This window comes from Triticum urartu, chromosome 7A, assembly GCF_056163025.1.
Source record: "Triticum urartu cultivar PI428250 chromosome 7A, HENAU_Tu73, whole genome shotgun sequence".
Classification (NCBI taxonomy): domain Eukaryota; kingdom Viridiplantae; phylum Streptophyta; class Magnoliopsida; order Poales; family Poaceae; genus Triticum; species Triticum urartu.
Window position 1 is genome coordinate 995,222 of NC_141879.1, and position 72,089 is coordinate 1,067,310.

The following is a 72,089-nucleotide window of genomic DNA, read 5'->3' on the forward strand; positions in this document are numbered from 1 at the left end:
CCTTGCCGGGGCCTGGCAAGGGCCTTGACGAGGCGCCTGCTGTCATCCCCGGCAAGGTGCTTGTCGGGGGCCTTGTGGTCTTCCTCGGCTGGGATCCTGCCAAGGGTTGTCGTCTCCTTAGTGCGTATCTGATCTTGAATGTCTTCACAAAGATCTGCATGCCGCCACGAGGATGTCTCCCAAAACCTTGCCCTTTGGGGGCAGTGGACTCAAGGGTGATTTGCTCTGTAGGCGCGGGGGAGTCCTCTTCGTCCCCTTTGCTCTTCGTGGTCTTGGCCTTGGCGTTGTTCTAGTTCTCTTGAGCTTCGGTCTTACCCTGGATCACCTCCCTTGCCTTGCTTGGTGTGGTGGTATCCGCGGCTCAGACTGCCTGTGCACAGTTATAGGGGTAGAAAAAGTGTACTCCTCTTTTTGTACACTGACAGGAGCCCCCGGTCCTGGGCCACACATAAGCGCAATGTGTTGTTGAGCTAGGCCCAAAAACGGTGCACGGGCAGGCGGGGCGGTTTTTATCACGGTACGATTCTTCGCGCGCTGCGCTTCCCACGATTCCCACGCGTGGCGTGGCATGGGGAGGCGTGCGTGACATCGGCGGCATGCGTGGGGTTGGTTCCCGCGGGCATGCATCACATCACAATTAATGTGAAAGGAGGCGGCCCGTGTTTTCCCGAATAAGAAGGAATAACCGTGGGTGCGCTGCTCACTTTCTCCTCTTTCCTCGTGCCTTCTCCAATCTCAGAGCCGTCGTTTCCTCTCTTCCTTCCCTCCTAAGCTTCCGCCGTCGCCCGCCATCATTGCTTCACCACCCACCTCCCTCAGTCCTCTAACTTTCTTAGCCGCCATGGCGCCCAAATCCACCAAGGGCAAGGGGGTGGCTAAGGGCGCTGGGACTGTGGAGCCACCGGAGAGTGCGCTATTGGGGGACCGGACGAAATCCGCCTTCTTCTTCCTCTCGACGGTTGATGTTCGTGAGCTCCGGGCCTCCTTCAGGCGTCTATGGGGAGTGAAGACGGGGGGGGAGAGAATTCGGGACATCCGGCGACGCGCGTCATTCTTGCCGCTTGCGCCGATCCTGCCCCAAATCGGTATCCCTTTTTCATCGATTATCTTTCTTGCGGGTTATCTCCCCCTTTTTCTGATTTTTTCTGCGACATCATGCACACCTTCGGCTTTCGCCTCTTGGATTTTACTCCGAACGCGGTGGCATGCATTGCTTTCTTCGCGCATCTTTGCGAAGGCTTTGCCGGGGTGCAGCCCAACACGGCACTCTTCCGCCATTATTTCTCCCCTCGGATCCAACCGGGAGGTGCCGTCTCTGGTTACGTCACCTGGATCCCAAGATCCAAGGGGGCGTACATGGACGGTTCCGTGAAGGAGAGGTGGGAGGAATGACGTGGCCGGTGGTGCTGGATTAAAGATGAAGACCCGCCGGAATTCTGCAAGGTCCGCCGAGTGCAGCGGGTCCGCGGCAGCGATTGGAGTGATGTCGACGTCGCTGACGGGAGTCTCACTGTCGCCACCACCAAGATTCTCCGGCTCACCCGGGCTGGACTCACCCTTGAGATGATCGGGGCGGACTTCATTCGTCGCCGGATCGCCCCGTTGCACAACAAGGGGAGGCCAGCCTGGCATTTTACGAATTCGGCTGACATTATGCGACTCCGCCCCAGCCTCAACCACAATTTCACGGTGATGGCGCATGCCCACTTCTGCCAGCGGCTTTTTCAGCTTGATGTGGGTCGCGACGGCGAGGTCGAATGGACCGGCAAGGCTGCGAGGGCTGCCGCAAAGGTCAGCAAGGCCATCAAGGGGCCGTTTTTCAAGTTGCCAGCGGGGGTGGTCCCGTTGTGCAATAATTCACGTCGGTCCGAGATCATCGCTATGATGCCGGACTGTAACACGCACGGCCCTGTCCCGAGCTGGAAGGACCCGAAGGATGCTGATGTGCAGCAATTCTTTGACACCCTGATCGAGGTGTATGTCAATGGTGACGCCGAGCGGTGGCTTGTCATGGACACCACCCAGGCAGAGCTGGACTACATCGCCACTAGGGCGAGGGAGGCACAGCTTGCCATGGAGGCCGGTAGTGCCAGGGGTGTGGAGGACAAGGCCGCAATGGCTGCGGACGAAGAGGAGCTCACCCGATGGTCGGCAGCCTCCGGGGAGGTTAGCAATGCCGACACGGGAGCTCCGCTTGTCGAAGATGCGGCCGACGAGTCGTCGGGGGAGGAGGATGTGGCGGCGGGCTCGACGCCAGCCAGGGGAAGAGGGCGAGTCCTGCGGCGGGCTGGCTCTGGCGAGCCGGTCCGGCCCGGCAGGGCTGCGCGGCCTCAATTGACCCTGGAGGGGGTCCGGGCGTCATACGACGGCCACGGCAGCGAAGAGGCTGACGAAGGCCGCTGAGAAGAAGAAGACAACTGCCCCTTCCCCATCTGGGCGCGCACAAACCCCGCCTTCTTCGCCTCCTCCGGCAGATGTCGACTCGGATGCTGACGCGGAGCTCCCTTTTGATCTTGGGTCTCTCAGCCCGAAGAGGAAAAGGGAACTGGCGGAAGAGGAGAAGATGGATGACGAGTAAGTACTCCGTTCCTTACTGCCATTTCCATTCCTCTGAATTAATTCACTCATCTTGATCCGTTTTTTCTTTTGCAGGGATGCAGAGACGTTGGCCCAGAGGGTGAAGAGGGCGAAGGCCTCGGTGAGCAGTCAGCCCCTGGCTGGGGCTTCAAAGACGCCACTGGTGGTGTTGAGCAGCCCGGACAGCAGCCCCCGACACAGCCCCCAGCATAAGTTCGTCACCCTCCTCTTATTCGACACAAGGTAGGCATTCGATGCTATGGTGTTGACCTTGTCGGGTTTGCAGTAGGGGAGCGGCAGCAGGAGGAGCCGCAGAGGGCTACCCCCAACACACCACCCCCATCGACTACGCCGCCGCGAGGGGCGTCCCCGGCAAGGGCATCAAGCACGGAGCCCACACCCATGGAGGAAGAGGGGAACTTGGGCGTCGGTGACTCTACCACGATGCCAAATGCTAGCGGGGAGGGGACTTCTGCTTCACAGCCTGGCACTAGTGAGTCGCCTGTCCTCCGTCTCGGTTTTTTTCCTTATTCTTTTTCTTGGCTTCAATGCTCCCATTACTACCCAGGCGCTCCTTCAATAGGTATGGAGGACGTGGATACTGTTGTTGGGAAAATTGTTGAGGAGGCCGCGGCGGCGGCAGACAGGATTGCCGCCGAGGAGGCCGCCAGAGATGCTGACGAGGCCGTCGCTAATGAGGCCGCCAAGGATGCTGCCGAGGACACCGCTGCAGGGGCCGCCAAGGCGACCGGCGAGGCTTCTGCTGAGAGCGCAAGCGGTGGGCCCGGCAGGGAAGCCGGCAAGGCCACCGCCGAGGAAGAAGTGGTTGATGATCAGCCTCCTTCCTCCTCAACCTCGGGCCCCGGCAGATACCTGAAGGTGGGTGAGGGAGTCCTGGATTAGAGGGTGTTCGGATAGCCGGACTATACCTTCAGCCGGACCCCTGGACTATGAAGATACAAGATTGAAGACTTTGTCCCGTGTCCGGAGGGGACTTTCCTTGGCGTGGAAGGCAAGCTTGGCGATACGGATATTCAAGATCTCCTACCATTGTAACCGACTCTATGTAACCCTAACCCTATCCGGTGTCTATATAAACCGGAGAGTTGTAGTCCGTAGGACAGAATCAACTCCATACACAACAATCATACCATAGGCTAGCTTCTAGGGTTTAGCCTCCTTGATCTCGTGGTAGATCTACTCTTGTACTACCCATATCATCAATATTAATCAAGAAGGAGTAGGGTTTTACCTCCATCGAGAGGGCCCGAACCTGGGTAAAACAAAGTGTCCCCTGTCTCCTGTTGCCATCCGGCCTAGACGCACTGTTCGGGACCCCCTACCCGAGATCCGCCGGTTTTGACACCGCCATTGGTGCTTTCATTGAGAGTTCCTATGTGTCGTCGCCTTAAGGCCCGATGGCTCCTTCGATCGTTAACAACGATACGGTCCAGGGTGAGACTTTTCTCCCCGGACAGATCTTCGTCTTCGGCGGCTTCGCACTGCAGCCCAATTCGCTTGGCCACCTTGAGCAGATCGAAAGCTATGCCCCTGGCCATCAGGTCAGGTTTGGAAGCCTAAACTACACTGCTGACATCCGCGGGGACTTGATCTTCGACGGATTCGAGCCACAGCCAAGCGTGCCGCACTGTCTCGATGGGCATGATATAGCTCTGCCGCCGAACAGCGCCTTGGAGGCCGCACACGCATCGGTTACGACCACTGATTCGGAACCTACTGCGCCGATTGAGGATCAGTGGTTGGACGCTGCCTCAGGGGCTGCTATCTCAGGGGCGATCGAGCCGAACTCCAGCCCCGCACTCTGCGTGGCCCGAGACTCCGAGGAGCCAGATTCCTCTCCGAACTCCGAGCCCCTCGCACCCCTGCCAATCGAATCCGATTGGGCGCCGGTAATGGAGTTCACCGCCACAGACATCTTTCAGCATTCGCCTTTTGGCGACATCTGGAATTTCCTTAAGACTCTCTCTTTATTAGGAGAGCCCTGGCCGAACTACGGTCAGCAAGGGTGGGATACGGACGGTGAGGAAATTCAAAACCCACCCACCACCCACTTTGTAGCCACTGTCGACATTTTAACCGACATACTTGACTTCGGCTCTGAAGACATCGACGGCATGGACGATGATATACTAGACGAACAGGAACCAGCACCTGTAGGGCGCTGGAACGCCACCTCGTCATATGACTTATACATGGTGGATACTCCAAAAGACGGAGATGGCGATGGAGCAATGGAGGATGACACCCCCAAGAAACAGCCAAAGCGCCGGCGTCAGCGGCGCCACTCTAAATCCCGCCAAAGCAAAAACGGTGATTCCGGCACGGGAGATAATACTACCCCGGATAGCGCCGAAGAACACCCACCCCAGCAAGATTCGGCACAGGAAGATGGAGAAGCCAGCCCTCATGAGAAAGCGGCAGACCGAGAGGTCGAGGATGATAACTATACGCCTCCCTCCGAAGACGAGGCAAGCCTCGATGACGACGAATTCGTCATACCATCAGACCCCGCCGAACAAGAGCGTTTTAGACGCAGGCTTTTAGCCACGGCAAGCAGCCTCAAGAAAAAGCAGCAACAGCTTAAAGCTGCCCAAGATTTGCTAGCTGACAGATGGACTGAAGTCCTTGCGGCCGAAGAGTACGAACTCGAACGCCCCTCCAAGAGTTACCCGAAACGAAGGTCACTACCCCGATCAGAGGAGGAAGCACCTGGATCACCAGCGCATGACATGAAAGACCGGCCACCTCGGGGCCGCGACAGAGAGGCCTATCAGCCCTCCACCCAAGCCATGCCCCGACGCCGCGCAACTAAGGCACGGGAAAATGCGCCCGACCTACGGGACATACTGGAGGACAAGGCAAGACAGACAAGATCGATCTACGGAACGCGCAGGCGCCCTACGGCATGTGACAATGATCTTCACGCCGGATAAAACAAATCCGGCCGGGCCGAACACAACAGACATAGCTCTTCCGAGCTGCGTCGTGATATAGCCCAGTACAGAGGCGCCGCACACCCCCTATGCTTCACGAATGAAGTAATGGATCATAAAATCCCAGAGGGCTTTAAACCCATAAACATTAAATCATACGATGGCACCACAGACCCGGCGGTATGGATTGAGGATTATCTCCTTCACATCCACATGGCACGCGGCAATGATCTACATGCCATCAAGTACCTCCCGCTCAAACTTAAAGGACCGGCCCGGCATTGGCTTAACAGCTTGCCAGCAGACTCAATCAGTTATTGGGAGGACCTGGAAGCCACATTCCTCGACAACTTCCAGGGCACTTACGTGCGACCGCCGGATGCCGACGACTTAAGCCACATAATTCAGCAGCCAGAAGAATCAGCCAGACAATTCTGGACACGGTTCCTAACAAAGAAAAACCAGATAGTCGACTGTCCGGACGCAGAGGCCCTAGCAGCCTTCAAGCATAACATCCGCGACGAGTGGCTTGCCCGGCACCTAGGACAGGAAAAGCCGAAATCCATGGCAGCCCTCACGACACTCATGACCCGCTTCTGCGCGGGTGAAGACAGCTGGCTAGCTCGCAGTAACAACTTATCAAAGAACCCTAGTAATTCGGATACCAAGGACAAAAGTGGCAGGACACGTTAGAACAACCAAAAACGCCGCGTTAACAGCGACAGCAATGAAGACACGACAGTCAATGCCGGATTCAGAGGCTATAAATCCGGTCAGCGGAAAAAGCCATTCAAAAAGAATACTCAGGGCCCGTCCAGTTTGGACCGAATACTCGATCACTTGTGCCAGATACATGGCACCCCCGAAAAGCCAGCCAATCACACCAACAGGGATTGTTGGGTGTTCAAGCAAGCAGGCAAGTTAAGAGCCGAAAACAGAGACAAGGGGCTGCACAGCGACGACGAGGAGCCCAAGCCACCAAACAACAATGGACAGAAGGGCTTTCCCCCACAACTGCGAATGGTGAACATGATATACACAACCCACATTCCCAAGCGGGAGCGGAAGCGTGCGCTACGGGACGTATACGCGACGGAGCCAGTCGCCCCAAAGTTCAACCCATGGTCCTCCTGCCCGATCACTTTTGATCGGAGGGACCATCCCACTAGCATCTGTCATGGCAGCTTCGCCACATTGATTCTCGACCCAATAATTGACGGATTTCACCTCACAAGAGTCCTCATGGACGGCGGCAGTAGCCTGAACCTGCTTTATCAGGACACAGTGCGGAAAATGGGCATAGATCCTTCAAGGATCAAACCCACAAGAACGACCTTTAAAGGCGTCATACCAGGTGTAGAAGCCAGCTGTACAGGCTCAGTAACACTTGACGTGGTCTTCGGATCCCCGGATAATTTCCGAAGCGAAGAATTAATCTTTGATATAGTGCCGTTTCGCAGTGGCTATCACGCCCTGCTCGGACGAACCGCATTCGCAAAATTCAATGCGGTGCCGCACTACGCATATCTCAAACTCAAGATGCCAGTCCCTCGAGGAGTGATCACGGTCAACGGAAACACCGAACGCTCCCTCCGTACGGAGGAGCATACGGCGGCTCTCGCAGCGGAGGTACAAAGTAGCCTTCTTAGGCAATTCTCCAGTCCGGCCATTAAAAAGCCAGACACTGCCAAGCGCGCCCGGAGTAACCTACAGCAGGACCGCCTGGCACACTCTGAGTAAGCGTAGCAATGCGGCCCCAACCCCAGCTTTCATGACCTAGCAAAACCAGTACCTCGCGTACATAACTACGCCCTCGAAATACCATGGGCACAGGGGAAGGGGCACAATAACGGCACGCCCAAAATACGGCTTAAAACGTACCAGGGGCTGCTGGATTCTTTTTCTTAATTTTTTCTTACTTTCAGGACTCCATACTTCGGACGACCTGTTTGGCAATTCGATTGCCGCACAAACGATGCAAGATCCAGGGAGGCAGATAAGCAATGCCGCATTATGGAACTCCCAGGTGGTCTCTGTTACGAGCGGTATACCTACTTTATATATAATTCCTCGGCCCGCCCCTGGTCAGGACATACTGAATAGTCCAATATCTTTTGCTTACCGCACCATTTGTATCGTTCGGCTTTGATAAATAGCCTCTCCATAAATAATGCTTATCTTTTTGTCTATCTTTTGCATTACTCTTTTCATATATATGTTCATTAATGACATGTCGCATCCGTACATGGTGGTACGGCAAAGTACACGAGGGGCTTCAGTACCCTTTAATATGGTGTGAGAAGTCCGTACACTTTCACAAGTGCGGCACCCCAAACTTATAGCACTATATGCATCGGCTCTGAATCATGATTTGGGTCAATAGTTGGGTTTGCCCGGCTCCTATGTTTTGGTGCCTTACGTTCCGCTATATCGGCTAAGGTAGCACTAGGAGAACCACTGCGATTGTGCCCCGGTTGAGCTAGGTTAAGCACCTCAGTGGAGAAAGCTAAAACTAACTGTCATGATGAGGCGAGAGACCGGTCGCTGTTCGAGAGGTTTTTCGAGTCCCTAAAGGCTTATGCCGCTTCGAGCGAGGAGCTGGATAACCCTAGCCAAGGCGTGGATAGCGCCCCGAACTCGGGCTTCCGAACTAGGGGCTTCGCCGAAATTTAAAATTATAAAGTTCTATGGCTAAGTGAGAGTGTTCAAGCATTATAGTCCGATTGCCTGGTTCATCGTGCTGAGCGCCTCCCTCGAAGGACCCAAGCATGGGAACAAGAGCGCCCAGGTTTATCACCGAACACCCCAGCACTAGTGGCATGGGGGCAGAAGCCGACGACTGGCCAGCTCTCAATTTTCGATAAACGGCCGCACAGAAAATAATATTTTAAATTCAATAAGAATTGCTTACCGCATATGAACAGGTTTTCAGCGCACAGGATAAACACGAGCGAATTCATTCAAAAATTACATCCTTGGTGCACTCATCCGCCACAAGGCGGGCACCCGCAAGAACATCCTTATAGTAGTTCTCCGGCTTGCGATGCTCCTTCCCCGGCGGCGGCTCGTCCGTCACAAGCTTCTCACCGTCCAGCTTACCCCAGTGCACCCTTACACGGGCAAGGGCCCTACGGGCACCTTCGATGTAGACAGAGCGCTTGATGACCTCGAGCCTTGTACAGGCCTCCACCAACCACCGCACCAGCCCGAAGTAGCTCCCGGGCAGGGCCTCTCCGGGCCACAGCCGAACTATGAAGCCCTTCATGGCCTGTTCGGCCGGCTTGTGGAGTTCGACCAGCTATTTCAGTTGATCGCTCAAGGGCATAGGGTGTCCGGCCTCAGCATACTGAGACCAGAACACCTTCTCCGTCGAGCTGCCCTCTTCAGCTCGGTAGAATGCGGCGGCATCGGATACGCTGCGGGGAAGATCTGCGAAGGCCCCTGGAGAACTCCGGATTCGGGTAAGTAACAAGTAGTTTACTTTTATATTTCTGCTTTGCATAAAGAATGCCTTACCAGCTGCTATCTTTTTCACATCCTCCAACTCTCCGAGGGCCTTTTGGGCTTCGGCCTTGGCAGACTTGGTAGCCTCAAGGGCCGTCGCGAGCTCGGACGCTTGGGTCTTCGACTCAAGCTACGAACTCTCATGTTTTTTCATGAGAGCCTGAAGCTCTTGTTGCATCTCGCCGACCTGAGACCCAAGTTTCTCTCGCTCGGTGCGCTCCGCGGCCGTTTTCTTTTCGGCCTCGGACAGCGCCTGCTTGAGGGTCGCCACCTCAGTCGTGGCCCCTACAATAAGCTGTTCAATCCTGTTATTTTTTTTGCAATCACGCCTCTCTATAGGCACTTTTTTATAAGGTATTTCTTACCTTCTTTCTCCTCGAGCAGCTGCTTGGCCAGGCCGAGCTCTTGCTGGGACTGCTCGAGTCCCTGTTTCAGGGCATCCACCTCCGCAGTCAGTGCGGCGGTGTCTAGCAGCGAAGCCTGCATACGCATATTGACTCTTCATTATTAGACTCCTGCGAAATTTAATAGATCCTCTATTCGACTTTTCTTTCCGAACGCCAAACAGAGCATCAGGGGCTACTGTCTATGTGGTAATATTTTTACATATTCTTACTTACCTCGAAGCCTGTTAGGAGGCTAGCGCAAGCTTCACTCAGCTCGCTCTTGGCGGACTGAACCTTCTGGATCACCGTACTCATAATAGTACGGTGCTCCTCGTCGATGGAGGCGCCTTCAAGCACCTCCAGCAGATTGTCCGGCGCCTCCGGTTGGACGGAGGCTGCCGGCTCAGAAGGCTTGCTCCTCTTGGAAGGAGTTCGCCTGCCGCGGTCCAGAACTGTTGAAGATTCCGGCACGGTGTCCGGCATAAAGCCGGACTTGGAGCCCTGAGGGGTCTTGTCCCCTTCACTCCTGGGGTCCGGGAGGTCGCCTTGCGGCTCCTCTAGGACCACTTCCTCCTGCCCCGGAGCTCGTTGCGACGCCACTTCGGCGTCATCCGCAGTGTGGGGGGAGACAGCGGGCGGAACAGAGTTCACGTCCGATGAATCCAGGGAGCCGCTCGACGACTCGTTGAGTGCGGCCCGGGGCGGGTTGCATGATTACATTCGACATTAGGGAAAGCTGCGCAATAAAGGAACATCATGAGTTACTCTGATACCCGAACTTACGATTTCGCCGGACGCTTGGCCCTGTCCGGCCACTCCTCTTCGCCCTCTTCGGCGTCAGGGGCGTAGTCCGGCGGAGGGGTCTTCCTTTTCCTAGACCCCTCGGCCTCCCCCGTTGGGGCGGCCTTCCTCTTCTCTCCTCCCTCCACTGGAGAGGGAGAGTCTTCTTCTTCCTCCTCCTAGTTCTCGCGGGAGGAGGGCGCCTCGGACTCGTCAGACGACGAGTCCGACACCACCACGTTGCGGGCACTCTTTCGAGTCCCCGTGGTCTTCTTCTTCTTGGCCTTCTTCTCCGGCACCACATAAGGCACCGGGGCCAGCAGCTTCACCAGTAAAGCTGGGGCTGGATCTTCGGGCAGCGGAGCCAGACATTTTATCGGCTCGGCTATCGCCCGCCAAGCCTGTCAATGGAAAGGGAGTTTAGATCCCGCATAGTGTCAAACTATGAAAAAAGGCTTAACATCCTGTGAAGGGTGTAGATGGCATACCTTGCTAGCGTGACGCTGCGAGCTGTATCCGCGGTCCTCGGAAGCGGATGCGGGAGCCTCGGCGCCCTTGAATAGCACCTTCCAGACGTCTGTTCTGGTCTCAGTATGTTGAGGCCGGACAACCTGTGCCCTTGAGCGATCAGGTGAAACAGCTGGTCGAACTCCACAAGGCGGCCGAACAGGCCATGAAGGGCTTTATAGTTCGGCTGTGGCTGGGAGAGGCCCTGCCCGGGAGCTACTTCGGGCTGGTGCGGTTGCTGGTGGAGGCATGTCCAAGGCTCGAGGTCATCAAGCGCTCTGTCTGCATCGAAGGTGCCCGTAGGGCCCTTGCCCGTGTAAGGGTGCACTGGGGTAAGCTGGACGGTGAGAAGCTTGTGACGGACGGGCCGCCGCCGGGGAAGGAGCATCGCAAGCCGGAGAACTACTATAATGATGTTCTTGCGGGTGCCCGCCTTGTGGCGGATGAGTGCACCAAGGATGTAATTTTTGAATGAATTCGCTCGTGTTTATCCTGTGCGCTGAAAACCTGTTCATATGCGCTAAGCAATGCTTATTGAATTTAAAATATTATTTTCTGTGCGGCCGTTTATCGAAAATTGAGAGCTGGCCAGTCGTCGGCTTCTGCCCCCATGCCACTAGTGCTGGGGTGTTCGGTGATAAACCTGGGCGCTCTTGTTCCCATGCTTGGGTCCTTCGAGGGAGGCGCTCAGCATGAGGAACCAGGCAATCGGACTATAATGCTTGAACACTCTCACTTAGCCATAGAACTTTATAATTTTAAATTTCGGCGAAGCCCCTAGTTCGGAAGACCGAGTTCGGGGCGCTATCCACGCCTTGGCTGGGGTTATCCAGCTCCTCGCTCGAAGCGGCATAAGCCTTTAGGGACTCAAAAAACCTCTCGAACAGCGACCGGTCTCTCGCCTCATCATGATAGTTAGTTTTAGCTTTCTCCACTGAGGTGCTTAACCCAGCTCAACCGGGGCACAATCGCAGTGGTTCTCCTAGTGCTACCTTAGCCGATATAGCGGAACGTAAGGCACCAAAACATAGGAGCCGGGCAAACCCAACTATTGACCCAAATCATGATTCGGAGCCGATGCATATAGTGCTATAAGTTCGGGGTGACGCACTTGTGAAAGTGTACGGACTTCTCACACCATATTAAAGGGTACTCAAGCCCCTGACGTACTTTGCCGTACCACCATGTACGGGTACGACATGTCATTAATGAACATATATATGAAAAGAGTAATGCAAAAGATAGACAAAAAGCTAAGGATTCTTTATGGAGAGGCTATTTATCAAAGCCGAACGATACAAATGGTGCGGTAAGCAAAAGATATTGGACTATTCAGTATGTCCTGACCAGGGGCGGGCCGCGGAATTATATATAAAGTAGGTATACCGCTCGTAACAGAGACCACCTGGGAGTTCCATAATGCGGCATTGCTTATCTGCCTCCCTGGATCTTGCATCGTTTGTGCGGCAATCGAATTGCCGAACAGGTCGTCCGAAGCATGGAGTCCTGAAAGTAAGAAAAAATTAAAAAAAAAGAATCCAGCAGCCCCTAGTACGTTTTAAGCCGTATTTTGGGCGTGCCGTTATTGTGCCCCTTCCACTGTGCCCATGGTATTTCGAGGGTGTAGTTATGTACGCTTGCTCAGAGTGTGCCAGGCGGTCCTGCTGTAGGTTACTCCGGGCGCGCTTGGCAGTGTCTAGCTTTTTAATGGCCGGACAGGAGAATTGCCTAAGAAGGCTACTTTGTACCTCCGCTGCGAGAGCCGCCGTTTGCTCCTCCGTACGGAGGGAGCGTTCGGTGTTTCGGTTGACCGTGATCACTCCTAGAGGGCCTGGCATCTTGAGTTTGAGATATGCGTAGTGCAGCACCGCATTGAATTTTGCGAATGCGGTTCGTCCGAGCAAGGCGTGATAGCCACTGCGAAACGGCACTGTATCAAAGATTAATTCTTCGCTTCGGAAATTATGCGGGGATCTGAAGACCATATCAAGTGCTACTGAGCCAGTACAGTTGGCTTCTACACCTGGTATGACGCCTTTAAAGGTCGTTCTTGTGGGTTTGATCCTTGAAGGATCTATGCCCATTTTCCGCACTGTGTCCTGATAAAGCAGGTTCAGGCTACTGCCGCCGTCCATGAGGACTCTTGTGAGGTGAAATCTGTCGATGATTGGGTCAAGAACCAATGCGGCGAAGCCGCTATGACGGATGCTAGTGGGATGGTCCCTCCGATCAAAAGTGATCGGGCAGGAGGACCATGGGTTGAACTTTGGGGCGACTGGCTCCATCGCATATACGTCCTGTAGCGCATGCTTCCGCTCCCGCTTGGGAATGTGGATTGCGTATATCATGTTCACCGTCCGCGCTTGTGGGGGAAAGCCCTTCTGTCCATTGTTGTTCGGCGGCTTGGGCTCCTCGTCGTCGCTGTGCAGCCCCTTGTCTCTGTTTTCGGCTCTTAACTTGCCTGCCTGCTTGAACACCCAACAATCCCTGTTGGTGTGATTGGCTGGCTTTTCGGGGGTGCCATGTATCTGGCACAAGCGATCGAGTATTCGGTCCAAACTGGACGGGCCCTGAGTATTCTTTTTGAATGGCTTTTTCCGCTGACCGGATTTATAGCCTCTGAATCCGGCATTGACTGCCGTGTCTTCATTGTTGTCGCTGTTAACGCGGCGTTTTTGGTTGTTCCGACGTGTCGTGCCACTTTTGTCCTTGGTATCCGAATTACCAGGGTTCTTTGATAAGTTGTTACTGCGAGCTAGCCAGCTGTCTTCACCCACACAGAAGCGGGTCATGAGTGTCGTGAGGGCTTCCATGGATTTCGGCTTTTCCTGTCCCAGGTGCCGGGCAAGCCACTCGTCGCGGATGTTATGCTTGAAGGCTACTAGGGCCTCTGCGTCCGGACAGTCGACTATCTGGTTTTTCTTTGTTAGGAACCGTGTCCAGAATTGTCTGGCTGATTCTTCTGGCTGCTGAATTATGTGGCTTAAGTCGTCGGCATCCAGCGGTCGCACGTAAGTGCCCTGGAAGTTGTCGAGTAATGCGGCTTCCAGGTCCTCCCAAGAAATGATTGAGTCTGCTGGCAAGCTGTTAAGCCAATGCCGGGCCGGTCCTTTAAGTTTGAGCGGGAGGTACTTGATGGCGTGTAGATCATCGCCGCGTGCCATGTGGATGTGAAGGAGATAATCCTCAATCCATACCGCCGGGTCTGTGGTGCCATCGTATGATTCGATGTTTACGGGTTTAAAGCCCTTTGGGATTTTATGATCCATTACTTCATTCATGAAGCATAGGGGGTGTGCGGCGCCTCTGTACTGGGCTATATAACGACGTAGCTCGGAAGAGCTATGTCTGTTGTGTTCGGCCCGGCCGGATTTGTTTTATCCGGCGTGAAGATCATTGTCACATGCCGTAGGGCGCCTGCGCGTTCCGTAGATCGATCTTGTCTGTCTTGCCTTGTCCTCCAGTATGTCCCGTAGGTCGGGCGCATTTTCCCGTGCCTTAGTTGCGCGGCGTCGGGGCATGGCTTGGGTGGAGGGCTGATAGGCCTCTCTGTCGCGGCCCCGAGGTGGCCGGTCTTTCATGTCATGCGCTGGTGATCCAGGTGCTTCCTCCTCTGATCGGGGTAGTGACCTTCGTTTCGGGTAACACTTGGAGGGGCGTTCGAGTTCGTACTCTTCGGCCGCAAGGACTTCAGTCCATCTGTCAGCTAGCAAATCTTGGGCAGCTTTAAGCTGTTGCTGCTTTTTCTTGAGGCTGCTTGCCGTGGCTAAAAGCCTGCGTCTAAAACGCTCTTGTTCGGCGGGGTCTGATGGTATGACGAATTCGTCGTCATCGAGGCTTGCCTCGTCTTCGGAGGGAGGCGTATAGTTATCATCCTCGACCTCTCGGTCTGCTGCTTTCTCATGAGGGCTGGCTTCTCCATCTTCCTGTGCCGAATCTTGCTGGGGTGTGTGTTCTTTGGCGCTATCCGGGGTAGTATTATCTCCCGTGCCGGAATCACCGTTTTTGCTTTGGCGGGATTTAGAGTGGCGCCGCTGACGCCGGCGCTTTGGCTGTTTCTTGGGGGTGTCATCCTCCATTGCTCCATCGCCATCTCCGTCTTTTGGAGTATCCACCATGTATAAGTCATATGACGAGGTGGCGTTCCAGCGCCCTACAGGTGCTGGTTCCTGTTCGTCTAGTATATCGTCGTCCATGCCGTCGATGTCTTTGTTAGGAACCGTGTCCAGAATTGTCTGGCTGATTCTTCTGGCTGCTGAATTATGTGGCTTAAGTCGTCGGCATCCAGCGGTCGCACGTAAGTGCCCTGGAAGTTGTCGAGTAATGCGGCTTCCAGGTCCTCCCAAGAAATGATTGAGTCTGCTGGCAAGCTGTTAAGCCAATGCCGGGCCGGTCCTTTAAGTTTGAGCGGGAGGTACTTGATGGCGTGTAGATCATCGCCGCGTGCCATGTGGATGTGATGGAGATAATCCTCAATCCATACCGCCGGGTCTGTAGTGCCATCGTATGATTCGATGTTTACGGGTTTAAAGCCCTCTGGGATTTTATGATCCATTACTTCATTCGTGAAGCATAGGGGGTGTGCGGCGCCTCTGTACTGGGCTATATCACGACGCAGCTCAGAAGAGCTATGTCTGTTGTGTTCGGCCCAGCCGGATTTGTTGTATCCGGTATGAAGATCATTGTCACATGCCGTAGGGCGCCTGCGCGATCCGTAGATCGATCTTGTCTGTCTCCCCTTGTCCTCCAGTATGTCCCATAGGTCGGGCGCATTTTCCCGTGCCTTAGTTGCGGCGTCGGGGCATGGCTTGGGTGGAGGGCTGATAGGCCTCTCTGTCGCGGCCACGAGGTGGCCGGTCTGCCATGTCATGCGCTGGTGATGCAGGTGCTTCCTCCTCTGATCGGGATACTGACCTTCGTTTTGGGTAACTCTTGGAGGGGCGTTCGAGTTCGTACTCTTCGGACGCAAGGACTTCAGTCCATCTGTCAGCTAGCAAATCTTGGGCAGCTTTAAGCTGTTGCTGCTTTTTCTTGAGGCTGCTTGCCCTGGCTAAAAGCCTGCGTCTAAAACGCTCTTGTTCGGCGGGGTCTGATAGTATGACGAATTCGTCGTCATCGAGGCTTGCCTCGTCTTCGGAGGGAGGCCTATAGTTATCATCCTCGACCTCTCGGTCTGCCGCTTTCTCATGCGGGCCGGCTTCTCCATCTTCCTGTGCCGAATCTTGCTAGGGTGGGTGTTCTTCGGCGCTATCCGGGGTAGTATTATCTCCCGTGCCGGAATCACCGTTTTTGCTTTGGCGGGATTTAGAGCAGGGCCGCTGACGCCGGCGCTTTGGCTGTTTCTTGGGGGCGTCATCCTCCATTGCTCCATCGCCATCTCCGTCTTTTGGAGTATCCACCATGTATATGTCATATGACGAGGTGGCGTTCCAGCACCCTACAGGTGTTGGTTCCTGTTCGTCTCTTATATCGTCGTCCATGCCGTCGATGTCTTCGGAGCCGAAGTCATGTATGTCGGTTAAATCGTCGACAGTGGCTACAAAGTGGGTGGTGGGTGGGTTTTGAATTTCCTCACCGTCCGTATTCCACCCTTGCTGACCGTAGTTCGGCCAGGGCTCTCCTGATAAAGAGAGAGACTTAAGGGAATTCAGGATGTCGCCAAAAGGCGAATGCTGAAAGATGTCCGTGGCGGTGAACTCCATTACCGGCGCCCAATCGGATTCGATTGGCAGGGGTGCGAGGGGCTCGGAGTTCGGAGAGGAATCCGGCTCCTCGGAGTCTCGGGCCACGCGGAGTGCGGGGCTGGAGTTTGGCTCGATCGCCTCTGAGATAGCAGCCCCTGAGGCAGCGTCCAACCGCTGATCCTCAATCGGCGCAGTAGGCTCCGAATCAATGGTCGAAACCGATGCGTGTGCGGCCTCCAAGGCGCTGTTCGGCGGCAGAGCTATATCATGCCCATCGAGACAGTGCGGCACGCTTGGCTGTGGCTCGAATCCGTCGAAGATCAAGTCCCCGCGGATGTCAGCAGTGTAGTTTAGGCTTCCAAACCTGACCTGATGGCCAGGGGCATAGCTTTCGATCTGCTCAAGGTGGCCAAGCGAATTGGGCTGCAGTGCGAAGCCGCCGAAGACGAAGATCTGTCCGGGGAGAAAAGTCTCACCCTGGACCGTATCGTTGTTAACGATCGAAGGAGCCATCGGGCCTAAAGGCGACGACACAGAGGAACTCTCAATGAAAGCACCAATGTCAGTGTCAAAACCGGCGAATCTCGGGTAGGGGGTCCCGAACTGTGCGTCTAGGCCGGATGGTAACAGGAGACAGGTGGCACTTTGTTTTACCCAGGTTCGGGCCCTCTCGATGGAGGTAAAACCCTACTCCTGCTTGATTAATATTGATGATATGGGTAGTACAAGAGTAGATCTACCACGAGATCAAGGAGGCTAAACCCTAGAAGCTAGCCTATGGTATGATTGTTGTGTATGGAGTTGATTCTGTCCTACGAACTACAACTCTCCGGTTTATATAGACACCGGATAGGGTTAGGGTTACATATAGTCGGTTACAATGGTAGGAGATCTTGAATATCCGCATCACCAAGCTTGCCTTCCACGCCAAGGAAAGTCCCCTCCGGACACGGGACGAAGTCTTCAATCTTGTATCTTCATAGTCCAGGAGTCCGGCTGAAGGTATAGTCCGGCTATCCGAACACCCCCTAATCCAGGACTCCCTCACTCCTCCCAGATGCCCACTGATTTCAAGTCTGCCCTTGCTTTTGTCCCATCTTTAGTCCTCTCTGGCATGTTGAGCAGGGTACCATGCAAACTCTCGCACACGTTCTTCGTGATATGCATGACATCAAGGCTGTGAGACACACGGTGGATCTTCCAGTACGGCAAGTCCCAGAAAACAGACCTCGTTTTCCATACCTTCAGTAGCGGCTCTTGCGTTTTCTCCACGGGTCATCGTCGCGAAGCCACCTTCGATGTCCCATGAACACGGTTTTTGAAGACCCGGAATCTCTATCTAGCTGGCGATACGTTGTGTCATCCATGCACCTGACGCATCCAGAAAATCCGTGGACCACCTGCCCCGCGAGATATCTGTAACCAAGATAGTCGTGCACTGTCGTGAGCATTGCGGCTCTCATAGGGAAATATTCTTTCTCTGCAGCGTCCCACGTATTGGCTGGCGTTTTCCACAGCGTGTCTAGCTCCTCTTTCAGCAGCCCCAGATACAGATTGATGTCATTCCCTGGTTGTTTCGGCCCTTCAATTAGCATACTCATGTGAATGTACTTCCTCTTCATGCACAACCAGGGGGGAAGGTTGTACATCCACACAAACACAGGCCAGGTGCTATGTGTGCTTCTCTGGCTGCCAAACGGATTGACTCCATCGGTGCTCACACCCAGCACGATGTTCCTTGGATCGTTCCCAAATTCTGGGTCTTCGAAGTTCAACGCTTGCCACTGGCTCGCATCCTTAGGGTGACTCAGCATCTTGTCTTTTTTTATTTATCTCCGGATCATTTCCGTGATCTTCTCACTTCTCCTACCTATCTGCGTGCCAATGCAAGAGCATTGCTACCTTAGGGTCCGCGAAATACCGCTGCAGACGAGGAGTGATCGGAAAGTACCACACCACTTTTCGAGGAGCTTTCTTCCTCTTCTTGTATCGAGTGACGCCGCACACCGGACATATGGTAGACTCCGCGTGCTCGTCCCGATAATTGATGCAATTATTCATGCACACATGGTATTTCACGTGTGGTAAATCCAGAGGACACACGATTTTCTTTGCCTCTTCGAAACTGGTCGGGCACTTGTTCCCCTTGGGAAGACGTTCATGCCAGAATGACATGTTCTCGTCTAAGCATGCGTCGGTCATTTTTTGTATTACCTTCATCTCCAGAGCCATGAGTGTTACTTTCAGGAGGGTATCCTCGGGCCTGCATCCTTCATACAATGGAGTAACCGCGTCTATCTCCAGTTGATCCAGCTTGGCTTTCTCTCGAGAGGCAGCTCTTGCGTTATCCGTCTTCTTGAGAAGCAGCTCTTGAATATGAGGGTCCTGCACCCAGCCTCCATCGTCATCGGCTCCGGCATCTTCATCTTCATGATCTTGCCCTTCGTCTTGATCTTCCTCATCATCATGTCCAGCATCTTCTACATGATGACTGTGTACAACATCACCGTCGTAATCATATCCTGGAGATTCTTCGTCTTCTCGTCCGCCCTCGCCGCGGTGGTGGTTGTCTTGCTGCCCTTCCTCATTTCTTGCCCGCCCCCCATGGACGACTTCATAGTCATCTTGATCACCTTGCCACCGATAGCCATCCATGAAACCGCACAAGAGCAGGTGGTCCCGCACCTGCCCGGAATCCGGGTCCGCAATAAGGCTCTTCAGCTTGCATCTTCGACACGGACATCTTATCCCCGTCTCATTCTTTTGAAGCATCTCGGCCTTCGCGGAGCTCAAAAACCTATTCATGATGCCTTCGGTCATCGTGCGGACCATGGTCGCCTGCGGGGTAGAGCAAAACGATATTTTAGAACCAAGAAAAAATTTGGCATGACTTTTCCTAAAAATAGGACCAAAAAGAATGCATAGTGCCAAAATTCTTGCCGAAACGGAAATGAATCAACATTACGGCAAAATATTGGCAACTATCGCATTTCAAATACCGGTACCTGCAAACACAAACATATATGCAACACCACAAACATATGCAACACCACAAACATACATAGATCTAGCAAGGCCATAAAAAGTGCATGTGCGCATTTTTGGAGCGAGGGAGCAAAAAAAGTAGATCTACAACATAAAGATAGCTTTGCCCTTACTTACCTATCAAAAAAGGTAATTTAACCACTTAATTTTGATGAATCTATGGTGCAAATGAGGTGAGGAGGAGGAGGCAGCCGACACAAGCTTGGAGGAGGAGGTGGAGAGAATGAAGTGGGGAAAGTGAGTGTGTAGGTGTGGCTGTCCAAAATATCTAGCTGGTCCCAGGTTACTAATGGCGCGCCACCCACAAATGCGCCATTACTAACCCTGGTTACTGGTGCCCACCAACTTGAGGTGCGCCATTAGTAGTTTTGGAAAAATAAAAAAAATTGTTACTAATGGCGCACCCTGGGTCTGGTGCGCCATTAGTGTCTACCACACTAATGGCACACCAACTCATGGTGTGCCATTACTATATAGTAGTGGCGCACCACATGTCTGGTGCGCCATTAGTGGCCATATCATCTATAGCCCTTTTCCTGGTAGTGTATAATTGATAAAGAAAATCTAGTATCGTGCTTCAAATGTTCTTATTGGAGATCGGATTACCACAGACATGCTTCGAGATAGCATTGACATGGTTTCAAGTAAAGTTCGGACTTTGGATACACCAAGGATCCATCGGAAACAACTTAGAAAATAAGTCATACAATTTTAGTAGGGAAAAGATGAGGGTGTGGCCGACGGGCTCAGTAGCAATCCATCGACATGTCAACAAGGATGTATTCCCAAAATTAATATGATCAAGTTTGTGTTGGGGGAAGACAAGAATATTGTTGATGCTGACACAATTCATCGAGAGGCAAAGATGGTATTTCTAGCCATGAATTCAATTGACATCTCTGAATAAGCCAAAGTGTGACGGTGATCAAGACAAGGTTTGTCAAGAGAATCTATGAAGATGCCCTCGAGCAGAAAAGGGAGGATGAAGTGAAAGGCTATGAGAACCATGGATGCGACACAAGCTCAAAGTCAAGCTTGTTGTTCGAGGTGAAATGATAAGATGAGGAAGATCTACGTAAGCTTAGCTCATCATCAGAAGTTCCTCCGGGCATAAGGACCAGGTAGCACAGTTAAAAATTTATCATTATAAAATATAGCCGATCAGGCTAGGAATGATGTGATGGGGTATAAAGCTTCCTAGTATCAAGTACTAGGTGTAATGCCAGAAGGTAAATCGGAGTAGAGGTTGGACTGGGAAATGATTTGCAGAGAATAAGTAATTTTAACTTACCCAGTAAATGAGATCAAGGAAGAAATATGGTCGAGACCATAACTGCAAGGGATCCAATTTACGATACCGGAAGAATTATCCAAATGATTAGATATCCTTGCAAGAAGCTTTCATGATAAGTTCCACACCGTGTCCGTGGGCACGAACACAAAGGTTCAGGGTCGACTCCAACTTCTATAATGCATAACCTTTCATTTTACTTCTCGCTCTTGATGAAGTTGTAGTATTGAAATTTTATCGGACAAAAAGCCAGTAGAGTATAACCCGCATAACTTTCGAGTTCACACAGATTAGGGAAGGCATAGGTTCAACCCATCGGGGAATCTTAGGAACATATATCATAAATTCCAAGAATAAATAACACAAGCTCGGTAGTAGAGCATGCTTGAGAAAGCGGAGGATACAATTTACCAAAGGCATTATGTATCCAATGAAAGGCTCACAAGCTTATTGAATATGAAGGACGTTGTTGGATAAAATCCGAAAAAGAGGGTCTGGTGGTCCACAAGGGATCTGGTGTGAGCATCAATATTCAACCAGAGGAAGAAAGAATGCAAGGAGATCATATTATAGAAACAACTGACTAACTCAAAGCTCAATTGCAAAGGAATTATGAATTCCAAGACAAGGGATCAGAAGCAATGCTCGGATTAGGGATGGATAGGTAGAATAGCCATAGGGGTACAATCGATGGCGATTTGATTGGTCGAGATCCAGCACATGTTAAAATGATGTCTGTGCCGGAAGGATGAATTCTAGGATCTGATTGAGGATTGCGAGCATTCGCAACATATTGTATCAACGGACTCAAAATGATAATGACAAAGGATCACAATAAGATTACTAGACTTATGGTATTAACCATAATGCAAGCAAGCAAGAAATTCAAGAACAATAGGATGTTGAGGATTTTCACAAGAACGAATGGTATTGCGTAGACCTTTGTGAAGTACATGAATCAACTGAGAATGAGCGGATACTCGGTAGGTGCACAAAGTTATCCATAGGGGTACTCAGGTGACAAGGAACTGCAAGGCAGTAAGCTGAAAGGATTCTCAGAACAAAGGAGAGCACTTCAGGGCATCTTGTAATAACAAGAGCAACAAGGAATGATTGTATGGATGACAAGTGTAAGAAGGTATCCATAAGGATATGTCGGTGGTAGGGAATTTGCAAAGGCGGTGGGTACGAGTGTCTCGGGAGAACATCGTAGAGTAACCTCAGAATCTTCTGGTGTAGTAGACGATCATCGGTAATAAGGTGCTCTCCGGGCGGATGTGATCACGAGATCCTAATGTTTGAATTAGTAAAACCATTTAACCCGAATAGAAGAGAGATCAGAGTCCCAGAGTATAGACGAGGAATAAAAGATCCTAATACCACTCAATTGGCGATGTGGGCCCGTAAGACACACAGACAAGTTAGTAAAATGGTTTTCAGTTTCTAGACTCATCTTCGGCCAAGGAGTTGGAAAGGGGGATTCTACAGGCAGTCGGCTCTGATACCAACTTGTGATGCCCTCGATTTAACCGTACACTAATCATATACGCATGTGTGTACGATCAAGATCAAGGACTCACGGGAAGATATCACAACACAACTCTAGACACAAATTGAAATAATACAAACTTTATATTACAAGCTAGGGGCCTCGAGGGCTCGAATACATAAGCTCAAATACACGAGTCAGCGGAAGCAACAATATCTGAGTACAGAGATAAGTTAAACAAGTCTGCCTTAAGAAGGCTAGCACAAAAGCAACATCGATTGAAAAGGCGAGGCCTCGTACCTGGGACCTCCTAACTACTCCAAGTCGTCAGCGGCCGTCATGTAGTAGTAGGCACCCTCGGGGTAGCAGTAGTCTTCAGTGGTGTCGTCTGGCTCCTAGGATCCGTCATCTGGTCGCAACAATCGGGTATGGGGAAAAAGAGGTAACAAAGCAGCTGTGAGTACTCATCCAAAGTACTCGCAAGACTTCATCAGATCTAAACTAAGTATGCATTGGTATCAAATGAAAGGGTTGTATCTGTGGAATGAACTGCAGAATGCCAGAAGAGAAGGGGAAAGCCTACCCTATCGAAGACTAGCATCTTCTGGAACCCACCATCTTGCAGCAACAGGAGGGAGTAGAGTAGCATAAAGTAAAGTAGTAGAAGTGTTATCAACCTCGGCCAGAGATCCTTTCTCGACTCCCTGCGAGAAGGCAATCCTAGAGCCATACTATCCAGTTATCATCACAATCCAATTCTCATCACCATTCAGTTCTCATCACAAGTATCCAGTTCTAGTTGTATCGATCGCGATACAACTCCAAGTGCCCGTTACCGTAGGACAGGCTATCGATAGATGTTTTCTTCCCTGCAGGGGTGCACCAACTTACCCACCACACTCGATTAACTCCGGCCGGACACACTTTCCTGGGTCATGCCCGGCCTCGGCCAAACAATATGCTGCAAACCATCCTAGGCTTAATAGAGCGGTCAGCACGCCGGACTAAACCTATGCCCCAGGGGTCATGGGCCATCTCCCCGGGAACTCCTGCACGTTGCGTATGTGGCCGGTGAGCAGACCTAGCTACCTCCTTCAACAAGGCAGGAGCTTACGCAGTCCAACCCGGCGCGCGCCGCTCAGTCGCTGATATCTATTAAGCTTTGGCTGATGCATACGACGCAGAACGCCCATACTATGGCCACGTGATGGTTAGTGCTATCAGGCCAGAGGCCCCTCGGATCAAATATCCAAATCGTAGTGGATTGGGAGTACACGGTAACAAGCAGAGACTCACGAAAGATGTGACCCCGTTGCCCCGTCTCGAGTACTTGCGGCAAGGGCTAAGAATGCCCAGGCACGCCTCGTAGTTATCTCGCGGGCACCTTCCAGGTCAACCCGACTCCACAACACTTGCTATTAAGCTCGTGCGGGTACCCCTCAGGGCCGACCCGTCTTTAGTAATATGGTTCAGTGTAAAGTCATAGTAACCATAGTAATTGTGTGTCTAACACCAAGGGGAAAAACCGAGGAATCACCCGCGGTGAATTCCACTCAATGTAACCATCAAGGTGAACGTAAGAGGATCCACCGTCGAAGTTCACGCTTGAGGGGTTGCACGACAGAGCCGTATCAGAACTGGTTAAGGAGGAAAGCACCATCGATGACCACGACTGGATAGCTACACTATAGAGGTCTCATCAGGAGTGATGTAAGAGGTTCCACCCTCGGCACTCGATGGTAACTCTACAGAGTCGTACAACTAGGGGGTGATGTGCAGTGTCGGGGCCTGGACGTCGATCATGTTTATCGAGTCATCGAACATAAGCGAGGCAACTGGGACAAGGTGGGGTCACTGATTGATCTCTAACCAACCTATACTAAGCAGTTTAGGATAAGCATGTAAGGTATAAAAGTAGGTAACAACAACAGGCTATGCATCAGAGTAGGATCATACAGAAAGCAGTAGCAGTTTTAATGCAAGCATGAGAGGGAAAGAAATAGGCGATATCGGAATGCTCAAGGGGGGTTTGCTTGCCTGGTCGCTCAGAGCAGAAGGAGGGGTCGTCGGTCCCAGGGGCATCAGCATCGTCACGGGGTCTACCGGAGAGAAGAGGGGGAAGAAAATGTAAATATAAAGCAACATAGCACCATAAAGCATAACATGGCAATAAGATGTGCCGGGTGTGACCTAAAGTATGGCTACGCGGTAAAGGTGAAGGGGGAAAACAACCGGGAATGTTTTCCCGGTTCCGGACCTGTGTCAGATAGATGACCCGAGGGGGAAAATTCCATGTTCACATAGTTAGGGGCATCTGACAGGTATGTGGGTAGTGTATTCGGGTTCGTCTGTCGTTCTGAGCAACTTTCATATATAAAGTTTTTCGATCCGAGCTACAGTTTATTTTATATTAATTTTCAAACTTTTAACAATATTATGAAATTATTGGATTTAATATTAATTCAAAAAAGACTAAATTGCTACGTGCACACACAAAGTGTACACAGCATAGCAGTACAGAGGCTGGCAGTGGGCCCTGTTGACCACTGACCGGTCAAAAAGTTTGATTGGGGTCCACCTGTCATTGACCCAACTTAATTAATCAGACCTAATTAGTTAACCTAGTTAAATAGGGTAGTTAAACAGGGTTAATTAAGTTAAGTAATTAATTACTAACTAATTAATTAGTTAATTATTTTTTAATTAATTTGTTTAAAACCTCTCTTTTTAAAAAAAGGGCTTGTGGGGCCCCTTTAGTAGTGGTCCAGCCATGCCTTAGTGGGCACTGGGCGAAGTGGGGCGGCCGGCTGCTGGCGCCCGCAACCGAGGGGCAAGAGGGTGCCGGCAGAGCACCTGCCCGGCTCGGGCAACGGCCGGTGGCGGCAGCAGGGGCGAGCCTGTGCGGCGTGGCGCTTGCCGCGGGGCAGGGCGCGCCAGCAGGAGCGGCGGGGCTTGCCGCTATCCGGGGTGAGGCACGGGCGCGACGGCCGGCGTGCAGGGAGGCAGCGGGCTGCGAGGGGAGCACACGGGCACGCTCGCCGTGAGCGGCCGAAGCAGGTGGACGGAGAGGCGCGGGCAGCGGGGACGCGGTCCGACGCGGATGTGGTGGGACAGGGGCAGAGCGGCGCGGCTGAGCGCAGCGGCGGCGGCAGGCGGGCGGCGCCTGCAGCGTGCTGGGGCGGCGCGCACGGAGGTGGGGCCGGGCACTGGGCAACACGCACGGCCGGGCACTGGGCAACACGCGCGGTCGGGCGTGGCCATTGTGGCCAATGGCGCGCGCGGCCACCTTCGACGACGAAGATGAGGGGGAAAGGGGAACGTGGCGGGGCTCACAGTGTTGCGTAGGGGGCGGCAGTGGGCTCGGGGAGTGCGGGGGCGGTCCGGCGATGGCGAGGGCGTCGGCGTCGGGGACGTTGGGGGCGGCGAGGGAGAGACGATGGAGCGGCGTCGACGAGGTGGCGGAGCACGGCGACCACGAGGCGGTGTCGGGGATGGGCGCCGTCAGGGCCACGAGGCGGCGCGGGATCGGGCTCCTTCCTGACCCGGATCCAGGCGATTGGGGGAGAGACGATGGAGGGAGTGGGGTTCGTGGGGGGCGTCGTGGGAGAGATGGGGATAGGGTTTGAGCGTCGGCAGGCCATATAGGGCAGGGGCGCAATTGGGCCGACGGGCCGGCCGACTGGGTTGTGGCCCAGCAAGGAGGGGGGACTTTTCCTTTTGTTTTTGTTTTCCCTTTCTTTTTCTCTTTTTTAGCTACTGCTTTCTATTAATTCGTAAAACTAAAAGAGTTTTGTTAGAAAGGAGACTTGCCACATAAATCAAGCACATTATTTCTAGGAGACACAAAAAGTTCGAGGCCAAAGGAGTTGTCTAACCATTTTTAGAAATAGAAAAGGCCAGATTTAAAAGTTGTTGGACCATTAAATAAAATTTCAGGGGCACTTTGGGAATCCAAAAGAGGTTGGTTCCAACATGACAATTACTCAGTGATTATTTTCCACAATTTGAACATTTTAGTTTTCATGTTTGGCAAATTTGAATTTTTGACTTTGAATTTGAGTTTGAACATGAACAGTGATTTGGATCAAGTGAGGATTAGCAACAGTAGTGTGATGACATGGCACCATCAATAGGGGATTACCGTAGCATGATACTGTTGGTGTTACAGGCCACCTCGACACGAAGAAGATTTTTCGGCCACAGGATCGGCCAATATTTGCATTACCCAAGCTGCGTGGGGGTCTCATCATCCTCTCCATCGGTTTGTATCGGACGAGGGAGACCCTCATAGCCCGCTTTCACACTCGCCACAGAGACCATTAAGGCATTATCAGGAATCTGCCGGCGGTGAAACAGTCGATCCTTAGGCTTCACTATAGTACCCTTCCCCACATCCACCAACCCGCCCTTCATGTTGTAAAGGAGGGTGCACGGAGTGGAGTCGTCCTACAAAGACATATACGTGCGGCATCAGAGATCCAAAAAGAGCGGCAACTGAAGATTAATTAATTAGTTGAGTTGATGAAGGTACGACGACGCGTATTTACCGTGAGGGCGTCGAGCTCAGCCAATGTCAACGGCCCGACATTCAAGCCAGAGACGGAGCTAGGGCTGCTGTGAGAGCTGCGCGGAGGAGCAGGTGCTGGAGGAGGTGCGGGTGTGGTTGCCATACTAGGTATGGGTATGGGTGCGGTGTTCATTGAGTTGCTCCCGGTGAATACTTGGTGGCGCGTTTGGATTTTGTTGCACCCATGTGACCACTGCTGGAATCAAGCTTGTAAAGGCAGCCACCATATCAGATCTACAGGCAGCGATTATCTCAGCTTTGGTATCAGCTTTTGCTTTCTCCATCGCCCGCGCCACCTTCTCGTCGATAGTCACTTGACTGAACTTATTTCTCTATCTTTTGGCCTCGGGGTCCTCGTTATAATAGTACTTCCACGTGGCCCCATCCCCGGCGCCGTGCACACGTCCATATTGCAGCCGCTGGCCGGGCAGGTGTCCCATCATTATGTTCATGGCCCGGTTGAAAGGAGTGTCCCACTTGTACTTCGTCGACGACTGAGTCGACTGAGTCGACGAGTCGCTCTCGGCCGCAAGCTTGTGTTGCTCTCTCTGCAAAATGGACCGTGAATGATTTACGAATGCGACTAGAATGTAGTAGACTTCGTTGACCAGAACATAATATGTAAGGTGGTAAAAGGATAATTACCAGTATTCTCATGAATTTACTAGTCAGCATGTCGGTGAAAAAAATCTTTTTCTTGGGGTCCCATGAGAATCGGGCCCTGATGAAGTCGTGCTCCTGCTGGTCGGTGAACTCAGCCAATGGGTCTGGGATCCCCTGACGTTCACGTTCTGCGTCCTCCTTAGCCCACACGGGCCTGTTTCCCGTGTAACCATGACTTCCAAGGCGGTGGTTCCCCATGTTCTTTGCCTGTAGCTGCTTGCCTCTCTCCGACCTGGCCTTGGCAGCTTCTTCATTGCAAGTCTCCTTGAACTTTTCAAAGTCCTCTATCGTAATTTTCGAATTGTCTGCAACAATCTCGGCATAGGTTTCATGGTCTACTTGAATCGCCTTTTTCACCCTAGTTGTCCAAGCGCTCAATGCGTTGCTGAACTTCCCTAGGGATTTGTTGTCGATTTTTTTTCATGGCATCATCATCCCATGGGTCAACTTCGTCATTCCGACCGGGGAACATGAATCTTGCGTGCAACCTAGTTAGAAGTAGCTTCTTCAAATGTTCATTTTTCCGTATTTTTATGGTGTTGATGTTAGCGGTATCCCGTAGGATGCATGCTAGTTTGTTGTCGTAACACGCTGCCACTTCTTGCGGCTCTATTGGCTCGAACTTGCCAGGGTGCACCGCCGTGACCACCAGTTTCCCGGTGCCGAGCTCATTTGGGCGACGTGTTCTCTTTTCCTTCTTTCCCTCACTAGCTTGGGAGGTCCCACCTTCTGTGCTATAGTTAGGAACATCATCAGCGCCAGTCTCAGTGCCGGTGTCGTTGGTGGCGTCAGTGTCGGCGCCGGCGCCACCACCGTCGTCATCCGTCATGACAAGGCGGTCCGGACACCCAGCTTCCTGCCTCTCCTGATCCGCCAGAAAGTCGAGGTAGGCGTGTGCTCGACCTAATTGGGACTGAGAACCTCCGGCCTCATCGGTGTCATTCATGTTTCCTAGGGTTCAATGTCATAGTCATTTAATTATCAAGCTTTATATAATAAAGTGAATAAACAAAAAGTGACCTTTGTTTTGCCAGAAATGTCGTTTCACTCCCGTCGCGACAAATCTCAAGCACTCGATATGTCCAACTTTCTAGCACAAGTCATGCTGAAATTCACGGAAAATTTCGGCATGACCTTTGCTAGAAAGTGCGCATATAGGGCGCCTGAAATTTGCCAGAATGGAAATGAATCAACATTTCCGGCAAAACATAGGTCACTCGCAACCGGCAAAACATAGGTCACATATTGAGCATCTCGCAAGCAATGGAGCAACTCCAAATGGACTCCAATGGACATCATTTCATTTCATAAACTTGCTGATGTGTCCATCAACATTACATTCAAATAAAATTGCAGACTACTGTAATGGACTAGTTATAGAAATGCAAAATTGATCACCGCAAATTTTCACTAACAATACTTTATGCCAAGTACTTGCTACAAAAAACAATCTTCAGTGGCAGAAAAATGCTCAATGATGCTAACATGACACTTTCCAAGATATTTTTCGAGCATTGTTTTTTGCAATGATGCTAGCTACTCCATTTTCAGTGGCATCTACTACTCCATTTTCTGAATTTCTAAAAATCCTCAATTTCATTTCTGAAGTTGGTAGAATGTGATGGCTTGTTCTTTGTATCAAACTTGCCTTTGTCCTGAGTTTTGTTCTTGTTGTTTTTGAACTTGTTGGACTGGAAGTTCTTCTCTGTACCATGTGGGTACTAGAAGCTCCCTCAGCAACTCAAGCACGTGTGTCCTTTGCTCTCGCCTTCTCTTCAACATCAAGAGTACCAATGAGATCCGCAACGAAAAACTTCTGTCTCTTGTGTTTTAGGGAAGTAGCAAAATTGTTCCACGATGGTGAAAGTTGGCAATGATGCCTCCGGCAACAAATTTGTCCGGCAACACACACTTGAAGTACTCAAGTTCTTTTGCGAGCGACTGTATCTCATGAGCCTGCTGTACAACAGAGCGCTCATCAGTCACCTTATAGTCATAGAATTGCTCCATGACGTACAACTCGCTGCCAGCGTCCGAGGCACCAAACTTGGCCTCGAGCGCAGCCCACATGTCCTTGCCGTTTTCAAATGACATATATGAATCCACAATGGAATCATCCAGAACACTCAGAAGAGCCCCTTTAAAGAGAGTATCGATCTTCTCAAAAGCTTCCAGTTGTGCTGGATTAAGATCGCCCTCAGGCTTGCCCTTGGTGGCGTCATAGCAGCCCATGGTCTGAAACCAGTAGAGTGCTCTCGTGCGCCACCTCTTATATTGCACCCCCTTAAAGGCAGGCGGCTTCAGATGTGTAGCAAAACCACTCAGAGTAAATTGCCTATAATCAGGTTTTTGGAATGTTGGAAATATGAGCAAATTACTACGAGATTTAATCCGAATAAATGGGAAATAGATCATGACAGCATTGGCAGAGATTAAACTAATCGTGTGAACTAGCATAGTAGATGAACAGATCACATTTAGGACACATACTAGAAACATGAATTCTACCACGATCTCGAACAAGAAGGATAGAATCACATACGGTGCAGCGGGCGCAGCACCGCCGGTGTTGACGTTCTCGCCCATGTCATCGAGGCTGAGGTTGAAGAGGTCGGGGAAGAAGTCATCGTTCGCGAAGTCGTCGCTGCTAGCAGTCGCGCGAGTGCGCTCCCCAAAAACCTGATTGCCCCTCTCCCGTACAGGATCACGAGAGGCGGGGTTCCGGAGGCCTGTTGTCCCTTCTCCCGATGCAAGCCGAAAGGAGGGATGGAGAAGACTTGTGTCTGTGTCAAAACCGGCGGATCTCGGGTAGGGGATCCTGAACTGTGCGTCTAGGCCGGATGGTAACAGGAGGCAAGGGACATGAAGTTTTACCCAGGTTCGGGCCCTCTCGGTGGAGGTAAAACCCTACGTCCTGATTGATTAATATTGATGATATGGATAGTACAAGAGTAGATCTACCACGAGATCAGAGAGGCTAAACGCTAGCAGCTAGCATATGGTATGATTGTTGATGTGTATGTTGTCCTACGGACTAAAACCCTCCGGTTTATATAGACACCGGATAGGGTTAGGGTTACATAGAGTCGGTTACAATGGTAGGAGATCTTCATATCCGCATCGCCACGCTTGCCTTCCACACCAATCAAAGTCCCTCCCAGACACGGGACGAAGTCTTCAATCTTCTATCTTCATAGTCCAGGAGTCCGGCTGAAGGTATAGTTCGGCTATCCGAACACCCCCTAATCCAGGACTCCCTCAGTAGCCCCTGAACCAGGCTTTAATGACGTCGAGTCCGGCGCGCAGATTGTCTTCGGCATTGCAAGGCGGGTTCCTCCTCCAAGTACTTCGTAGAAGATTTTGAACACAAAGATAGTGTCCGGCTCTCCAAAATTAGTTTCCACATATTGCCATAGAGAGAATAATATTTACACCAATCTAATCTGCTGACGTATTCCGTAGCATGACACACCACGGCCAAGCCTTTATCTGAGTCGTTTCATTATCCCACCTTAGCACGTTATGCGAGGCGGTTTCCTTGGCACGTCTTGTTAAAGCAGAGATCGTGTCCCCTTATCTCATGATTCTCATCAATACGGGCGTGGGTAACCCAACCGCGCCATCGATTACGGCGCTTGGAGATAAGCGAGTTTTACCAGGCTGGTGGGGACATGTAGTTGCGTCCACCCATATAAGGGGATAAGGATCCACCCTTTCACCTACGCCTTCTTCCTCCTTCGCCTATCCATTCTTGCGCACTCGAGCTCCAGCACCCAAGTCAGCACTCCCCACCTCAACCTTCTCCAGCCATGTCCGGAGCGGGAGGCAAGTAGATGGTCTCCTCCGTCACGGAGGGACACATCAAAAAGCTGAGGAAGGCCGGATACCTGTCTAACGACATCGCGTACCAGCTTCCCGAAAAGGGGCAGCTCATCCCCACCCCTAGGCCCCATGAGAGGGTGGTGTTCCTCCCTCATTTCCTCCGTGGACTGGGCTTCCCTCTCCACCCATTTGTCCGGGGGCTCACGTTCTACTACGGCCTGGATTGCCACGATCTGGCCCCGAACTTCGTCCTCAACATCTTGGCGTTTATCATCGTGTGCGAGGCCTTCCTCTGCATTCGCCCCCATTTCGGCCTATGGTTCAAGACTTTCAACGTCAAGCCGAAGGTGGTGCGCGGCAACCAAGCAGAGTGCGGAGGCACCATGGTGGGCAAGATGGCCAACGTCCTATGGCTCGAGGGCTCCTTTGTGGAGACCCTGAAGGGGTGGCAATCGGGGTGGTTTTACATCACCGAGCCGCGCGACGCCGAATGGGTCGCACCCCCTGAGTTTTGATCCGGACCCCCTACGCGGCTCACCTCCTGGAAGGAGACGGGCCTATCTTGGGGTAAAAAAGGAGAGCTGACCAGACTCCAAACATGCATCCAAACCCTGGCGAACAAGAAGCTCAAGCTTGTCAACGTAGTCCAGGTTATGCTCATCCGCCTGATCCTCCCGTGTCAACAACGGGCTTTCAACCCTTGGGAGTTCGACCCGACACGGCACCAAACTCTGAGCAGGCTCTTCAACACGACATACGAACATGCCTGGAAGGTGCTTTTCAAAGGCTCCCGCATCCGCTACCGAGGATTGCGGATTCAGTGTGCAGCGTCACGCTCTCGCGGTAAGCTGTTTTTTTCTTTTACAGGGTATTAGTTTTTCATAGTTTGACTCCAGGCGGGATCTAAGCTCCCTTACCTTTGACAGGATTGGCAGGTGACGTCCGGACAGATCAACTGTCCGGCTCCTTTGCCCGAAGGCCCAGCGGACGCTCGCTTGGCGAAGCTGCTGGTTCCGGCACCCTATGTGGTGCCGGAGAAGAAGGCCGCAAAAAAGGCCACGGGGACTCGAAAGAGTGCCCGGTGCCAGGAGGTGTTGGATCCATCATCCGGCGGTTCCGAGGCGCATTCCTCTCATGAAGACGAGGAGGAAGAAGAAGAGACCTCTCCCCTTCCAGCGGGAGGAGAGAAGAAAAGGAAGGACGCCCTCTCTGAGGAGGCCGGAGGGTCCAAGAAGGGGAAAACCCTTCCTCCGGACTACTCCACCGACGCCGACGACGGCGGAGAGGAGTGGCAGCCCAGGGCCAAGCCCCTAGCAAAATTGTAAGTATCCGTTTATTGCACAGCTTTTCCTTACGTCGAATATATTTATGCAGCCCACCCAAAGAACGGCTCGACGCATCGTCGAGCGGCTCACTGGACTCGTCGGATGTGAACTCGCTTCCGACGGCTTCCTCCCCCCGCCCTACGGATGACACCGAAGTGTTGTCCCAACAGGTTCCAAGCCGGGAGGAGGTGGTCCTGGAGGCGCCGCAAGGCGACCTCCCGGACTCCAGGAGTAAAGGGGATGAAACCCCCCAGGGCTCCAAGTCGGGCTCTAGGCCGGACACCGCTCCGGAACCTTCAAAGGTTCCAGAGTCCGGCGGGGGACCTCCTTCCAAGAAGAGCAAGTCCACCGTGCCGGCGGCCCCCGTCCAACTGGGGGCGCCGGACAATATGTTGGAGGCGCTTCAAGGCGCCTCCATCGACGAGGAGCACCGCACTATTATGAGTGTGGTGGTCCAGAAGGTTCAGTCCGCCAAGAGTGGACTGACTGAAGCTTGTACTAGCCTTTTGACAGGCTTTGAGGTAAGTAAAGAATGTGTAAATAATATTACCGCATAGATAGTAGCCCCTGATGCTCTGTTTGGCATTCGGGAAGAAAAGACGAATAGAGGATCAAATAGAATTCGTAGGAGTCTAACAAAAATGAGTTAAAATGCGTATGCAGGCTTCCCTGCTTGCGTCCGCTGCACTGACTGCGGAAGTGGACACGCTAAATCAGAACCTCGAGCGGTCCGAGCAAGAGCTCGGGCGTGCCAAGAAGCAGCTCGAGGACAATGAAGGTAAGAAATACCTTGTTTTAAATATATATAAAAAGGTGCAATTGCAAAGAATGACAGGATTATCGTGGCTATTGTAGGGGCCACGTCTGAAGTGGCGACCCTTAAGCAAGCGCTGGTCGAGGCCGAGAAGAGGGCGGCCTCGGAGCGCACCGAGCGGGAGAAGTATGAGGCCGAGGTTGGCAAGGTGCGGCAAGAGCTCCAGGCTCTCATGGAAAGACATGAGAGTTTGGAGCTTGACTGAGAGACGCGAGCCTCCGAGTTCGCGGTGGCTATTGAGAATGCCAAGTCTGCCAAGGCCGAATCCCAGAGGACCCTCCAGGAGTTGGATGAGGTGAAGAAGATAGCGGCGGGTAAGGCATTCTCTATGCAAAGTAAACACATAAACGTGAGTTACTTGATACTTACCCGAATCCGGAGCTCTCCAGGAGCGTTTGCAGGTCTTCCCCGGAGTGTATCCGATGCCGCCGCATTCTATCGAGCCACGGAGGGTAGCTCGACAGAGAAGGTGTTCTGGTCTCAGTATGCTAAGGCCGGACACCCCGTGCCCCTGAGCGACCAGTTGAAGCAACTGGTCGAGCTCCACAAGGCAGCCGAACGGGCCATGAAGGGCCTCGTAGTTTGGCTGTGGCCTGGAGAGGCTCTGCCTCGGAGCTATTTCGGGCTGGTCCGATGGCTGGTGGAGGCCTGTCCGAGGCTTGAAGACATCAGGTGCTCCGTCTGCATTGAAGGTGCCCGTAGGGCCCTTGCCCATGCTAAGGTGCACTGGGGCAAGCTGGATGCTGAGAAGCTTGTGAAGGAAGGCCACCGCCGGGGAAAGAGCATCGCAAGCCCGAGAATTATTATAAGGATGTTCTGAAGGGTGCCTGCCTTGTGGCGGATGAATGTACCAAGGATGTATTTTTTGAGTAAAACTCGCTCGTGTTATCCTGTGCGCTGAAAACTTGTTCATATGCGCTAAGCAATGTTGTTGGAATTTAAAATATTACCTTCTGTGCGGCTGTTTATCAATACTGAGAGATGGCGAGTCGTCGGCTTCTGCCCCCGTGCCGATAGTGCTGGGGTGTTCGGGGATAAACCTGGGCGCTCTTTTTCCCATATTTGAGTCCTTCGAGGGAGGCGCTCAGCCCAACGAACAAGGCAATCGGACTATAATGCGTGAACACTCTCACTTAGCCATAGAATTCTATAATTTTAAATTTCGGCAAAGCCCCTAGTATTTGGAAGACCGAGTTCGGGGCGCTATTCACGCCTTGGCCGGACAGAGCCGACTCCTCGCTCTAAGCGGCATAAGTCTTTAGGGACTCAAAAAACCTCTCGAACAGCGACCAACTCTCGCTTCATCATGACGGTCAGTTTTAGCTTTCTCCACTGAGGTGCTCGACCCAGCTCAACTGGGGCACAATCGCAGTGGTTCTCCTAGTGCTACCTTAGCCGATATAGCGGAACGTAAGGCACCAAAACATAGGAGCCGGGCAAACCCAACTATTGACCCAAGACATGATTCGGAGCCGATGCATATAGTGCTATAAGTTCGGGGTGCCGCACTTGTTAAAGTGTTCGGGCTTCTCACACCATATTGAGGGGTACTAAAGCCCCTGGCGTATCTTGGCCGTACCAAAGTGTACGGGTGCCACATGTCGTTAAGGAACATATATTTATAGAAAAAGAGTAATGCAGAAATAGACAAAAGCTATGCATTGTTCATTAAAAAGGGCTGCGATCAAAGCAGAACGATGCAAATAATGTGATAAGCAAAAGGTTGGACTATTTTAACATGTCCGTTCCAGGGGCAGGCTACGGAATGGTATGCGAAACAGGTATATTGCTCGTGATAGAGACCACCTGGGAGTTCCGCAATGCGGCATGGCTTGTCTGCTTCCCTGGTTCTTGCATCGTTTGTGCGGCAATTGAACTGCCGAACAGTCCTTCCGAAGAGTAGAGTCCTGAAAGTAAGAGAAAATTAAAAAATCGGCAGCCCCTGGTGCGGTTTAAGCCGTGTTTTGGGCGTGCCGTGATGGTGCCCCTCCCCCTATGCCCATGGTATTTCTAGAGCGTAGTTATGTACGCGAAGTAGTGGCGTCGCCTTTTTGCGAGGGTTGGGGTTGGGGCCGCATTGCTACGCCTGCTCCGATCGTGCCAAGTGGGCTTGTTGTAGGTTACTCCAGGCGCGCTTGATGGTGTCCGGCCGTTTAGTGGCCGGACTGGAGAACTGCCTAGAGACGCTGCTTTGTACTTTCGATGCAAGGGCCGCCGTGTGCTCCGTCGTTCGGAGGGAGAGTTCGGTGTTTCCATTGACCATAATTACTCCTTGAGGACCTGACATCTTGAGCTTAAGGTATGCGTAGTGCAGTACCGCATTGAACTTGGCGAATGCGGTTCGCCCGAGCAGTGCGTGATAACCACTGCGGAATGGGACTATGTCGAAGATTAACTCCTCGCTTCGGAAATTATCTGGAGATCCGAAGACCACTTGAAGTGTGACTGAGCCTGTACAGTTGGCCTCTACACCTGGTATTACGCCTTTAAAGGTCATTTTGGTGGGCTTAATCCTCGAGGGATCTATGCCCATTTTCCACACTGTATCCTGGTAAAGCAGGTTCAGGCTGCTACCGCCGTTCATAAGGACTCTAGTGAGATGAAATCCGTCAATGATTGGGTCTAGAACCAATGCGGCGAATCCACCATGACGGATGCTAGTGGGATGGTCCCTTCGATCAAAGGTGATCGGACAGGAGGACCAGAGGTTGAACTTTGGGACGACTGGCTCTACCGCGTATACGTCCCTTAACGCGCGCTTCCGCTCCCTTTTGGGGACGTGGGTTGCGTATATCATGTTCACCGTCCGCACTTGTGGGGGAAAACCTTTCTGTCCACTGTTGTTCGGCGGCCGGGGCTCCTCGTCGTCATCGCTATGCAGCCCCTTGTCTTCATTTTCGGCGTTTAACTTGCCTGCCTGCTTGAACACCCAACAATCTCTATTGGTGTGATTGGCCGGCTTTTCGGGGGTGCCATGTATCTGGCACAAGCGGTCGAGTATTCGGTCCAAACTGGACGGGCCCGTAGGATTCCTTTTGAATGGCTTTTTCCGCTGACCGGATTTAGAGCCTTTGAATCCGGCATTAACTGTCGTATCCTCAGCATTGTCGCCGTTAATGCGGCGCTTCTGCTTGTTGCGACGCGACCTGCCACCACTGTCCCTGGTGTCCGAATTACCAGGGTTCTTGGTCATATTGTTGCTACAAGCAAGCCAACTGTCTTCTCCCGTGCAAAAGCGGGTCATGAGTGTCGTGAGTGCTGCCATAGATTTTGGCTTTTCCTGTCCAAGGTGCCGAGCCAGCCACTCGTCACAGATATTGTGCTTGAAGGCTGCTAGGGCCTCAGTGTTCGGACAGTCGACTATTTGATTTTTCTTTGTTAGGAACCGTGTCCAGAATTGCCTGGTCGATTGCTCTGGCTGCTGAATTACGTGACTTAGGTCATCGGCGTCTGCGGGTCGCACATAAGTGCCCTGGAAATTGTCGAGGATTGCGGCTTCCAGGTCCTCCCAACAACTGATTGATCCTGTTGGCAAGCTGTTAAGCCAATGCCGAGCTGGTCCTTTAAGCTTGAGTGGGAGGTATTTGATGGCGTGGAAATCATCGCCGCGGGCCATGTGGATATGAAGGAGATAATCCTCGATCCATACCGCCGGATCTGTTGTGCCATCATATGATTCGATGTTTACAGGTTTGAAACCCTCGGGGATTTGATGATCCATTATTTCGTCTGTGAAGCATAGTGGGTGTGCGGCGCCTCTGTACTGGGCTATATCATGATGTAGCTCCAATGAGCTTTGTCTACTGTGTTCGGCTCTGCCGAATTTGTGGCTGGCGTGACAGTTACCATCTTGAGCCGTGGGGCGCCCCCACGATCCGTAGATCAATCTTGTTTGCCTTGCATTGTCCTCCAACATATCTCGTAAGTCTGGCGCATATTCCCGTGCCTTGGTACGGGGTGCGGCTTGAGTGGAGGGCCGAGAGGCCTCTCTGTCGCGGCCACGAGGTGGCCGGTCGGCCGCATCAAGTGCTTCCTCCTCTAATCGGGGTAGCAACCTGCGCTTTGGGTAGCTCTTGGAGGGGCGTTCGAGTTTATGCTCTTCGGCCGCAAGGACTTCAGTCCATCTATCGACTAGCAAATCTTGATCAGCTCTGAGCTGTTGCTGTTTTTTCTTGAGGCTTCTTGCCGTGGCCATAAGCCTGCGTTGAAAATGCTCTTGCTCAACGGGATCCTCTGGCACGATGAATTCGTTGTCGTCGAGGCTTGCCTCGTCTTCAGAGGGAGGCATATAATTATCGTCCTCGACCTCTCTGTCTGTCGCTCTCTCATGAGGGCTGGTTTCTCCATCCTCCTGTGCTAAATCTTGCAGGAGGGGGTTTTCTTCGGCACTCTCCAGAGTATTATTATCTCCCATGCTGGAATCACCGTGTTTCTTTTGGCGGGGTTTTGATCGGCGCCGCTGACGCCGGCGCTTGGGCTGCTTCTTGGAGGGGTCATCCTCCGCTGTTCCATCGCCAGCTCCCTCTTTTGGGGTGTCCACCTTGTATATGTCATATGACGAGGTGGCTTTCCAGGGCCTAATAGGCGCTGGTTCTTCATTGTCTCCTTCATTGGCGTCCATACCGTCGATGTCTTCGGAGTCGAAGTCGAGCATGTCGGTTAAATCGTCGACAGTGGCTACAAAGTGGGTGGTGGGTGGGCTTTGAATTTCTTCATCGTCTGTGCCCCAACCTTGCTGACCGCAGTCCGGCCAGGGCTCTCCTGATAAAGAGAGAGACTTCAGTGTCTTCAGGATATCGCCGAAAGGCGAGTGCTGAAAGATGTCTGCGGCAGTGAACTCCATGATCATCGCCCAATCGGATTCGATTGGCAGGGGCGCAGAGGGTTTGGAGTCCGGCTCCTTGGAGTCACGACTCTCGCAGAGTACGGGGCTGGTGTTCAGCTCAATCGCCGTTGGGATCGTAGCCCCCGAGGTGGCGTCCAACCGCCCATCCTCGATCAGCGCAGTTGGCTCCGAATTAAGGGTCAAAGCTGATGCGGGTGCGGCCTTCAGGGCACTGTTCGGCGGTAGAGCTAGATCATGCTCGTCGGGACAGTGCGGCGCGCTCGGCAATGGCTTGAATCCGTCGAAGATCAAGTCCCCGCGGACGTCAGCCGTGTAGTTTAAACTTCCAAATCTGACCTAACGGCCAGGGGCGTAGCTTTCGATCTGCTCCAGACGGCCAAGTGAATTGGCCCGCAGTGCGAAGCCGCCGAAGACGAAGATCTGTCCGGGGAGGAAGGTCTCACCCTAGACTGCATCGCTATTGATGATCGTGGGAGCCATCGAGCCTGACGGCGACGACACAGAGGAACTCTCAATGAAAGTACCAATGTCGGTGTCAAAACCGGTGGATCTCGGGTAGGGGGTCCCGAACTGTGCGTCTAGGCCAGATGGTAACAGGAGGCAAGGGACACGGAGTTTTACCCAGGTTCGGGCCCTCTCGATGGAGGTAAAACCCCACGTCCTGCTTGATTAATATTGATGATATGGGTAGTACAAGAGTAGATCTACCACGAGATCAGAGAGGCTAAACCCTAGCAGCTAGCCTACGGTATGATTGTTGATGTGTATGTTGTCCTACGGACTAAAACCCTCTGGTTTATATAGACACCAGATAGGGTTAGGGTTACATAGAGTCGGTTACAATGGTAGGAGATCTGCATATCCGTATCGCCAAGCTTGCCTTCCACGCCAAGGAAAGTCCCTTCCGGACACAGGACGAAGTCTTCAATCTTATATCTTCATAGTCCAGGAGTCCGGCTGAAGGTATAGTTCGGCTATCCGAACACCCCCTAATCCAGGACTCCCTCAACTTGCTTGGCGGCGCAATGATCTGGACGGTGGTGAGAAACCATACAAAGCGGCGACGGCTAGGGTAGACGTCTGCCTAACTATATAGTTCGGGCCGGGTAGGTCGTGGGAGTAAACCCCACGTCCGAGTCATCACGATCTAAAAGAATCGGAAACGGTTCAGTAATTAACGCGTCCGTTAATTATTAATTAGTGACTCATTAATTTTTCCCGAGCAGCAAAAATATAGACAACGTGCATAGCTCTGTCCTCGGCTCGGCTCAATCACGCAACCCGCGGCGCATCGTGGCGAGGCAAGCGAGGAGGAGGAGTGCGCGTGTAGGTCTCCTCTTCTCATGCTCATACAAGTGGTAGAAGAGTTCACCTTATAAAGAGGTGCAACTCTCTCTCAACTTATAAGGTGGGACTAAACTTTAGCCTCACTCACTCCACTCACATGTGTGCATGAATGGGGCCAAGAGAATTTCAGAATTTTAGTTGGGCTTTGGGCCAAAGGCTTACTAGCAAAATTTCAACAGGAGGCAGGTGATACTAGTTCAAGCATATATGCAATAGAGGCATACTCTATACCTATTAAGTAGACAATGACATTCAAAACAATTCTCCTAATAACCTTGTCAATCTATTCTAAAGAAAAACAACATTGCCACGAGAAACAACATGATCGCGTCCATATGCAAACGGTGTCAGTGGGCAAAAAGAGGTGCAATTTACTCTATTTGAAGTCAATTGCTCCTCCACTGTTATAAAATGTACTGTAGGCGTGAATATCCTGACAGTAGATAGCATTGACAATAGCCGAAAAAACAGGAAATTTCGGGACACTTACATAAGTATTGACACGCCATGATCGGCGACTGCACCTACCTCTCCGGTCCGCCGGGCCTCTATCTTGGCTGTGTTTGCTTGAAGTGTGTTGTGCTCACATCCAAGGATGGCATTGGTTGCTCCTTCATGTAATTGGTTGCTCTGTACCATATTTGCGACGGAGGTTCCCTCGGTCCCTTTTTGGTGTGAGTCCTTTCTTTTGAATTCTGCTCAGTACTCAGATGACTGATGACATGCTCTACTGAGAATTCACGTCTATGATATTTTAGAGTAGTAGCAAAGTTCCACCAGGAAGGAGGGAGTTTCATGATTTTCATCCGCGAGAAATTTTCCCTGTAAGTTACACTTATGAAGCTTCAGCTCCTTAATGATGCACAGTATGTCACGAGCCTATTGCAATACGGGGCGGTTTTCGATCATTCTGTAATCATGGAACTACTTCATGGCATACATCTCACTTTCAATATCGGTTGCATCGAATTTAGATTCGAGCGCTTCCAACAAGTCCTTGACAACCCACGTATGTAAATATGTGGCAACTAACTTATCTCTGATCACACTTAGAACGGCTCCGACAAGTATGACGGTGCCTCCCAGAATGCCTACTCCTGGCCAGGAGCAATCATTCCTCCTAGAATAACATGGGAGACCCCGAACACGCTTATCGCTCTGAGCCATAAGGTAGTTTTGGTCTGTCTACGGTTAAAGTATGTCCTCATAATCGGGGCCGGTCCCAATGCTGCGGCAAAGGCTTGAATAAAAAATTGCCTACAAATTTTAGGTGTAGGATTGTTGAGTATATTAGCAATTTTTTTATTAAATTAATCCAAAAATAATCCATGAGCAAGACCTTGACACTACTAAGCACATACCGATATTGGATCACCTAAGTACGTACTAGGCACATAGTAGACACATCTATGTATAACGCTAGTACAACTAAAATAGTAGACACAACTATTGTATACCCTCCGGGACGAAGCCGCAGCGGCGGCGGCGCCAGCGTTCTCCTGATCGGTGGTCTTCTTGTTAGCGTTGAGCTTCTTGGCAACGAGTCTCTCGGCGTCGGTGAACATGGTGATGATGAAGGCGACGCGGGCCTAGACAAAGTAGTCGATGTAGACGAATGGTGGCGAGCAGTCGCGTAGGAGACGCTCCACAAAAACCTAGTCGCCCCTCTCTCGTACATGATCTCAAGAGGCAGGGTTTCAAAGGCCTGCTCTCCCGTACAACAGTATATGCGGCAAAAATTAAATGCAAGCTCACGGATGACATGGGTTTGAGCTCACCTATGCTCATTCACGAAACACAGCACTTACATGAGGCGTGAAGGCGGCAGAGGGGGAGCGCGACGGAACCACTTCTCTTGTCAAGCTTCAATAGCATGTGGAAGAGAATTTTTTATAAAGAGATCCAACTCCTCCTTCACTAGCGGGTGGTATTAAAGTTTCCACCACCCTTTCTTTTTTTGAGAGACAACATGTAATTTGGGAGGCAAGGAATCAAGGACGAGTATATATACATCACTCCACTCCTATAAACTGCAGATGCCCACAACAACCTGAGTGGATATACGTACGTGAGATATACAAAAATGGCGGAGCACGGCCAGGGAGTGGAGGAGGGCCGCCGGAAAGCGGCCAGGAAGTGCTGGAAGGCGACGAAGAAGGCGGTGATCAAGGACACGTGGGTGCCGCTGTTGACGCTGCCGTGGAAATGCGCGTTAAACTGTCTATGCTGCAGTTGCAGGCAGGCCGGGATAGAGGCGTCCCGCTGGGTGTGGCAGTGCGTCCAGTGCTGGACGCCGCTCAGCCTCACCGTCCTCTTGCTCTGGCTCCTCTACCGCCCCGACCGCTTCCACCCCACCGTCGACTCCGCCTCCCTCGCCTCCCTGGACCTCAACGGCAACTCCCTCCGGTACAACCTCACCGTCGACCTCAGCTGCCGAAACTCCAACAGACTGAGCATCAGCTACCTCGACGTGGGTGCCAGCGCCTCCTACAACGGCACCAGCCTTGGTCTGGCCGGGAACTCGCTCCCGGGTTCCTTCCGGCAGGGACCCAAGAACACGACGGTGCTGCACGCGGTTTTCCAGGGCATGGTCATGGTGGCTGACGTGCAAGTGCAAGAGGGGTTGGCCAAGGAGCTGGAGAGGGAGCGGGGCTCTGGGGCGATGCATGTGAGGGTGCGCGTGGATCTCACCATCATGTACAAGGTGATTGTGAAGGAGATCTTCTTCAACAGCTATGAGTGCTACCTACCATTCACCCCGCTGCCGAATGCCGTCTTCCTCAGCAACAGCGCGCCGTGCTTCCGCGTTTGACGGCTTCGGTTTTCCCTACTCGCATCATATATCCCAATGGAGAGGACCTCGGTTTTATGCAACGAGTCTGTTAGAAATGTGTTAAAGTAGTAGTATCTGAGCGTCCTTGTTCAGGTTCGATTTGTTTCCTTTAAGCGTCCTCCGTTTTATTAGTTAGATTAGTTTGCTACTACTAGTTGCAGTATGTGTCCTCAGCTCTTCTTCCTTCTGTATCCCCATTGTATCTCTGGCATGTGATTTGTGAGCTAGGTTGGTCCTCATAAGCATTTTGTGTTTTATTCCCTCGTTGCTTGAATTCTTGCCGTCTGGTGGGGCCGCCTGGCCCATGTCTAGCTCCCTTGGCCCTCTTCCCATGATTTTCTCTGATTTTTCGTGATTTATTTGGGCTCCGGAAAAATATTGTCTTTCATGCACTTATTGTTCGCACTTTTCTCTAGTTTTCCAGCAATTCCCCCTCCTTCGTTTCAACATATAAGATTAACAACAAATGGCATTAGGATGGTGTGATAAGTTGCAAAACGTGGATAATTATGGGCAATTCATAATAAGAAGTAGTGATTCAAAATGGGTGCATCATCCTCGTAACCCTCAGTCAAGCCACTTATTCCATATTTGTCCTCTGGTACAAACAACATCGATTGCAATTGCATCCCATGAACCATCCTGAACTTGCTCAGTTCCCGGTCCGACTAGATTTTGTACTAATGGAAGCACGTCTTCTTGTGTGCATTCTGGACCGAGAATAGATATTCCACCTGCTGTGTGAGTTACTTATGTAGCAAACTTTTGCCTGCAGGAAGAAAAAATGTAGACACACCAAAATTGTCACAGAAAACAGTTTAGTTGAGTTCGAACGAACACGTCAAAAAAGTTCTTATGTCGTGAACTTGCTTAGTTTCTCCGCTCGCGCTTTTACCTTGGTTAGGATTATGTCATCCTTCATGAGCTGTAAGAGCCTTGGGTGGCTCGCCATCGCCTGTGACTCCTCTTTGAAGGTTGTGGGTGTTTGGTTTGTCTTCGGCCTAACCTGCGGAGGTTCCAGTAGGTAGACCATGGGCGACACCTGGGCCACTATGATGGTGTTGGGTAGTTCACTGTCCAGCAGGGTGTTTGCTGCAATTTTGGCCTTTGGTCCCTGTAGCTTCATCATCGTTTAGGCGTAGTTTGAATCACCATGCGCTATGCCAAGAGCAATCTCCCGAGTAGGGCGTTGTAGACCATCTCAGAGTATATGACTTAGAAAGTGCCCAATTCTCATCTGAAGTTCTTCCCTTCACCGAATAACACTGGTAGTGTGATCTGTCCGAGGGGCGCATACGACATCCCTGAGATGACCGCCTGAAATGGCTTCGAACTCTGCTCGATCTCCTCCTTTCGGATTTGCATTTCGTTTAGGGTCTAGGTCGTATGATGCTCAGGGAGCTTCCTCTATAGATGAGCAACTTGTGTACCTTCATGCTTTCGATGATGGGCCAAGTCACCAATGGTAATCACCAGGGACAAGGAAACCTGACGGGTAGCAACCGCTGCTTGCTTACTCTGAGATGTATAGCCTAAAAAACCAGCTAGGTCCGCAATTGCAAGGGTTTGCAGCAAGTGACAAATAATACCAAAGTGAGAAAGTAAGGTATCAAGCCATGAAGGTGTACAAGGTTCTTGCACCAATGATAAGGTCAGCAACACAAATAAAACTTTATTTCTGCCCCCAACATTACCAACAAGGGTTTCAACCTTGCTAGCCTTTTTTTGCTGTACAAGATTTGAAACGATAATGTGAATGCTTTCATGTTTGCTATCACATGCATCTTAGTTTCATAGATTCAGTGAATGAGTTTATCTATGCTACTTTTCATGCTTTAGGTTAACTAGGCACCTAATCACATGCATGCATGGACAAGAAAATAACCGTCTGAAGACTGTCAGTGCAACACAAAATTCAATGAACTTTACTGTACAATGTTGGTCCAAATGCCGATTGGCTCATTAACTGAAGTGGCCAATATGTTTAGTAAAGTCTCTCCTTTTTAGGCTGAATACGTAGAGAACACTTGTGGATGCACGTGAATAACACAGGCATCAATGGTTGGGCGGTACGAGGACAAGAGATAAGATGGAATCATATACGTTGTTCAAGGCGCAAGCACGCGCATCAAGCTGTGCATGGCAGACAACATGTGACATCCCATGACCATCCAGTTGGGCGAAACAAAACAAAAACCTCTGATGTCATGCTGGTGGCTGACCAGTGACGTCGCGGTCTTCAAGGCTCAGCTTTCCTAGTGATGCGAGAGAGGCAACATCTACCACTACTACCTCCATCCAGGAGTGAGAATCCAAAAAACTTCCAATACTACTTCAGGTTTGGCATCCTTATTCTAGCATGCTGATTCTAGTTAGCTAGGCACTCACCATATACATACCCAGCTAGCTTATTACTGCAGCAATGTGGGAACTTAATTTCTGTCAGGTTAAGTGTCAAAACTACGTATGCATTTCTAACAGGGGAAGCTAGCAAGTTGAGCATAGCCAGGTAGCTAGTTTTCTTTAATTTATTTCCTGTGTGCTTAGTCTGTTGTGATTAACTAGCTCATCGTTTTGTCTGAGGTGAAATTGTCGACGGGGAGGTGAGTCTGCCGTGTTTTGAATTGCACTTATGTAATTATGCCACAGTTGAACTCCATCGGAAAGGGTCCACACCATGCATGCACCATCATCGTCGTCATGGATAATATCTCATGAATCCATGCATAATATCTCATTCTAGGCAACTACTAGGAAGTTACGAGCATGCATGCATGGATCAGCCGACCGGCTGCAATCGCTTGCTTTATTTACTGACATTAGTTAGTCTAGAGCTAGCTAAAAAAATTACATACTTTGATTCAAATTAACAGATATTTATTTTGTCTTATAAAAACAGAGATTTATATTGTGCAGGCCACCTTCACTGTGGGCAGTCATGCGTGTGTGTGTGTTTAACTTACTGATTGGTAATCGTAAGTTACAGAGAGAAATTGAACCAGTTGTGCCTGCACAAAAAAGCTTTAAACCTGTTCTGATATCAAATAGTTACATATTAAATGGTCAATGATTTTACTTAAATGTGATTGTTATACAATATGTTTTTTGTGTGCAAAGTTTGTTTTTGAATCACTGATTGATCGACGAAATTATGATGTCAAACAGTTACTCACCATCTGGTCGATGAAATTGCTTAAACTTGATTGTCAAACGATAGATCTATATTTTGAATCTTCTATTTGTATCATCTATTAAATTTATTTATCAGCACTGTTGACCATTGCAACCCACTAATATTCAAAAGTTGATCTTTCATGTTCTTGCATCGGATACTTTAGCACTATATAGAATATGATACCGGTCGCATGGCAAAAGCCCGTGAAGATATGCCGGCTAACGCTTGCGATTGAAATTCTCAAGAGTTCTTTTTTAGTTTTACACATCCGAACAGCCTTGTTCTCATGCCTTCTGCACAGTGCTCTTTTCATAATGTGAGTATATTTTTTGTCTCCCACTGCAACGCACGGGCATGTTTCCTAGTCTATTCTAAAGAAAAACAGCATTACCATGAGAAAGAACATGATCGGATCCATATGCAAACTGTGTCAGTGGGGAAAAAGAGGTACAATTTACTCTATTTGAAGTGAATTGGTCCTCCACTGTGATAAAATGTACTGTAGGTGTGAATATCCTTACAGTAGCCGGAAAAACAGGAAAATTCGGGACACTTTCATAAGCATTGACACGCCATGACCAGTGACTGCACCTACCTCTCTAGTCTGCCGGGCCTCTATCTTGACTGTGATTGCTTGAAGTGTATTCTTCTCACAGACGAGAATGGCATCAGCTGCTCCTTCATGTAGTTGGTTGCCCTCTACCATATTTGCGACGGAGGTTCCCTAGTCCCCTTTTCGGTGTGAGTCATTTGCTCTTGAATTCTACTCAACACTCTCAGATGATCGATGACATGCTCTACTGAGAATTCACGTCTCTGATATTTCAGAGTAGTAGCAAAGTTCCTCCAGGAAGGTGGGAGTTTCATGATCATGCCTCCGCGAGAAATTTGCCCGATAACTTACACTTATGAAGCTTGAGCTCCTTAATGATACACAGTATCTCAAGAGCCTACTACAATACGGGGCGGTTTTCGATCATCCTCTAATCATAGAACTACTTCATGGCATACATCTCACTTTCAGTATTGGTGTCGTTGAATAATTCGAGTACTTCCAACAAGTCCTTGGCAATCCACGTATGTAAATATGTGGCAACTAACTTATCTCTGGTCACACATAGAACGGCTCCTACAAGGATGATGGTGCCTCCCGAAATGCCTTCTCCCCGCAAGGAGCAATTGTTCCTCCTAGAGTAACACGCACGACCCAAAACACGTTCATCGCTCTCAGTCATAAGGTAGTTTTGGTCTGCCTACGCTTAAAGTATGTCCTCATAATCGGGGCCGGTTCCAGTGCTGATCACCTAAGCACATACTAGGCACATAGCGGACACATCTATGTATAACGCTAGTACAACTAAAATAGTAGACACAACTATTGTATACCCTCCGGGACGAAGCCGCGGCGGCGGTGGCGCCAGCGTTCTCCTCGCACTAGTAGAAAACAGGGCTTTGGTTGGAGCCTGGCCAGCCCATTAGTCCCAGTTCAGTCAAGAACCGGGACCTATGGGGGGCATACGTCCTGGTTCATGCGCCCAGGGGCCTGGCCGCGCCTCGGGAGGCATTTGTCCCGGTTCATGTGGACCCATTTGTCCCGGTTCTAGGCACGAACCGGGACCAATGGTCCTCGCTCCTGGACCACAGCCATTGGTCTCGGTTCGTGCTTAGAACTGGGACATAAGGGTGGCCTTTAGTCCCAGTTTCAGCCACGAACCGGGAGCAATGAGGTGGCTATATATACCCCATCGCCGCAGCAGAGCACTCCACAGTGCTCTGTTTTTTCTGGCCGGCGAGGGGAGAGCTTAATTTGTGGTGCTCTAGCTCACCTCCTATGCACATGAGGTGTTCGATGAAATGCCCGAGCCACACTAGTTAAGCTTTCTCCTCTCGAAGCTCGACCTCGAAGCTCCATTTTCCCCGAGATTTGTCTAGGGTTAGCGGTTTGTCACGTCATGTCTCCGTCTTCACCGCCGTCAATCGCCCGCGCTGATCTCGTCGCCGGCACCATCGTGGTGAGCCTCTTGTTCTTATCTTCTTTCTGAAAGGAAAAAAATTCTTACTTTAGATAGATACTTGTCTAATTTTCTTACTTTTATTCTTGCTTGTTATTATATAGTGCGATGGTTTTGGTATCCGCCCCCGTCGGCCCTCGTTCTGGCTATGATTCGGATGTGGTATATATTATCTTTTATAACTATTTGGTTCATTTATTATTTATGAAAATTATGCCGACCAACGTGACATAGATTTTTTTTATCTAGGAGGTAGTTGAATCGGAAATTCCAACCGACACTATTGTCGAGAGGTTAAATTTAGTTGAATAAGAAAACAATTACTTGAAGGAAAAAAATAAAAAAAATTAAGGAGGAGAAGATGATATTGGAGTTGCATGTTGCGGATGTCGTCGATGATCACAAGATCAACATGGATGCAATGCGGTTGAAGATTAGAAAGATTAGAAAATATGTCGTTCATACCGAGGCATGGTATCATTATACCGTTGGATGAATTATTGCCTTGGTTGTGATTATGATCGCATTTGTTGTTGCATTGAAAGGTTTTACATAGTTTCAATGTATGGAGAGCTATATGTTGTTCAATGAGAACTATGTATGTACTATGGTTTAAACGATGAAGATTATCCATGGTTACGGTGCAACAAGCAAAGGACACAAGCGAAGAAAAAGTGAAGACTTTCTCCGCACAACTATTATGATGATGCCTTTGATCTAGAATATCACTGCAGTTACATGTGAAGAAATAAAATGCCTTTTGTAACAGATGAATTTTTGTCTGAAACCCTGATACTTCGAAAGAGATTGTCCACTTTGTACATGAAGTGCATCCAGTTTTTGCCGTAACCCTCTCAACTTTTTTGCACATGCTATGTGGGTGAAATGATGATACCATGCCAACTTTCAACCTTTTCAGTATTCAATTGAAATGCTTTTGAATTACAGGGTCTTATAGCTCAAAAAATCAGTAAATGCATGAAAAATAACAAATGAAGTCACAAAGGGTTGAAAATTGCTGATGTGGCTTTGAATGGTGCATTTATAACACACAAAAAAGTCTGGAGTTCAAATAAGTTCAAAAAAATGAAATCCCTTTGTAACAGATGAGTTTTTGTGTGAACCCATGATACTTTGAAAGAGATTGTCCGTTTTGTACACGAAGTGCATCTAGTTTTTGCCGTAACCCTCTCAACTTTTTTGCACATGCTATGTGGGTGAAATGATGATACCATGCCAACTTTCAACCTTTTCAGAGTTCATTTGAAATGCTTTTGAATTTCAGGGTCTTATAGCTCAAAGAAATCAGCAAATGCATGAAAAATAACAAATGAAGTCAGAACGGGTTGAAAATTCATGATATGGCTTTGAATGGTGCATTTTGAACACACAAAAAGTATGGAGTTCAAATAAGTTCAAAAAAATGAAATCCCTTTGTAACAGATGAGTTTTTGTCTGAAACCCTGATACTTCGAAAGAGATTATTCCTTTTGCATACGAAGTGCATCTAGTTTTTATCGTAACCCTCTCAGCCTTTTTGCACATGCTATGTGGGTGAAATGATGATACCATGCCAACTTTCAACCTTTTCAGAGTTCATTTGAAATGCTTTTGAATTTCGGGGTCTTATAGCTTAAAAAAATTAGCAAATGCATGAAAAATAACGAATGAAGTCAGAACGGGTTGAAAATTGATGATATGGCTTTGAATGGTGCATTTTGAACACACAAAAAGTCTAGAGTTCAAATAAGTTCAAAAAAATGAAATCCCTTTGTATCAGATGAGTTTTTGTGTGAAACCCTCACTAGTAGAAAACAGGGCTTTGGTCCAGGCCGGGTCAGCCCATTAGTCCCGGTTCAGTCTAGAACCGGGACCAATGTGGGCATTGGTCCCGGTTCGTGAGCCCAGGGGGCCGGCCGGGCCACGTGGGCCATTGGTCCCGGTTCGTCTGGACCTTTTGGTCCCGGTTGGTGGGACGAACCAGGACCAATGGGCCTCGCTCCTGGCCCACCACCATTGGTCCCGGTTGGTGGCTTGAACCGGGACCAAAGGCTCCCCTTTAGTCCCGGTTCATGCCACCAATCGGGACCAATGAGGTGCCTATATATACCCCCTCGCGCAAGAGCAGAGCACAGTGCTCTGTTTTTTCTGGCCGAGGGGGAGAGGGCTTTGTGGTGCTCTAGCTCACCTCCTATGCACATGAGGTGTTCGATGGAATGCCCGAGCCACACTACTTCAGCTTTCTCCTCTCGAAGCTCGACCTCCAAGCTCCATTTTACTCGAGATTTGTCTAGATTTAGCGGTCCGTCACGCCCCGTCCCCGTCTTCACCGCCGTCGATCACCCGCGCCGATCTCATCACCGACACCACCGTGGTGAGCCTCTTGTTCTTATCTTCTTTCTGAAAGGAAAAATATTCTTACTTGTATGTTTAGATAGATACTTGTATCATTTTCTTACATTTATTATTGCATCTTATATAGTGCGATGGTTTTGGTATCCACCCCCGTCGGCCCTCGTCCTGTCTATGATTCGCATGTGGTATGTATATTATCTTTGTAACTATTGGTTCATTTATTGTTTATGAAAATTATGCCGACCAACGTGACATAGATTGTATTTATCTAGGATGTATGTGAATCGAAAATGCCAACCGACCCTATTGTCGAGAGGTTAAATTTAGTTGAAGAAGAAAACAATTTGTTGAAGGAAAAAATAAAAAAAATTGAGGAGGAGAAGATGATATTGGAGTTGCATGTTGCGGATGTCGTCGATGATCAGAAGATCAAGATAGATGCAATGCGCTTGAAGATTAGAAAGATTAGAAAATATTCCATTCATACCGAGGCTTGGTATCATTATGCCGTTGGATCAATTGTTACCTTGGTTGCGATTATGATCGCATTTGTTTTCGCATTGAAATGTTTTACATAGTTTCAATGTATGGTTTAATTAATTAGATGCTTTGGAGAGCTATATGTTGTTAGATGAGAACTATGTATGCACTTTGCTTTTAATGTGATGATGAACTTCTATTAATTTGGACACTTAATTATATATAATGCACGCAGATGAACCGGCAATGGATGTACGGTGACAGACACACCCGCGAGTACATTAAGGGCGTGCATGAGTTTCTCGATGCGGCTGAGGCAAACAAGCAGAATGGTTTTATGTGTTGTCCATGCACTGAATGTGGGAATACGAGGTCTTACTCTAACCGGAAAATCCTTCACTCCCACCTGCTTTACAAGGGTTTCATGCCACACTATAATGTTTGGACGAGGCACGGAGAAATAGGGGTTATGATGGAAGACGGCGAAGAAGAAGAGTACGACGACAACTATGTGCCCCCTGAATACGGTGATGCTGCAACGGGGGGAGCTGGTGAAGATCAAGAGGAACCAGACGATGTGCCCAATGATGCTGCCACGGGTGAAGCTGCTGAAGATCAAGAGGAACCAGACGATGTGCCCGATGATGATGATCTCCGCCGGGTCATTGTCGATGCAAGGACGCAATGCATTAGTCAAAAGGAGAAGCTGAAGTTCGATCACATGTTAGAGGATCACAAAAAAGGGTTATATCCCAATTGCGAAGATGGCAACACAAAGCTCGGTACCGTACTGGAATTGCTGCAGTGGAAGGCAGAGAATGCTGTGGCTGACAAAGGATTTGAGAAGCTACTGAAAATATTGAAGAAGAAGCTTCCAAAGGATAATGAATTGCCCGACAGTACATACGCAGCAAAGAAGGTCGTATGCCCTCTAGGATTGGAGGTGGAGAAGATACATGCATGCCCTAATGACTGCATCCTCTACCGCGGTGCATACAAGGATCTGAACGCATGCCCGGTATGCGGTGCATTGCGGTATAAGATCAGACGAGATGACCCTGGTGATGTTGACGGCGAGCCCCCCAGGAAGAGGGTTCCTGCGAAGGTGATGTGGTATGCTCCTATAATACCATGGTTGAAACGTCTGTTCAAAAACGAAGAGCATGCCAAGTTGATGCGATGGCACAGTGAGAACCGAAAAAAATATGGGAAGTTGAGAGCACCCGCTGACGGGTCGCAGTGGAGAAAAATCGAGAGAAAGTACTGGGATGAGTTTGCAAAGGACCCAAGGAATGTATGGTTTGCTTTAAGCGTGGATGGCATTAATCCTTTCGGGGAGCAGAGCAGAAATCACAGCACCTGGCCCGTGACTCTATGTATGTATAACCTTCCTCCTTGGATGTGCATGAAGCAGAAGTTCATTATGATGCCAGTTCTCATCCAAGGCCCTAAGCAACCAGGCAGCGACATTGATGTGTACCTAAGGCCATTAGTTGAAGAACTTTTACAGCTTTGGAATGGAAACGGTGTACGTACGTGGGATGAGCACAGACAGGAGGAATTTAACCTTAAGGCGTTGCTGTTCGTGACCATCAACGATTGGCCCGCTCTCAGTAACCTTTCAGGACAGACAAACAAAGGATACCACGCATGCACGCACTGTTTATATGACACTGAAAGTATATACTTGGACAAATGCAGGAAGAATGTGTACCTGGGCCATCGTCGATTTCTTCCGACCAACCATCAATGTCGAAAGCAAGGCAAGCATTTCAAAGACGAGGCAGATCACCGGAAGAAGCCCGCCATGTGCACCGGTGATCACGTGCTTGCTATGGTCAATGATTTACACTACGTAATCTTTGGAAAGGGTCCCGGTGGACTAGCTGTTCCGAATGACGCTGAGGGACACGCACCCATGTGGAAGAAGAAATCTATATTTTGGGACCTACCCTACTGGAAAGACCTAGAGGTCCGCTCCTCAATCGACGTGATGCACGTGACGAAGAACCTTTGCGTGAACCTGCTAGGCTTCTTGGGCGTGTATGGGAAGACAAAAGATACACCTGAGGCACGGGAGGACCTGCAACGTTTGCACGAAAAAGACGGCATGCCTCCGAAGAAGTATAAAGGTCCTGCCAGCTACGCTCTTACGAAAGAAGAGAAAGAAATCTTCTTTGAATGCCTGCTTAGTATGAAGGTCACGACTGGCTTCTCGTCGAATATAAAGGGAATAATAAATATGCCAGAGAAAAAGTTTCAGAACCTAAAGTCTCATGACTGCCACGTGATTATGACACAACTACTTCCGGTTGCATTGAGGGGGCTTCTACCGGAAAACGTCCGATTAGCCATTGTGAAGCTATGTGCATTCCTCAATGCAATCTCTCAGAAGGTGATCGATCCAGAAATCGTACCAAGGCTAAGGAGTGATGTGGCACAATGTCTTGTCAGTTTCGAGCTGGTGTTCCCACCATCCTTCTTCAATATCATGACACACGTCCTAGTTCATCTAGTCGACGAGATTGTCATCCTGGGGCCCGTATTTCTACACAATATGTTCCCCTTTGAGAGGTTCATGGGAGTCCTAAAGAAATATGTCCGTTACCGTGCTAGGCCAGAAGGAAGCATCTCCATGGGCCATCAAACAGAGGATGTTATCGGGTTTTGTGTTGAGTTCATTCCTGGCCTTAACAAGATAGGTCTCCCTAAATCGCGGTATGAGGGGAGACTGACTGGAAAAGGCACTCTTGGAAGAGACTCAATAATATGCAGGGACGGATATTCTTGGTCTCAAGCACACTACACAGTTCTACAGAACTCTACCTTGGTGACCCCGTATGTCGATGAACACAAGAACAGTCTGTGCTCCAAACACCCGGAGCAGTGCGACAACTGGATTACATGTGAACACATCAGGACTTTCAGCAGTTGGTTGGAAACACGTCTCAGAGGTGACAACACTGTTTGTGATGAGTTGTACTTGTTGTCCAGGGGACCATCTTTGACTCTATTGACTTATAAAGGATACGAGATAAATGGGAATACATTTTACACGATCTCCCAAGATCAAAAGAGCACCAACCAAAACAGCGGTATCCGCTTTGATGCAGCAACCGAGAGCGGAAAGGATACATATTATGGTTACATATGAAGGAAATATGCCCTAGAGGCAATAATAAAGTTATTATTTATTTCCTTATTTCATGATAAATGTTTATTATTCATGCTAGAATTGTATTAACCGGAAACATAATACATGTGTGAATACATAGACAAACAAAGTGTCACTAGTATGCCTCTACTTGACTAGCTCGTTAATCAAAGATGGTTATGTTTCCTAACCATGGACAAAAGAGTTGTTATTTGATTAACGGGATCACATCATTAGATGAATGATCTGATTGACATGACCCATTCCATTAGCTTAGCACCCGATCGTTTAGTATGTTGCTATTGCTTTCTTCATGACTTATACATGTTCCTATGACTATGAGATTATGCAACTCCCGTTTGTCGGAGGAACACTTTGTGTGCAACCAAACGTCACAACGTAAATGGGTGATTATAAAGGTGCTCTACAGGTGTCTCCAAAGGTAGATGTTGGGTTGGCGTATTTCGAGATTAGGATTTGTCACTCCGATTGTCGGAGAGGTATCTCTGGGCCCTCTCGGTAATGCACATCACATAAGCCTTGCAAGCATTACAACTAATAAGTTAGTTGTGAGATGATGTATTACGGAACGAGTAAAGAGACTTGCCGGTAACGAGATTGAACTAGGTATTGGATACCGAAGATCGAATCTCGGGCAAGTAACATACCGATGACAAAGGGAACAACGTATGTTGTTATGCGGTCTGACCGATAAAGATCTTCGTAGAATATGTAGGAGCCAATATGGGCATCCAGGTCCCGCTATTGGTTATTGACCGGAGACGTGTCTCGGTCATGTCTACATTGTTCTCGAACCGTAGGGTCCGCACGCTTAAGGTTTCGATGACAATTATATTATGAGTTTATGAGTTTTGATGTACCGAAGGAGTTCGGAGTCCCGGATGAGATCGGGGACATGACGAGGAGTCTCGAAATGGTCGAGACGTAAAGATCGATATATTGGACGACTATATTCGGACATCGGAAAGGTTCCGAGTGATTCGGGTATTTTTCGAAGTACCGGGTAGTTACGGGAGAAGCAATGGGCCTTGATGGGCTTTAGTGGGAAGAGGAGAAAGGGCCTGCTGCGCCCCCCCTCCCTTCTAGTCCGAATTGGACTAGGGAAAAGGGGGCCGTCCACCTTTCCTTCTCCTCCACTTCCTTCTCCCTTCCTCCCCTCTTGGTGGACTCCTACTAGGACTTGGAGTCCTAGTAGGACTCCACATCCTGGCCGCACCAAGCCTTGGCCGGCCTCCTCCTCCTCCATCCTTTATATACAGGGGCAGGGGGCACCCCATAGACACAGAAGTTGATCCACGTGATCGTTCCTTAGCCGTGCGCGGTGCCCCCTGCCACCATATTCCACCTCGGTCATATCGTTGTAGTGCTTAGGCGAAGCCCTGCGTCGGTAGAACATCATCATCGTCACCACGCCGTTGTGCTGACGGAACTCATCCCCGAAGCTTTGCTGGATCGGAGCCCGGAGAGCGTCATCGAGCTGTACGTGTGCTAAGAACTCGGAGGTGCCGGAGTAACGGTGCTTGGATCGGTTGGATCGGGAACACGTACGACTACTTCCTCTATGTTGCGTCAATGCTTCCGATGTTGATCTACAAGGGTACGTAGATCAAACTCTCCCCTTTCGTTGCTATGCATCACCATGATCTTGCGTGTGCATAGGAATTTTTTTGAAATTACTACGAAACCCAACAGTGGTATCAGAGCCTAGGTTTTATAGTTTGATGTTATATGCACGAGTAGAACACAAGTGAGTTGTGGGCGATATAAGTCATACTGCCTACCAGCATGTCATACTTTGGTTCGGCGGTATTGTTGGATGAAGCGGCCCGGACCGACATTACGCGTACGCTTACGCGAGACCGGTTCTCCCGACATGCTTTGCACATAGGTGGCTTGCGGGTGACTGTTTCTCCAACTTTAGTTGAACCGAGTGTGGCTACGCCCGGTCCTTGCGAAGGTTAAAACGGCATCAACTTGACAAACTATCATTGTGGTTTTGATGCGTAGGTAAGATTGGTTCTTGCTTAAGCCCGTAGCAGCCACGTAAAACTTGCAACAACAAAGTAGAGGACGTCTAACTTGTTTTTGCAGGGCATGTTGTGATGTGATATGGTCAAGACATGATGCTAAATTTTATTGTATGAGATGATCATGTTTTGTAACCGAGTTATCGGCAACTGGCAGGAGCCATTTGGTTGTCGCTTTATTGTATGCAATGCAATCGCGATGTAATGCTTTACTTTATCACTAAGCGGTAGTGATAGTCATGGAAGCATAAGATTGGCGAGACGACAACGATGCTACGATAGAGATCAAGGTGTCGCGCCGGTGAAGATGGTGATCATGACGGTGCTTCGGAGATGGAAATCACAAGCACAAGATGATGATGGCCATATCATATCACTTATATTGATTGCATTTGATGTTTATCTTTTATGCATCTTATCTTGCTTTGATTGACGGTAGCATTATAAGATGATCTCTCACTAATTATCAAGAAGTGTTCTCCCTGAGTATGCACCGTTGCGAAAGTTCTTCGTGCTGAGACACCACGTGATGATCGGGTGTGATAGGCTCTACGTTCAAATACAACGGGTGCAAAATAGTTGCACACGCGGAATACTTAGGTTATACTTGACGAGCCAAGCATATACAGATATGGCCTCGGAACACGGAGACCGAAAGGTAGAGCGTGAATCATATAGTAGATATGATCAACATAGTGATGTTCACCAATGAAACTACTCCATCTCACGTGATGATCGGACATGGTTTAGTTGATTTGGATCACGTGATCACTTAGAGGATTAGAGAGATGTCTATCTAAGTGGGAGTTCTTAAGTAATATGATTAATTGAACTTTAATTTATCCTGAACTTAGTCCTCGTAGTATTAGCATATCTATGTTGTAGATCAATAGCTCGCGTTGTTGCTTTCATATGTTTATTTTGATATGATCCTAGAGAAAAATTGTGTTGAAAGATTTTAGTAGCAATGATGCGGATTGGATTTGTGATCTGAGGTTTATCCTCATTGCTGCACAGAAGAATTATGTCCTTGATGCACCGCTAGGTGACAGACCTATTGCAGGAGCAGATGCAGACGTTATGAACGTTTGGCTAGCTCAATATGATGACTACTTGATAGTTTAGTGCACCATGCTTAACAGCTTAGAATCGGGACTTCAAAGACGTTTTGAACGTCATGGACCATATGAGATGTTCCAGGAGTTGAAGTTAATATTTCAAGCAAATACCCGAGTTGAGAGATATGAAGTCTCCAACAAATAGCTAAAAGATGGAGGAGAATCGCTCAACTAGTGAGCATGTGCTCAGATTGTCTGGGTACTACAATCGCTTGAATCAAGTGGGAGTTAATCTTCCAGATAAAATAGTGATTGACAGAATTCTCTAGTCACCATCACCAAGTTAGTAGAACTTTGTGATGAACTATAATATGCAAGGGATGACAAAAGTAATTCCCAAGCTCTTCGTGATGCTGAAATCGACGAAGGTAGAAATCAAGAAAAACATCAAGTGTTGGTGGTTAACAAGACCACTAGTTTCAAGAAAAGGGCAAAGGAAAGAAGGGGAACTTCAAGAAGAACAGCAAGCAAGTTGCTGCTCAAGTGAAGAAGCCCAAGTCTGGTCCTAAGCCTGAGACTAAGTGCTTCTATTGCAAAGGGACTGGTCACTGGAAGCGGAACTACCCCAAGTGATTGGCGGATAAGAAGGATGGCAAAGTGAACATAAGTATATTTGATATACATGTTATTGATGTGTACTTTACTAGTGTTTATAGCAACCCCTAAGTAGTTGATACTAGTTCAGTTGCTAAGATTAGTGACTCGAAACGGGAGTTGCAGAATAAACAGAGACTAGTTAAGGGTGAAGTGACGATGTGTGTTGGAAGTGGTTCCAAGATTGATATGATCATCATCGCACACTCCCTATAATTTCGGGATTAGTGTAGAACCTAAATAAGTGTTATTTGGTGTTTGCGTTGAGCATGAATATGATTTGATCATGTTTATTGTAATACGGTTATTCATTTAAGTAAGAGAATAAATTGTTGTTCTGTTTACATGAATAAAACCTTATATGGTTACACACCCAACGAAAATAGTTCGTTGGATCTTGATAGTAGTGATACACATAATCATAATATTGAAACCAAAAGATGCAAAGTTAATAATGATAGTGCAACTTATTTGTGGCACTGCCGTTTAGGTCATATTGGTGTAAAGCGCATGAAGAAACTCCATGCTGATGGGCTTTTGGAATCACTTGATTATGAATCAGTTGATGCTTGTGAACCATGCCTCATGGGCAAGATGACTAAGACTCCGTTCTTCGGAACAATAGAGTGAGCAACAGATTTGTTGGAAATCATACATACTGATGTATGTGGTCTGATGAATATTGAGGCTCGCGACAGGTATCATTGTTTTCTGATCTTCACAGATGATTTGAGCAGATATGAGTATATCTACTTGATGAAACATAAGTCTGAAACATTTGAAAAGTTCAAAGAATTTCAGAGTGAAGTGAAAAATCATCGTAACAAGAAAATAAAGTTTCTACGATCTGATCGTAGAGAAGAGTATTTGAGTTACGAGTTTGGCCTTCAGTTAAAAACAATGTGAAATAGTTTCACTACTCACGCCACCTGGAACACCACAATGTAATGGTGTGTCCGAACGTCATAACCGTACTTTATTAGATATGGTGCGATCTATGATGTCTCTTACCTATCTACCACTATCGTTTTGGGGTTATGCATTAGAGACAGCTGCATTCACGTTAAATAGGGCACCATCTAAATCCGTTGAGATGACACCATATGAACTATGGTTTGGCAAGAAACCTAAGCTGTCGTTTCTTAAAGTTTGAGGTTGCAATGCTTATGTGAAAAAGTTTCAACCTGATAAGCTCGAACTCAAATCGGAGAAGTGCATCTTCATAGGATACCCAAAAGAAAAATGTTGGGTACACCTTCTATCACAGATCCGAAGGCAAGATGTCCGTTGCTGAGAATGGATCCTTTCTAGAGAAGGAGTTTCTCTCGAAAGAAGTGAGTGGGAGGAAAGTAGAAAACTTGATAAGGTAATTGTACCTTCTCCCTTATTGGAAAGTAGTTCATCACAAAAAAATCTGTTCTTGTGACTACTACACTAATTAGTGAGGAAGCTAATGATGATGATCATCTAACTTCAGATCAAGTTACTACCGAATCTCATAGGTAAACCAGAATGAGATCCGCACCAGAGTGGTACGGTAATCCTGTTCTGAAAGTCATGTTACTAAACCATGACGAACTTGCGAACTATGAGGAAGCGATGATGAGCCCAGATTCCGCGAAATGGTTTGAGGCCATGAAATCTGAGATATGATCCATGTATGAGAACAAAGTTTGGACTTTGGTTGACTTGCGCGATGATCGGCAAGCAATTGAGAATAAATGGATCTTCAAGAGGAAGACGGACGCTGATAGTAGTGTTACTATCTACAAAGCTAGAATTGTCGCAAAAAGGTTTTCGACAAGTTCAAGGTGTTGACTACGATGAGAGTTTCTCACTCGTATCTATGCTTGAGTCTGTCCGAATCATATTAGTAATTGCCGCATTTTCTGAAATCTGGCAAATGGATAAACAAAACTGCATTCCTTAATGGATTTATTAAAGAAGAGTTGTATATGATGCAACCAGAAGGTTTTGTCAATCTGAAAGGTGCTAACAAAATGTGCAAGCTCCAGCGATCCATCTGTGGACTGGTGCAAGCATCTCAGAGTTGGAATATACGCTTTGATGAGTTGATCAAAGCATATAGTTTTATACGGACTTGCAGTGAAGCCTGTACTTACAAGAAAGTGAGTGGGAGCACTACAGCATTTCTGATAAGTATATGTGAATGACATATTGTTGATCAGAAATAATGTAGAATTATTCTGTAAAGCATAAAGGAGTGTTTGAAAGGAGTTTTTCAAAGAAAGACTTTGGTGAAGCTGCTTACATATTGAGCTTCAAGATCTATAGAGATAGATCAAGACGCTTGATAAGTTTTTTCAATGAGTACATACCTTGACAAGATTTTGAAGTAGTTCAAAATGGAGCAGTCAAAGAAAGAGTTCTTGCCTGTATTACAAGGTGTGAAGTTGAGTAAGACTCAAAGCCCGACCACGGTAGAAGATAGAACAAGAATGAAAGTCATTCCCTATGCCTTGGCCATAGGTTCTATAAAGTATGTCATGCTGTGTACCAGATCTATTGTATACCCTGCACTGATTTGGCAAGGGAGTACAATAGTGATCTAGGAGTAGATCACTGGACAGCGGTCAGAATTATCCTTAGTGAAATAAGGATATGTTTCTCGATTATGGACGTGACAAAAGGTTCGTCATAAAAGGATTACGTCGATGCAAGTTTTTGACACTGATCCAGATGATTCTAAGTCTCAATCTGGATACATATTGAAAGTGGGAGCAATTAGCTAGAGTAGCTCCATGCAGAGCATTGTAGACATAGAATTTTGCAAAATACATACGGATCTGAATTTGGCAGGCCCGTTGACTAAATTTTTCTCACAAGCAAAACATGATCACTCTTTGGGTGTTAATCACATAGCGATGTGAACTAGATTATTGAATCTAGTAAACCCTTTGGGTGTTAGTCACATGGAGATGTGAACCAATCACATAAAGATGTGAACTATTGGTGTTAATCACATAGCGATGTGAACTAGATTATTGACTCTAGTGCAAGTGGGAGACTGAAGGAAATATGCCCTAGAGGCAATAATAAAGTTATTATTTATTTCCTTATATCATGATAAATGTTTATTATTCATGCTAGAATTGTATTAACCGAAAACATAATACATGTGTGAATACATAGACAAACAGAGTGTCACTAGTATGCCTCTACTTGACTAGCTCGTTAATCAAAGATGGTTATGTTTCCTAACCATGGATAAAAGAGTTGTTATTTGATTAACGGGATCACATCATTAGATGAATGATCTGATTGACATGACCCATTCCATTAGCTTAGCACCCGATCGTTTAGTATGTTGCTATTGCTTTCTTCATGACTTATACATGTTCCTATGACTATGAGATTATGCAACTCCCGTTTGCCGGAGGAACACTTTGTGTGCTACCAAACGTCACAACGTAACTGGGTGATTATAAAGGAGCTCTACAGGTGTCTCCAAAGGTACATGTTGGGTTGGCGTATTTCGAGATTAGGATTTGTCACTCCGATTGCCGGAGAGGTATCTCTGGGCCCTCTCGGTAATGCACATCACATAAGCCTTGCAAGCATTGTAACTAATGAGTTAGTTGCGAGATGATGTACTACAGAACGAGTAAAGAGACTTGCCGGTAACGAGATTGAACTAGGTATTGGATACCGATGATCGAATCTCGGGCAAGTAACATACCGATGACAAAGGAACAACGTATGTTGTTATGCGGTCTGACCGATAAAGATCTTCGTATAATATGTAGGAGCCAATATGGGCATCCAGGTCCCGCTATTGGTTATTGACCGGAGATATGTCTCAGTCATGTCTACATTGTTCTCGAACTGTAGGGTCCGCACGCTTAACGTTACGATGACAGTTATTATGAGTTTATACATTTTGATGTACCGAAGTTAGTTCGGAGTCCCGGATGTGATCACGGACATGACGAGGAGTCTCGAAATGGTCGAGACATAAAGATTGATATATTGGACGACTATATTCGGACACCGGAAGGGTTCCGGAGAAGTTTCGGATAAAACCGGAGCACCGGGGGGTTACCGGAACCCCCCGGGGGGTTAATGGGCCTTATGGGCCTAATGTGGAGAAGAGGAAGGGGCTGCCAGGGCAGGCCACGCGCCCCCTCTCCCCCTAGTCCGAATTGGACAAGGAGGGAGGGGCGGCGCCCCCCCTTTCCTATTCTCCCTCCACCTCTACTAGTTGGACAAGGAACGGGAGGGGAGTCCTACTCCCGGTAGGAGTAGGACTCCTCCTGCGCGCCTCCATAGGGCCGGCCGCACCCCCCCCCTTGGATCCTTTATATACGGGGGCAAGGGGCGCCTCTAGACACAGAAGTTGATCCACGTGATCGTTCCTTAGCCGTGTGCGGTGCCCCCTGCCACCATATTCCACCTCGGTCATATCGTTGTAGTGCTTAGGCGAAGCCCTGCGTCGGTAGAACATGATCATCGTCACCACGCCGTTGTGCTGACGGAACTCATCCCCGAAGCTTTGCTGGATCGGAGCCCGGGGAGCATCATCGAGCTGTACGTGTGCTAAGAACTCGGAGGTGCCGGAGTAACGGTGCTTGGATTGGCCGGATCGGAAAGACGTACGACTACTTCCTCTATGTTGCGTAAACGCTTCCGCTGTTGATCTATAAGGGTACGTAGATCACACTCTCCCCTCTCATTGCTATGCATCACCATGATCTTGTGTGTGCGTAGGAAAATTTTTGAAATTACTACGTTCCCCAAAACCCACGAGGGTGGGGGGCGCGCCCACCCCCCTAGGGCGCGCCCCTCCTACCTCGTGGCCCCCCCTTCGGTCCACCGACGTGCTTCTTTCACCCATATATACCTACGTATCCTAAAACTTCCAGAAGAGAGATTAGATCGGGATTTCCGCCGCCAGAAGCCTCCGTAGCCACCGAAAACCAATCTAGACCCGTTCCGGCACCCTGCTGGAGGGGGCAATCCTTCCTCGGTGGCCATCTTCATCATCCCGGTGCTCTCCATGATGAGGAGGGAGTAGTTCTCCCTCAGGGCTGAGGGTATGTACCAGTAGCTATGTGTTTGATCTCTCTCTCTCTCGTGTTCTTGAGGTGATACGATCTTGATGTATCGCGAGCTTTGCTATTATATTTGGATCCTATGATGTTTCTTCCCCCCTCTACTCTCTTGTAATGAATTGAGTTTCCCCTTTGAAGTTATCTTATCGGATTGATTCTTTTATAGATTTGAGAACACTTGATGTATGTCTTGCCGTGCATATCTGTGGTGACAATGGGATACCACGTGATTCACTTGATGTATGTTTTGGTGATCAACTTGCGGGTTCCGCCCATGAACCTATGCATAGGGGCTGGCACACGTTTTCGTCGTGATTCTCCGGTAGAAACTTTGGGGCACTCTTTGAGGTCCTTTGTGTTGGTTGAATAGATGAATCTGAGATTGTGTGATGCAAATCGTATAATCATACCCACGGAAACTTGAGGTGACATTGGAGTATCTAGGTGACATTGCGTTTTTGGTTGATTTGTGTCTTAAGGTGTTATTCTGGTATGAACTCTAGGGCTGTTTGTGACACTTATAGGAATAGCCCAACGGATTGATTGGAAAGAATAACTTTGAGGTGGTTTCGTACCCTACCATAATCTCTTCGTTCGTTCTCCGCTATTAGTGACTTTGGAGTGACTCTTTGTTGCATGTTGAGGGATAGTTATGTGATCCAATTATGTTATCATTGTTGAGGGAACTTACACTAGTGAAAGTATGAACCCTGGGCCTTATTTCCACACATTGCAATACCGTTTACGCTCACTTTCATCATTTGTTACCTTGCTGTTTTTATATTTTCAGATTACAAAAACCTTTATCTACTATCCATATACCACTTGTATCACCATCTCTTTGCCGAACTAGTGCACCTATACAATTTACCATTGTATTGGGTGTGTTGGGGACACAAGAGACTCTTTGTTATTTGGTTGCAGGGTTGCTTGAGAGAGACCATCTTCATCCTACGCCTCCTACGGATTGATAAACCTTAGGTCATCCACTTGAGGGAAATTTGCTACTGTCCTACAAACCTCTGCACTTGGAGGCCCAACAACGTCTACAAGAAGAAGGTTGTGTAGTAGACATCAAGCTCTTTTCTGGCGCCGTTGCCGGGGAGGTTAGCGCTTGAAGGTATATCTTTAGATCTTGCAATCGAGTCTTTTAGTTTCTTGTTTTATCACTAGTTCAGTTTATAAAAGAAAACTATAAAAAAATGGAATTGAGTTTTTCTCATACGCTTCACCTTTTTAATATCTTTCGTAAGTATGATGGAAAGGATAATTGTGCTCAAGTGCTAGAAGACAAAATCTATAAAATGTTTGGCACTAAATATGTGAATGATGAGCATGATTGCAATATGTTAGTACGAATTCTTTGAATATTCATGATACTAATGATGATTGCACTAGTTATAATGAAAATGTCTCCTATAAACATGTCAATTTTTGTGGAGTGCATTGGGTTTGTACGCACACACCAAATAGGGAAGATAGATATTGCAAGAGACATAAGTACTTAGAAACTAAACTGTTGCAAGAAAGGCTAGATGAATGTGCTGAAAATTTAAATTTTATTGGCCATACTTGTGAGCTTTGCAATGAACATGATCATTTCAATACCCAATGCAAATTGTTTCATGATCGTATCATGTCCAATAATTGTGATGACTCGATTTCCCTTGCACATCATAATGAACTTAGTTTTCTTATGGGTTACAAAGAAATGAAACGTATAACTAATTATCTTCCAAAATTTGCCCGTTATAAACTTCTTGGATTTGATCTAGAGGAAATTTATATGTATTGTGTGGTGAATTGTATTGAAAATCCTTATATTTCCAAGTACATAAAGAAAAGAAAACAAATAGAAGATGAAGAGAATACTAATGAAAGGGAAGAGACTTCCCAATATCCTCCTATTATTTCTTATGATGAATCAGGTAACAAGGAGGAGCCTCCTATTCAACCAATATCATTAATAAGGAGCTCCAAAAAGAAGATTGAACCCACACATGATGTGGTGAAGAAGAAGAAAAGAAAAAGGAAGAGAGGTAAAAAGATATCTCCCCCAAATAATGATGCTCCTATTACTATCGTGCCTCATGAAAATATAATTGTGGAAGATAATGATACTTCTTATGATCTTGAAAATCTTTTTGGCACTTGCTTGGAAGAACGTGATAATTGCTATACTATTGTTGCTATTCATACTATTGATGATGGAAGTGATTATGCTTATGATACGAAAAGGCCCAATCTTGGGGATGCTATGTTTGATGAGGATGACATATTTGAGAATATATTTTCTGAAATTAATGTTTGTCCCAAGCTTGGGGATGCTACGTTTAATGAATATGATATTTTAAGTCTCCCAAGTTTTGATATGCAAATTTATAATGATGATAGCATGCCTCCTACCTATGATGATTATTGTGATGATACTTATGCTATAAAAAGTAGTGATTATATTTATAAAACTTGTCATGATTATGATTATCCCTTCTCAGAATATTACTCTTTTAATGTGGAAACAATTTATAGTATTCGAGTCTCTTATGATGCTCCCACTATTCCGAATGAGAAGAATTTTGCTTATGTGGAGAGTAATAAAATTTATATGCTTGTAGATCATGAAAAGAATGCTTTATGTGATAGTTATATTGTTGAATTCATTCATGATGCTACTGAAAATTATTATGAGGAAGGAACATATGCTTGTAGGAATTGCAATAATATCAAGTTTCCTCTCTATGTGCTTAAAGTTTTGAAGTTATGCTTGTTTTGCCCTCCTATGCTAGTTGATTATTGTTCCCATTAGTTGTTTGCTCACAAAATCCCTATGCATAGGAAGTGGGTTAGACTTAAATGTGCTAGTCATATTCTTCATGAAGCTCTCATTATGTTTCAATTCTTATCCTTTATGTGAGCATCGTTGAAATCATCATGCCTAGCTAGGGGCGTTAAACGATAGCGCTTGTTGGGAGGCAACCCAATTTTATTTTCGTTCCTTGATTTTTGTTCCTGTTTAGTAATAAATAATTCATCTAGCCTCTGTTTAGATGTGGTTTTTGAAGGAAATATGCCCTAGAGGCAATAATAAAGTTATTATTTATTTCCTTATATCATGATAAATGTTTATTATTCATGCTAGAATTGTATTAACCGGAAACATAATACATGTGTGAATACATAGACAAACAGAGTGTCACTAGTATGCCTCTACTTGACTAGCTCGTTAATCAAAGATGGTTATGTTTCCTAACCATGAACAAAGACTTGTTATTTGATTAACGAGGTCACATCATTAGTTGAATGATCTGATTGACATGACCCATTCCATTAGCTTAGCACCCGATCGTTTAGTATGTTGCTATTGCTTTCTTCATGACTTATACATGTTCCTATGACTATGAGATTATGCAACTCCCGTTTGCCGGAGGAACACTTTGTGTGCTACCAAACGTCACAACGTAACTGGGTGATTATAAAGGAGCTCTACAGGTGTCTCTAATGGTAGATATTGGGCTGGCGTATTTCGAGATTAGGATTTGTCACTCCGATTGTCGGAGAGGTATCTCTGGGCCCTCTCGCTAATGCACATCACATAAGCCTTGCAAGCATTGCAACTAATGAGTTAGTTGCGGGATGATGTATTACGGAACGAGAAAAGAGACTTGCCAGTAACGAGATTGAACTAGGTATTGGATACCAACGATCGAATCTCGGGCAAGTAACATACCGATGACAAAGGGAACAACGTATGTTGTTATGCGGTCTGACCGATAAAGATCTTCGTAGAATATGTAGGAGCCAATATGGGCATCCAGGTCCCGCTATTGGTTATTGACCGGAGATGTGTCTCGGTCATGTCTACATTGTTCTCGAACCGTAGGGTCCGCACGCTTAACGTTACGATGACAGTTATTATGAGTTTATGCATTTTGATGTACCGAAGGTTGTTTGGAGTCCCGGATGTGATCACGGACATGACGAGGAGTCTCGAAATGGTCGAGACATAAAGATTGATATATTGGAAGCCTATGTTTGGATATCGGAAGTGTTCCGGGTGAAATCGGGATTTTACCGGAGTACCGGGAGGTTACCGGAACCCCCCGGGAACCATATGGGCCTTAGTGGGCTTTAGTGGAAAGGTGAAAGGGGCAGCCCAAGGTGGCTGCGCGCCTCCCCCCTTCCCCTAGTCCTATTAGGACTAGGAGAGGTGGCCGGCCCCCCTTCTCTCTCTCCCCACTTGAGGATTCCTATTCCAACTAGGATTGGGGGGGAGTCCTACTCCCGGTAGGAGTAGGACTCCTCCTGGCGCGCCCCAAGGCTGGCCGCACCTCTCCCCCCTTGCTCCTCTATATACAGGGGCAGGGGGCACCTCTAGACACACAATTGATCCCCGTGATCGTTCCATAGCCGTGTGCGGTGCCCCCTGTCACCATATTCCACCTCGATTATATTGTAGCGGTGCTTAGGCGAAGCCCTGCGACGGTAGAACATCAAGATCGTCACCACGCCGTCGTGCTGACGGAACTCTTCCCCGACGCTTTGCTGGATCGGAGCCCGGGGATCGTCATCGAGCTGTACGTGTGCTAAGAACTCGGAGGTGCCTGAGTAACGGTGCTTGGATCGGTCGGATCGGGAAAACGTACGACTACTTCCTCTACGTTGTGTGATCGCTTCCGCAGTCGGTCTACGTTGGTACGTAGACAACACTCTCCCCTCTCGTTGCTATGCATCACCATGATCTTGCGTGTGCGTAGGAAAAATTTTGAAATTACTACGTTCCCCAACAATATGTGTTTTGCTTGGACCGTAATTTTATTTCATTATGTTTTGCTTGCTGTTTGAATAAAATACCAAGATCTGAAATTCTTAAATGTTAGTGAGTCTTCACATAGTTGCATAATTATTCGACTATTCATTGATCTTCACTTATATCTTTCGGAGTAGTTTGTCATTTGCTCTAGTGCTTCACTTATATCTTTTAGAGCATGGTTAGTTTTATTTTGAAGAAATAGATGAACTCTCATGATTCACTTAGATTATTTTGAGAGTCTTAAACAGCATGGTAATTTGCTTAAAATCCTAATATGCTAGGTATTCAAGATTAGTAAAATTTTCTTATGAGTGTTTTGAATACTAAGAGAAGTTTGATGCTTGATGATTGTTTTGAGATATGGAGGTAATAATATCAAAGTCGTGCTAGTTGAGTAGCTGTGAAATTGAGAAACGCTTCTGTTGAATTTTGCAAGTCCCGTAGCATGCACGTATGGTAAACATTGTGTAACAAATTTGAAACATGAGGTGTTATTTGATTGTCTTCCTTATGAGTGGCGGTCGGGGACGAGCGATGGTCTTTTCCTACCAATCTATCCCCCTAGGAGCATGCGCGTAGTGCCGAGGTTTTTTATGACTTGTAGACTTTTGCAATAAGTATGTGAGTTCTTTATGACTAATGTTGAGTCCGTGTATTATACGCACTCTCACCCTTCCATCCTTGCTAGCCTCTTCGGTACCGTGCATTGCCCTTTCTCACATTGAGAGTTGGTGCAAACTTTGCCGGTGCATCCAAACCCCATGATATGATACGCTCTTTCACACTTAAACCTCCTTATATCTTCCTCAAAACAGCCACCATACCTACCTATTACGGCATTTCCATAGCCATTCCGAGATATATTGCCATGCAACTTTCCACGTTCCGTTTATTATGACACGCATCATCATTGTCATATTGCTTTGCATGATCATGTAGTTGACATAGTATTTGTGGCAAAGCCACCGTTCATAATTCATACATGTCACACTTGATTCATCGCAATCTCGATACACCGCCGGAGGCATTCATATAGAGTCATACTTTGTTCTAGTATCGAGTTGTAATCATTGAGTTGTAAATAAATAAAAGTGTGATGATCATCATTATTAGAGCATTGTCCCAAGTGAGGAATAGATAAAAAAGAGAAAGGCCATAAAAAAGAGAAAGGCCATAAAAAAGAGAAGGCCCAAAAAATGAGAAAAAAAGAGAGAAGGGACAATGTTACTATCCTTTTACCACACTTGTGCTTCAAAGTAGCACCATGATCTTCATAGTAGAGAGTCTCTTGTTTTGTCACTTTCATATACTAGTGGGAATTTTTCATTATAGAACTTGGCTTGTATATTCCAACAATGGGCCTCCTCAAGTGCCCTAGGTCTTCGTGAGCAAGCAAGTTGGATGCACACCCACTTAGTTTCTTTTGTTGAGCTTTCATACATTTATAGCTCTAGTGCATCCGTTGCATGGCAATCCCTACTCCTTGCATTAACATCAATCGATGGGCATCTCCATAGCCCATTGATTAGCCTCGTTGATGTGAGACTATCTCCTTTTTTGTCTTCTCCACATAACCCCCCTCATTATATTCTATTCCACCCATAGTGCCATATCCATGGCTCGCGCTCATGTATTGCGTGAAACTTTATGAGTTTGAGATTACTAAAGTATGAAACAATTGCTTGGCTTGTCATCGGGGTTGTGCATGATGAGAGCACTCTTGTGTGACGAAAATGAAACATGACTAAACTATATGATTTTGTAGGGATGAACTTTCTTTGGCCATGTTATTTTGAGAAGACAAAATTGCTTAGTTAGTATGCTTGAAGTATTATCATTTTTTATGTCAATATGAACTTTTGTCTTGAATCTTTCGGATCTGAATATTCATACCACAATTAAGAAGAATTACATTGGAATTATGCCAAGTAGCACTCCGCATCAAAAATTCTGTTTTTATCATTTACCTACTCGAGGATGAGCAGGAATTAAGCTTGGGGATGCTTGATACGTCTCCAACGTATCTATAATTTTTGATTGCTCCATGCTATGTTATCTACTGTTTTGGGCAATATTGGGATTTATTATCCACTTTTATATTGATTTTGGGACTAACCTATTAACCGGAGGCCCAGCCCAGAATTGCTGTTTTTTTGCCTATTTTAGTGTTTCGAAGAAAAGGAATATCAAACGGGGTCGAAACGGAACGAAATCAACTAGAGAAGTTATTTATGGAAGGAAAGCTACTGGAAAATCTTGGAGTGCACGTCAGGAAAGAAGGGAGGTGCCCACGAGGGTGGGGCGCGCCCACCCCCCTAGGGCGCGCCCCCTGCCTCGTGTCCCCCCTTCGGTTCACCGAGGTGCTTCTTTCACCCATATATACCTACGTATCCTAAAACTTCCAGAAGAGAGATTAGATCGGGAGTTCTGCCGCCAGAAGCCTCCGTAGCCACCGAAAACCAATCTAGACCCGTTCTAGCACCCTGCCGGAGGGGGCAATCCTTCCCCGGTGGCCATCTTCATCATCCCGGTGCTCTCCATGATGAGGGGGGAGTAGTTCTCCCTCGGGGCTGATGGTATGTACCAGTAACTATGTGTTTGATCTCTCTCTCGTGTTCTTGAGGTGATACGATCTTGATGTATCGCGAGCTTTGCTATTATATTTGGATCCTATGATGTTTCTTCCCCCCTCTACTCTCTTGTAATGAATTGAGTTTCCCCTTTGAAGTTATCTTATCGGATTGAGTCTTTATAGATTTGAGAAAACTTGATGTATGTCTTGCCGTGCGTATCTGTGGTGACAATGGGATACCACGTGATTCACTTGATGTATGTTTTGGTGATCAACTTGCGGGTTCCGCCCATGAACCTATGCATAGGGGTTAGCACACGTTTTCGTCGTGATTCTCCGGTAGAAACTTTGGGGCACTCTTTGAGGTCCTTTGTGTTGGTTGAATAGATGAATCTGAGATTGTGTGATGCATATCGTATAATCATACCCACAGATACTTGAGGTGACATTGGAGTATCTAGGTGACATTACGGTTTTGGTTGATTTGTGTCTTAAGGTGTTATTCTAGTACGAACTCTAGGGCTGTTTGTGACACTTATAGGAATAGCCCAACGGATTGATTGGAAAGACTAACTTTGAGGTGGTTTCGTACCCTACCATAATCTCTTCGTTCGTTCTCCGTTATTAGTGACTTTGGAGTGACTCTTTGTTGCATGTTGAGGCATAGTTATGTGATCCAATTATGTTATCATTGTTGAGGGAACTTACACTAGTGAAAGTATGAACCCTAGGCCTTATTTCCACGCATTGCAATACCGTTTACGCTCACTTTTATCATTTGTTACCTTGCTGTTTTTATATTTTCAGATTACAAAAACCTTTATCTACTATCCATATACCAATTGTATCACCATCTCTTCGCCGAACTAGTGCACCTATACAATTTACCATTGTATTGGGTGTTTTGAGGACACAAGAGACTCTTTGTTATTTGGTTGCAGGGTTGCTTGAGAGAGACCATCTTCATCCTACGCCTCCTAAGGATTCATAAACCTTAGGTCATCCACTTGAGGGAAATTTGCTACTGTCCTACAAACCTCTGCACTTGGAGGCCCAACAACGTCTACAAGAAGAAGGTTGTGTAGTAGACATCACACGCCGTCGCTGTCCGTCGCCGTCGCCCATGCCCTGCCCCCGCGCGCCCGCCCGGATCCTCTGCACGCCGACGCCATCCGCCGCCCCTGCAGTCACCCTCGCCGGCCGGCCCCGCTGTGAGCCGCCGCCGCCCCGGCTCTCTTTTTTTCATTTTTTTCATATTTGTATTTTTTTCCATGTGTATATACTAGTAATTTGTAGAGATTATTATGAATAGTGACAGTACTAAATCATTAAGTTATGTAAATTACAGAGTAACAATTTTTTATATGAAGAATGCTTTAGGAAAACCCTTTACTTTTTTCTAAATTTTCTATTAGTACATTTCTTTAAAAAAAACAAGCAATACTACTTTATTGAACATTCTCTGATTTGGTTAGTGCATCAGATGTTAAGTTAGTGTGCATTTTAGGTTAGTTGAATTAGATGTATTTTAGTAAGTGTTTAATATAATTAGTTAGAAAAACATAATGGAACTAGTTAAACTAGTTTATTTTTAGTAAGTACTACTTTATTTCATTTATAGTAAGTGCTTAGTTGAACTAGTTGATTTAATAAAACTAGTTTATTTTACTATAGAAGTTGTTTATTTTTAGTAAGTGCTACTTTATTTTATTATAGTAAGTGCTTAGTTGAACTAGTTGATTTAATAAAACTAGTTTATTTTACTATAGAAGTTGTTTATTTTTAGTAAGTACTACTTTATTTTATTTATAGTAAGTGTTTAGTTGAACTAGTTGATTTAATAAAACTAGTTTATTTTACTATAGAAGTAGTTTATTATTAGTAACAAAATTAATAGCACTATTTTATTTTACTATGGAAGTAGTTTATATTTAGCAAGAAAATTAATATAACTAGTTTATTTTTTTAATTAAACGATATGTCCCTTTTTAGAAAGATAATTAAACGATATTTCAGGTTGACATTTAAGTCTGTCAGGTCTCCACCATATATGAGAGGGCGAAGAATCCTGACTGTTGTCGTGGGGGTAGCTTCTCCTTCGTTTCACGTGTGCTAGAAAATTTGGTGTAATGCACACAGGAACGAAAGGAGAAGCTACCATCACCGACGGTCGCAAATGTCAGAGAGTAATCAGTGAGGGAGAATCTCCACCATATATGAGAGGATAAAGAATCCCGACTGTTGTCATGGGGGTAGCTTCTCCTT

The 72,089-nt window shown here is 48.1% G+C and overlaps 1 protein-coding gene and 1 long non-coding RNA gene across 2 annotated transcripts; one reads left to right on the forward strand and one right to left on the reverse strand.

The window, feature by feature from the left end:
* Positions 1-22,347: 22,347 nt before the first annotated feature.
* Positions 22,348-25,811, reverse strand: LOC147956665 (uncharacterized). The gene is made up of 3 exons (XR_015611840.1): positions 25,551-25,811; positions 24,255-24,316; positions 22,348-22,626 (listed from the first exon to the last, which is right to left on the reverse strand). It is a non-coding gene; the product is annotated as an uncharacterized LOC147956665 (long non-coding RNA).
* A 15,810-nt stretch (positions 25,812-41,621) lies between these two features.
* On the forward strand, positions 41,622-42,691 carry LOC147956666 (NDR1/HIN1-like protein 10). The gene has a single exon (XM_087536224.1). The coding sequence runs from the start codon at positions 41,685-41,687 to the stop codon at positions 42,411-42,413; it is 729 nt and encodes a 242-aa protein (XP_087392350.1). The 5' UTR covers positions 41,622-41,684; the 3' UTR covers positions 42,414-42,691.
* Positions 42,692-72,089: the final 29,398 nt, after the last annotated feature.

Excerpts from the sequence above, each read along its gene's own strand:
- LOC147956666 (XM_087536224.1), top strand. The coding sequence starts at position 41,685 with ATGGCGGAGCACGGCCAGGGAGTGGAGGAGGGCCGCCGGAAAGCGGCC.